Here is a 71732-nt window from a genome sequence, read left to right as displayed (position 1 = left end):
TGCTCTAAGTAGACCATTTAGTTGGGATAACGCTTCTGAAGACAGACATGACAGGCCTGAGCTTTGCAAGTATTCCTTTATTTTGCTACAGCACATCTGAGTAAAAACAATCTTGGAATATTTGACAATATATGATGTTTGGTTAGTGGGTTATACCCTAGCAGTTTGTTACCAAAATGATTTCCTGAAAAGCAGTATTTTTTTTGTATGCTCTTGAATTAGTGCATTTAATGAAGCTTGTGTAACTATTAATGTTTGTTTGGTTACTGGGCTAGGAGAACGAATATAAGCCTGCTTTGCTGCCCTATATTTTTCTCCAAAACTATTATACCCAGAAACTACACTTGGATCTAGCACAAACATATGATATGTCTCCATGAAGGGCCACATTAGCTGTTTCCAAAAAAAAAAAAGCAAGAGTTCTTTCACATGCTAGGAATTAGTCTGCATAATCTGTACATTTTTTTAGTAAATAAATTGTGTGTTAATCCCAGTCTTGATAAAGGCATGTGGGGAAATCTTCATCCCTGTGACTTTGGCAGAGTTGGTTAAGTCTATCCCGATCATTGAGTGGTCAGATACTTCCATTGGCCCTATGGTAACATTTGCAACTAAAGGGAACAGGGATTGCGAAATCAGTATATAATCTATTCTAGCGAGTGAGCCATAGGCTTGTGAGTGATGTATGTAATCTCAGTAATTGGGGTAGACGAAGATACCAGGGTGAGTACAAATTTTTTTTAAATTTGTGGTCATAGTGTTGGGTGCATAGGCCACCAAAAGTTGTATTTCACATCCCATTAGAAAATTGTTCAATAAAAATAGCTTCCTGTGTGGTTTTTACTACTACTTACCATTTCTGTAGCACTACTAGACGTTCATAGCGCTGTACACTTGAACATGAAGAGACACTCCCTGCTTGACAGAGCTTACAATCTAATTAGGACAAACAGGACAAATAAGAGATAAGGGAATTACTAAGGTGGGGATGATAAATATGGATACTGAACCAGTGGCGTAGCTACGTGGGGCCTGAGGGGGCCGGGGCCCCCGCAGATTCACCCCAGGACCCCCCTCCCGGCGAACCCCCCCCCCCACCTTTACTTTTGCTGGCGGGGGGTCCCACTCCCCGCCCGCCGCCGTCTTCTCAGCCCTTCCTGCTCTTCAATTTGTTTGCTGACGTCCTGCACGTAATTGTACGTGCAGGACGTCAGCAAACAAATTGAAGAGCAGCAGGAAGCAACTGAGTAGAAGACGTCGGCTGGCGGGGAGTGGGATCCCCCGCCAGCAAAAGTAAAGGTAGACTGCGACAGCGGCGGCGGGTTCGCGGCGGGAGGGGGGGGCGGCAATGTCGGCGGGGGGGGCGGCGCCGGGGGGAGGGCTAAAATGTGCCCCCTCCCCCCGGGCTCTGGCCCCCTCCCCCACGGAAGGCTGGCTACGCCCCTGTACTGAACAAGTGAGCCAAGGGTTAAGAGTTAAAAGCAGCATCAAAAAGCATAGCGGCCGAGAGGGGGGGCAGGGGGCGACAAAATGGTCTGGGCCTCCAAGGGGGGGCCCGGTGCCGCAGTCCCACCCGCCCTCCGTCGTCGACCATCTGCCTCCTGCATTGAAATCGCAGTCTCACCTCCATGAAAGCAGCGCTGCAAGCAGCAGAATGCCTCCTTTCAGCCCTCCTTCCCTCCTTGTGTCCCGCCCTCGTGGAAGTTACATCAGACGAGGGTGGGACACAAGGAGGGAAGGAGGGCCAAAGGAAGGTGTTCTGCCTGCAGCACTGCTTTCACGGAGGTGAGACTGCGATTTCAATGCAGGGGGAGCAGCGGTGGCGGTGACCTTGGGGGGGGAGTGGCAGGGGTGGGGCCTCAGGGGCGGCCTTGCCCCGGCCCAGTCTCTCGGTGGCCCTGTCAAAAAGGTGGGCTTTTAGCCTAGATTTGAAGACGGCCAGAGATGGAGCTTGACGTACTGGCTCAGGAAGTCTATTCCAGGCATATGGTGCAGCAAGATAAAAGGAACGGAGTCTGGAGTTAGCGGTAGAGGAGAAGGGTGCAGATAAGAGAGATTTACCCAGTGAATGGAGTTCCCAGGGAGGAGTGTAGGTCGAGATGAGTGAGTGGAGAGGTACTGAGGAGCTGCAGAGTGAATGCATTTGTAAGTCAATAAGAGGAGTTTGAACTGTATGCAGAAACGGATAGGGAACCAGTGAAGACTTGAGGAGAGGATTTTTGTTATTAGTGTGATTTTTACATTGCAAATCTTTTCATATTAACACTGCCTCATCTCTGAAGAGTATGTCTCCTACCTAACCTTTTTGTAGCTTTTGATAATCTTGGTCTGAAAGTTTCTTGCAAACACAGTGTTGCAACATAGGATATTACTGCACTTTATAGGGGATGTTATGCCAGATAAATTCCAAGATAATTGTTCTGCCCCCATAGTCAAGGAGGCAAAGTGCATTGTTATGTATATTTAATATGGGTACTTTATTGCATTGTGTATAAATAGCACTGTGTACTGGGGCTTCCGCTCCCCCCTGTAGTTTGCAGTATCTTGTGATTGACTACTTGTGAGCTCTTCCTATTGGCTGTTAGCTCTGAGCTTGGGCCAGCTTTCTCTCTCTCTCTCTCTCTCTGTGCCCCTAGGCTGTGTAAGAGAGCCCAGTCTTCCTAGCATCCTTTGTGATCAGTAGCTGTTCTAGGGCTGATCCCTCCTTTACTGTAATTCCATCAAGATTTTTCACCATCTGCCCAAGCCATTCACCTGCGTTTCTCCCCTTTATTTCCTTTGAGAGCCATAGCTTTTCCTCTCAGCTGGGCTGAGGTTCTGGCCATCTCCTTGCCTGCAGTGGCTAGATACAGACTATGTGCAGAGAGTAACAATTCTCTTCTATGCAACTGAACTGTAAGTTGGTTTCTTTGTTTATTATGAGTGCTACGGTAAAGAAGGTTTGCTTAAGGCCTGAGTACTGGTAAAGCTTCTACATGGGAATGGTTTAAGCTACACTATACTTTGCCTAGAACAGTATAGTGAAAAATCTTGGACACTATAGTACAAATCTCAGGGGGAGTGAAGAATCCTGGTCACTGTGGATTTTACTGACAAAGATTTTAGTGAACATGTTCATAAAACCAGATTTGAGAACCAGAACGACACAACGCCGTCCACAATAATCAGCATCTCTTTGGAGACATTCTCAAGAGGCTGAGATACAGGTGCTAGAATTAGGTTTGTCCCTACTACAGTATATGATCTTTTTCCATTAAGGATAGTATTTTATTGTTTTATGAGGAAATTTATAAGTTTATTTTCAGGATAAGCCACCCACCATTGACATATTGGTAAAAGGAAAAAACAAAACCAACTGTCACTGGCAACCACCAGGTGTTATGGATCCAGCAATTTTGATTTTTAGGGAACTAGTTTTGAGTGATCTAATTCAATTGGAAAAAGGGAATTCCTTTAGAAGCAGTTTTAATTTAATTAAAGGACTACATTGAGGATCTACAGAATTTAAGGCATTCTAAATAATAATGAGATCAAAGTTGGAGCTACAGTTATACGAAATAAATAACAGTATGAAAGGAAAGCAATCATGCAGTTTTCAGACATTGCTACTTACAAGTCTATTGATTTGAAGGATAAAAATAAAATGTGAACTGACAAGCTTCATTTTTGATTCATCCCAAGACACCTAAAATTTTATTTGTCCCCAAAATTCATAAGAATCTAGTACCACCACCAGGTCGTCCAATAGTGTCTACCAGAAATTCTGTCTTAGCCCTTATCCCAATTTGTGGATGTTTTTTTAAGGTTTGAAGTAGTGAAAATAGTCTTATTTAAAAGATACTAGTCATTTTTTTGATACTTTTTGAAACAATTGGGACTTTGCCAAATAATGCAATTTTTGCTGCTTTAGATGTAACATTGTACACACGAATCCCGCATGATAGAGACATAGAAATCATTAAAGAAATTTTAGAGAGGTGAGAAGGAACACCACGTATAGCTACATTTTTTTGACATCTCTAGCTGAGATGGTTATTACAAAGAACTACTTTTGGCACAAAGGATTTTACCTACACTTACAAGGGGTAGCCATGGGAGCCACTTTGGCCCTGTTGGTGGCAACATTCTATGTAGCACATTTTGAAAAAAAAATCATACCAACTACAGAATTTGAGCCATTCCTCTTTCGGAAGAGGTTTCTAGATGATATTTTTCATCTGGCAAGGGGCAGAAGAGAATTTACATCAGTTTGGCACTTTGATCAATACTTTGGACCCGCATTTACAGTTTACTATGTCTTGTAGTAAGACTCAGATTGAATTTTTGGATGTCTTAATTTTTAAAACTCAAGAGATGATCAATACAACATTGTATCATGGAGAGAAACAGTTTTCTCCAATTTACAAGTTTCCATCTGAGAAAACTAAAGAATAGCTTACCTTTCAGCCAATTTTGCGTATTCGGACAATATACCTCAGTTGAGGAATTTAAGATTCAAACAGCTTCATTGACAGAACGCTTCACAAAGAGGATATCCCCATGTCTATATCCAAGGCCTATTTCAGAATATGATTTGCTAATAGAGAATTGCTTTTATTGGGTAAACCCCAAACATTAGACCTAGATGTTTTAACTTCCATATTGCCATTAATACATTTGTTTGTAACCATTTTAAGGACACATTGGCATGTTTTGAAGCTACATCCATGCTTGGAACATTTTCCCACGATTGCATACACACGAGGACACACTATCGGAGAGATGTTATGTAGATAGCATTATGAAGACTTCACGATGCCTAATCAAATGGGATGTCACTTGACTTGTGGACACTGTTAATGGTGTGAATCAGCTATTACAGGTCCAGTATGACAGATTATAAACAGGACAGAAGCTTCAATCACAATTCAACAGTGATTGTAACAGTCGTATACTTGATACAATGCCCTTGTCAGCTGATCTACATAGAATGGAGTAGTAGACCAGTACGTACTTGATTAACTGAACACAAATCGAGAATCAACACCAATAATATAGAGGCACCACTGGTCCCCCATTGGAGGGAGAATCATCATACAGTCAAAGATATTCATTGGCGCATATTAGATCAAGTACAAGAAGGGTGGGAGGGTGGTAATCGTGAAAACATACTTAATTTTAAGGAACAACACTGAATTTATTTTTACCTCGGATGGTCATTCCTGCAGGTTTAAATGCTGAGATTGAATGGACTTCCTTACTATGATGTCATCAATTTTGGGTTCTGGGGTCAGCAGGCTCGGTCAGCTGATGGTTTTCTAAGGAGTCAAGGAGTTGATAAGTAATGGTGGAGAATCTCCTTACATTGATGGTGTTGGTGGGGAGGGGGTTCTTATGTCAATATTGAAAAGTATTGTTTGGACAAGAAAGATGGTGAATGTTTGTCAAATTCAGATTTAATCTTTTTCAGGGGGTATGTCCTTGAAACAGCTTATGCAAAACATGTACCATGTCGGTCTATTTTGCCCCTGAGCCGACAAAAGCAGTGTCTTTTAATTGAATTAAGAATGAGGCTTGAAATAATGTTTAATAAGATACTAGAGGGGAAGTTAGTCATAAAACATAAAAATTGAATATAAAGAGACTGATGAAGAATGATGTGCTTGATTCTTACTCTCATTAGTTTTGAGTTTCACAACTGAGGTCTGTTTAAATTACCAAAAATTGGGGGGGGGGGGGGGTTATTATAAATTTGAACTCTAGTATATGTTTGCATGATAAGAGAGTTATAAGCATTCTTCAATGTGAAAAAAAGAGCAGAGTTACAGGTGCATTGCTTAAAAGCTTCCTAATGTATGACCCCAAGTGAAAAATAATTCTGCAGAAGAACTGTGCAGTGTGAAACTTTGGCTCCATTGCTAGCAGAATAAAAGTTTTTAAAATTTGCATTGCTTAAAGCACTTGTGGTATCCATTTGAGGGGAAATTGGGATGTTAAAATAAAATGAGAATGATTAAAAAAATAAGAGCAGCTGCAAAGGTCAAAAATGTTATAGCAGTTGTGGATGTTCTTCAAAAATACCATCCTGGAAATCCTGACCAGATATATTCCATGTTTTAAAGGCAGAAGGAAAGCCCAAATGACAGCCAGCGTGACTAAAAAGTGAGGCAATGAAGACAAACCTAAAAATGTTTACACGGCTGAAGACGTTCTACGAATGAGCTGTTCAAACAGTGGGTAATATAACCTGATTGTTTATTCCACATCTTTGTCAACTTATTATCTTGCTGACCTATAGGAGTCCCTTGACCCCTGATGCAGGCATTTGTATGCCGAAACACGGACCGTGTCGGGTCTCCATTATAAATAAATAACTACATTTTTCTCAATCCTGAAGGCCCAGTGTTTGCTTTGTTTGTTTGTTTACCTGGAGGATAGACAATTGTCCTCCTTGACAGACTGGGACTGCCAGAAGTTAAAAGCCCCCATTGCAGAGGAGGAAGTGGTTTTGTCCCTTAAACAATGTAAATTAGACAAGGCACCTGGGTGGAATTTTAGAAGCTTCTGTGAGAAGATGTCATATGCCATCGTCTTGGCGTTTGCCAGGCATTCTCAATCAGTCACAGATTATCATATTACCAAAGCTGGGCAAGGATTCTACCAAAGTTGAGTGTAGAAGCCTATCCCATTGCTTTGCATGGAAACTAAATTGATTGCTAAGATATTGATGAACTGCTTGGCGCAATGCTTGCCTTCCTTGATAGCATCTCCCCAGGCCGGCTTCATCCGTGGGTGGTATGAATCTTCCGTTGATATTGGCCTCCTTGAAGGAAGTTAGAGTCTGGTTGATGCCTTCCCTGTTGGTCAGTTTTGCAGGGCTGCCGTGTGACAGGCCCGGGGCAGAACCACCGCCACCACCCCCGGGCCCCCCCCCCCCCCCCCACTCAGGACACAATAGCAGTTGCAGCCACTCCCTCTTTCGGGCTACCCCTCCATGCGCATAGTCAGACTTAAAAGATTGGGGGGGCCAGAGCCAAAAGTGTGGGGGGGGGGCACATTTTGCCCCACATCCATGCCCCTGCCACAACGCCACATACTTTACTCCAGCGCTATTCTCCACTGCATTGCCTGCCCTGGCATGGCGTGACATGAGAAGAAGCACTGAGAAAGGCAGATAATACGGAGGAGAACACCACTGGAGGAAGGCTTCTGATGGTGTGGCTTGGGGACCCTACCAGCTAAACCAGGGGCCCTGAATCCAATTTGGGATCCTGTCTGCTCCTCCCCAGCATCTAAGGGAGGCCTGGTGCCTATCTGTCTCCTGCTCTTGTCGGGACCCAGGTGATTACATCCGAGTCCCCATCAGAAGCAGGAGAGAGACAGATCCCGGCATCAGACCCCTTGGAGACTGGGCCCAGGGGAAACTTGCCCCCCCCTCCCCCTCAGTGGCCCTGCATTCAATTGAGTGGATTGGTGGTTTCTACAGGGGCTTTTTCATGACACTATTCACACTCTTTATCAGGACCCCCGGGCATATATTGTGGTTAATGGGTGTCACAGTAATTAGAAGTGGAGGAGTGGCCTAGTGGTTAGGGTGGTCCTGAGGAACTGAGTTCGATTCCCAGCACAGGCAGCTCCTTGTGACTCTGGGCAAGTCACTTAACCCTTCATTACCTGCCACATTGAGCCTGCCATGAGTGGGAAAAAGTGTGGGGTACAAATGTAACAAAAATAAAAAAATTCTTAGATTTTATACTTTTTGTTGTGCATCCCGCAAATGTTAGAAGTCATAATGATTGTTAGTCACTAAGAATCCTAAATGGAAAAATGGCAGTATATAAAACACCAATAGAATAGAATAATGAAATAAATGTGATAATGTATCTAACAGCCTTTAACAATTAGGGTGACTAACTATACACCCATTCTGCACCTGGACTAACTTGCTACACACACTGTAACTTAGATTAGTTCCTTATCTCTTGCTTAACTATACAATGAACTTGCCTTGAGTTTAACTAACCATCAAATTATCCCAACTGACTCTGTACCATGCATCTTGTTCCCATCGTATATCTACTCTTGATCCCTCAGCTATATGGTAAGCCGTATTGTAGAAATCCTTTAGCATCATATCTATTTTAGTTGACTGTTCTAATGCATGCTTATTAGGTGTATCATTAGTAGTATGCTAACATTGTATTATATCTCTGGTATTTGAATTCCTATGCTGTTAAATGTGTATATTTTTGATACTGTTTCATGGTAGTCCTATTATTAGGTAGGTTTTAATTTGCTGTTCTCTAGTTTACTTCATTTATTGTATTTATGTTTATACTTGGTCATTCTACTATTGTTACTATTGTTAACAAAATTGTAAGTTTTAAGTTAAACACTACCTGCTGTACACTACGTTGGGTAAACCTCTTCAGTAGGCCTTCTAGTGCTATATCAAGTGTATGGAAATAAATAAAATAAAAGTGGTTAATATATCTCAATCTTACTATATAAATGAAGAGTGACCAACGTGCTGCGCATGCGGAGAACAGCGCATCTGTTCTGCGCATGTGCGGCATGTCACATCACTCCCGCATGGCACGCCATTTCTCGTTTACAGGAGCTACCCCGACGAGCTGCGAGAGCGCTTCTCAACCCAGCTCCTGTTTCCCCTCCCCTCATCTGGAGGCGGGGGGCTACCAAGGGGAAACCCATGTCAAAGCGGAAGCGGAGTAATGAGGTGTGCGCAGACTGCAGCGTGCACAGAGAGGCTGTAGGCAGTAGCAGTGGTTCTCTCTCCTTATACTTGCTCCTGTCAGCGCTCTGATTTCTGCCTGCAGCAGATGAAGTCGGAGGGCTGAGAAGAGAGAGAGAGTGGATGGGGAGGGAGGAGTGAGGGTTCAGGAGTTAACAGAGAGAGAGAAAGGGGACCACAGGGAGGGGTAGGGATTCAGGAGAGCAGGAAAAATTACTGGTAGGAGGGAAGAGAGAGATGTTTGAGAGGGACAGATGCTGGGAATAGGGGATGAAAAAAACAAGGGAGACTGTGGTCATGGAGTGGAAGGGAGAAATGGTGATCATGGAGGGCAGGGGATAGTTGGTGCCAATGGAAGGGAAGTAAAGGGAAAAGAGGAGAAAACAGGAGGAGACTGTGATGGGGAAGGGGAGAAATGGTGCCCATGGAGGGGAAGGGACCTGGAGAGAGAGAGCCAGAGAGGAGGAGATGGTTATACACACTCACACACTCTCTCAACTCACTCCCACACTCTCATTCAGACAGGCGCGCACACACACACACACTTTCTCTCCCTCTCACACACTCACACACACAGAAGCAGGGAGAAATTTATTTCCTCCTTCCTTAACTCTCTGTCTTACAAACAGATGTACACACACACACTTTCTCTGTCTCTCTCTCTCACACATACATACACACACTCTCTCTCTGAACTCACTCTCACACTCTCATTCAGACTGGCACACACAAAATACCTTCTGTACTTTTACAAGACAAACAGAAGCAGGGAGAAATTTATCTTCTCCTTCCTTGACTCACTCTCTCTTTCAGATAGACGCATATACACACACTTTCTCTCTCTCTGTCTGTCTGTCTGTCTCTCTCTCACACACACACACACACACATACATACTACACACCCTCTCTCTCTCTCTCTCTCTCTCTCTCTCAACTCACTCTCACACTCTCTCTCTTTCAGACAGGTGCACACACACTTTCTCTCTCACACACACACAAAATATTACCTTCTGTACTTTTACAAGACAAACAGAAGCAGGGAGAAATTTATTTTCTCCTTCCTTGACACTCTCTCTCTCTTTCAGACAGACGCAAACACACACACGCTTTCTCAGTCTCTCTCTCTTTCTCTCTCTCTCTGAACTCACTGTCACACTCTCACTCTCTTTCAGACAGGCGCGCACAAACACAGACTTTCTCTCCCTCTCTCACACACTCACTGTCTCCCTCTCTCTCACACACATAGACAAAATATTACAACAATAAGGGAATTACATTTCAGAAATAAAAAATGCTGCCCATTTTAATGGGCTAAACGGCTTGTAAATAAATAAAATAACACTGTTAACAGATATCTAAGGCTCAATTTTACAGTTTAACCACAAGGTGTCACTGTCTCTAAGCAAAAGGTATTGCTATGCTTCATACCAGGAGGCTGTACACATAAAAGGCAATTCTGAGGTTAGATGCCAGCTGAACAGCAAAGTTTATAGAATGGTGGTACTTACAGGTGGGATTGACGCATTAGTGCTAGGTACTATTCTATGATATGGGTGTGCAACTTGCACAGCACATAACTGAAAGTGGACTATAGCTGACTGCATGTTGCGTGCATTGCATGGCGCAATTAGGCATGGTAACATAGCCCAGCCATTGCCTTAGGTACATAAGTGTTGCCATACTGGGACAGACTGAACGTTCATCAAGCCCAGTATCCTGTTTCCAACAGTGAGCAATCTGGGTCACAAACACCTGGCAAGATCCCAAAAAAGTACAATACATTTTATGCTGCTTATCCTAGAAATAAGCAGTGGATTTTCCCCAAGTCCATTTTAATAATGGTCTATGGACTTTTCCTTTAGGAAGCCATCCAAACATTTTTTTAAACCCCAAGAAATATTTTATTTGATTCATTTTAAATTTACTACTTTCTAGCTTCATTGTGTGCCCCCTAGTCCTAGTATTTTTGAAAAGAGTAAACAAGCAAGTCACATCTACCCGTCCATTATCATATCTCCCCTCGGCTGTCTTTTCTCCAAGCTGAAGAGCTCTAGCCACTTTAGCCTTTCCTCATAGGGAAGTCGTCCCATCCCCTTTATCATTTTTGTTGCCCTTCTCTTTACCTTTTCTAATTCCACTATATCTTTTTTGAGATATGGTGACAAGAATTGCACACAGTGTTTGAGGTGCAGTCGCACCATGGAGCAATACAAAGGCATTATAATGTCCTCATTTTTGTTTTCCATTCCTTTCCTAACAATACCTAACATTCTATTTGCTTTCTTAGCCGCTGCCACACACTGAGCAGAGGGTTTCATCAACGATGACACCTAGATCCCTTTCCTGGTTGGTGATTCCTAATGTGGAACCTTGTATCAGGTAACTATAGTTTGGGTTCCTCTTTTCCACATGCATCACTTTGCACTTGCTCACATTAAACGTCATCTGCCATTTGGATGCCCAGTCTTGTAAGATCCTCTTGCGATTTAACAACTTTGAATAACTTTGTGTCATCAGCAAATTTAATTACCTCACTAATTACTCCCATCTCTAGATCATTTATAAATATGTTAAAAAGAAGCAGTCCCAGCACAGATCCCTGGGGTACCCCCACTATCTACCCTTCTCCATTGAGAATACTGACCATTTAACCCTACTTTCTGTTTTCTATCTTTTAACCATTTTTAATCCACAGTAGAACACTTCCTCCTATCCCATGATTCTCCAATTTCTGGAGTCTTTCATGAGGTACTTTTGTCAAATGCTTTTTGAAAATCCAGATACACAATATCAACCGGCTCACCTTTATCCACATGTTTGTTCACCCCTTCAAAGAAATGTAGTAGATTGGTGAGGCAAGATTTTCCTTCACTAAATCTATGTTGGCTATCAGACTCATTTTTGAAAGAGATGGACGTCCAAATCGGTATAATCGAAACCCAATTTTGGATGTCTCCAACTGCAGTCCATCGCAAGGACATCCAAATTTCAAGGGGGTGTGTTGGAGGCGTGATGAAGGTGGGATTGGGCGTGCCTAAGACTTGGACTTCTTTCAACCATAATCGAAAAAAGCAAGGATGTCCTAAAGTAAAACGTAGACGTTTTCACCCGGACGTGTTTCTTTACAAATAAGGCACAAAAAGGTGCCCAAAATGACCAGATGACCACCGGAGGGAATCGGGAATGACCTCCTGTTACTCCCCTAGTGGTAACTAACCCCCTCCCACCCTCAAAAAACATCTTTAAAAATATTTTGTGCCAGCCTCAGATGTCATACTCAGGTCCACGACGGTGCATGCAGGTCCCTGGATCAGTTTTAGTGGGTACTGCAGTGCACTTCAGACAGGCGGACCCAGGCCCATACCCACCTACCTGTTAGATTTGTGGAGGAAACAGCGAGCCCTCCAAAACCCACCAGAAAGGGCTATAGTAGTGGTGTACAGTTGTGGGTAGTGGGTTTTGGGGGGCTCAGCAACAAAGGTAAGGGAGCTATGCACCTGGGGAGCTATTTAGAAGTCCACTGAAGTACCCCTAGGGTGCCCGGTTGGTGTCCTGGCATGTCATGGGGACTGTGCACTAGAAATGCTGGCTCTCTCCCATGTCCAAATGGCTTAGCATTTGGACGTTTTGACATGGAAGTCTTTGGTTTGAAAAGCGCCAAAAGTCAAAGACTCCATGTCTAGGGATGTCCAAATTCAGGACGTCTGTGGGTATTTTCAAAACTAAAGATGGACGTCCATCTTTTTTTCAAAAAAGTATGTTTCCCCGCCCCCGGATTTGGATGTTTTAACAAAGACGTTCAAATCCAAACAGACATTTCTTTCTAAAATGCCCTCTTTGTCTCATTATCCATGCTTTTGACATATGCTGTGTAATTTTGTTCTTTATAAGAGTCTCATTTTTCTCGGCACCAATGTTAGGCTCACCGGTCTAAAATTTCTGGGATCACCACTGGAACCTCTTTTAAAAATCAGCGTTAATTGCCCACTCTCCAGCTTCCAATACCATGCTTGATAGTTTAAGATAAATTAATATTACTCACAATAGTCCTGCAAGTTCATTTTTCAATTTTATCAGTACTCTGGGATGAATACCACTGGTCCAGGCGATTTGCTACAATGTTGTCAATTGGTCATAACATATTCCGGTTTATAGAGATTTCATTTAGTTTCTCTGATGCATCAGCTTTGAATACCATTTCTGGCACCAGTATCTCTTCCAAATCTTCCTCGGTGAAGACCGAAGCAAAGAATTCATTCAATCTCTCCGCTATGGCTTTATCTTCCCTGAGTGCCCCTTTTACCCCTCGGTCATCTAGCAGTCCAACTGATTCTTTTGCCAGCTTCTTTGCTTCTAATATACCTAAAAAAAGTTTTAACTATGTGTTTTTGCCTCCAACTCAATCGTTTTTTCAAAGTTCCTCTTTGTCTTCCTTATCCCGCTTTGCATCTGGCTTGCCATTCCTTCTGCTGTTTCATATATTTTCGCTCAGATCTTTCTTCCATTTTCTGAAGGATTTTCTTTAGCCCTAACAGCTTCATTCACCTCACTTTTTAACCATTCCAGCTGTCACTTGGCCTTCTTTCCTCCTTTTTTAATTCATGGAATATAACTGGCCTGGGCTTCCAAGATGTTATTTTTGAACAGCATCCAATCCTGATGTAAATTTTTGACCTTTGTACCTGCTCCTTTGGGTTTTGTTTTTTTTTACCATTCTTCTCATTTTATCATAGTCTCCTTTTTGAAAGTTAAATGCTAACATATTGGATTTCTTGTGTGTACTTACTCCAGAGCTGATATAAAATCTGATCATACTATGATCTCTATTATCAAGCGGCCCCAGCACCATTACCTCCTGCACCAGATCATGCGCTCCACTAAGGACTAGGGCTAGAATTTTTCCTCCTCTTGGCTTCTGTACCAGCTGCTCTAGAAAACAGTCCTTGATTTCATCAAGGAATTTTACCTCCCTAGCATGCCCTAATATTACATTTACCTAGTCAATATTTAAGTAATTGAAATCACCCATTATTATTGTGTTCCCCAGTTTGTTAGCCTTCCTAATTTCTGATAACATTTCTGCATCTGTCCAGCCTGGCCAGGTGGATGGTAGTACACTCCTATCACTATCCTTTCCCCCTTTACACATGGGATTTCAATCCATAGGGATTCCAAGATGTGTTTTCTGTCCTGCAGAATTTTCAATGTATTTGATAAAAGGCTGTCCTTAACAAACAATGCTACCCCTCCACCAATTTGCTCCACCCTATCACTATGATATAATTTGTATGACAGTGTCCTACTGGTTATCCTCCTTCCACCAGGTCTTAGAGATGCCTATTATATATAATTTTTCATTTAGTGAAATACTGTATATTCTAACTCATCTTATTTCTTTGGCTTCTGTCATTCACATATAGATATTTCAAACTGTTTGTTGTTCCTATTTACATCTTGCTTATCAGGTGACCGTGTTAATTTGCAATCTTTTGTCTGCTTTTTATTTGGTCTGCTATGGTCTGTATTGCAACCTTGATGTCGGGATAGCCCTATCTCCCTGTTTTTGGTGATATCTTTGAAAGCTACCTTGTTCCGAACCGTGCGCTTTTGAATGACTGTTGGCCTTCCCCCAGTTTCTAGTTTAAAAGCTTCTCTATCTCCTTTTTAAATGTCAATGCCAGCAACCTGGTCCCACCCTGGTTAAGATGGAGCCCATCATTCCAGAATAGGCTCCCCCTTCCCCAGACTGGTGCCCAGTTCCTTACAAATCTAAAACCCTCCTCCCTGCACCATCGCATCATCCACACATTGAGACACTGTGATTAAACCTAAGTTTTGGTGTGCCAAAGCGGCTTTGCACTTGTATTCTGTAATGGGTTAGGCCAGTAGTTCCCAAACTTAGTCTTGGAGGCACCCGAGTCAGTCAGATTATCAGGATATCCACAATGAACATTCATTGAATTAAAAAAGTAACCATGTTCACAATCTACTTTAAAGTGATGACTTTTGCATAATACCTTTAATGAAACCACCTACATAACCACAACTACTACTACTTAATTATTTATGTTATGTTAAAAACTCAGAAATCTTGAAGAACCTTCATACATAACTATAGTTTTTTCTCTTCCTGGTATTTGTAAAATCCCTATTCACCTAAGACTTCACAGTAACAAATAGTCATGATTGTCCACACAAACAAGTATCAGGCAAACGTGCTAATGAGATCCTGGTTTCAAACATTTTTTTGCCATTGCGAAATTGCAACCTGTTGAATCCTTGTATCAGTATCGGTTCTCACCCCACTTTTCCAACAGTGCAGCATCTTCGCTATGAACTACACATTCCTTATTGTCATGTGCTGAACAATTCCATGTTATAAGCCTTCTGGCACAGATTTCACCAGTGCTGCCAAACCATTGTCTGCTTTTCATAACCTGACTGAAGTTAGAGCTCTACATGGTACCATGTTTCGCCAATAAAGGCATCATCAAGAGCCGAGACTACAATAAAATTATAAAATGACCACTCAATTAAATACTAATGTATTATAATATATGCATCCAACAATAACTGCATTTCTTACCTTACGTACATCATGAAAACACTCAGACCACCTTGAAATGGAGTAAATCAACAGATTGCTCCAGGCACTACCTGTTTGAACAGTTGCTGACCAATGTTCGAGAGAATAAAGAACAATAATTCTCTGAGAAATATCATCTACCATCGACATGGGTTCCTCCTGGCCCGATAGACTCCACTATAGATACATTTCAAAAATGTGTGATGTGATGTATGAGACTGCTTTTGAGTAAACGACAGGACAAATTGACAAAAAATCAGAAGAAAGCACTGTGTCCGATTACTGGAGGACAAAAGTTAATTATTATGAGAGCAGCTAAATTGGGACAGGTGGTGGTGCAAGATAAAAGAGCAATATTTAAAGGAAGCCTACAGACAACTGAGCAAATTTACAATAAAGTTCTAAAAGAGTTAACATTTTCACCCAAAACATTTTCTAAATGCAAACTTAAATCACCTAAAATCAAAACTCTAGAAATTGAGATGACATACATTATGGTTCAATCCAGAAAGGAGAGGATTTGTAGTTTTGTGGTTTCTGAACATTGACCGAGATCCGTTCTGTTCTTTGATTATACATTATGGTTTCAGAAATGGTCAACTGGTCTCAGGATTCAGGAGCTCTATATACAAGTAAAATACCTATTGGGCCCTACACAAGTACATAAATATTGCCACACTGAGACAGACCAAAGGTCCATCAAGCCCAGCATCCTGTTTCCAACAGTGACCAATCCAGGTCACAAATACCTGTAAAGATCCCAAAAACGTTCAATACATTTTATGCTGCTTATCCCAGAAATAAGCAGTGGATTTTCCCTGTCATTTAATGGTTTATGGGCTTTTCTTTTAGAAAGCCTGCTTGAGTTTGTTCTTTGGATACAGCAGAGTAAACATGGAGATATCTGTACAACCCCTGACGCAGCAATAGCGAAACGAGGGGCTCCCTGTCATCGGGTTGATCAGCTGGTGGTACCGAGAGGAACAGAGCACTACAGTGACTGGATTATAAATTAAGTGATATCTGGAAGGAAGACCGTGGCTGAGAAGACGGACATTCTATATATGAAATTGATTATATCAGTGAGATATCAAATAATTGATCTGAGAAGTTTGAGACGCACACGACTGTTCTGTTAAATAAGCAGTGATAGAGAGATAGATACTCCATATCTACTGTATTGTAAAGTAACTTGTGTGAGAATTGATGGAGTTTTTTTTTCGAAGCCACATGATGGTGCGCCGGGCTCATGCCTTATAGTCTGCACTGTTGGACTGGCTGGGTGGTGATACTGAGGCTTTTTTTCTCCATCATTTGATGTGGATGTGGGATAATTTGACAGCAGTGTGAGTGGTAAATACTAATTACACATAGCTAGTGTGAGGCTGTGTTTTTGATTTTCACTTATTGAGTAAGCTTGGGTGGACTATTAGAATCCCAAATACAACACCAAGGTAAAAGGGAAAAAGGCAAAAAATACACCCTCCCCTGCATAAGATGATGATTCCTATCCATAGGAGCCAACTTTTCAAAATTATTGGGGGTGCTAAACCCAATGAAAATTGACCCCTCCGTGGACACATACAAGGAATTTTCTCAATATTGGGGTGCTCAAGCACCCACAGAGTCAGCTCCAATGTTCCTATCCCTTTTGAGAATCCCAAATAATAGCAAGGTTCATGCTACCGATCCCAGGGCAAGCAGTGGCTTCCCTTATGTCTATCTCAATAGCAGGCTAAGGACTTTTCCTCCAGGAATTTGTCCAAACTTTTTTTAAAACCCAGCTACGCTAACCTCTGTTACTACATCCTCTGGCAACAAGTTCCAGAGCTTAACTATTCAATGAGTGAAAAATATTCCTCCTACTTATTGTTAAAGTATTTCCATATACTTCATTGAGTGTCCTCTAGTCTTTTTACTTTTTGAAAGAGTAAAAGATCAATTCACGTTGACCCGTTCTACATCACTCAGGAATTTGTAGACCTCCATCATATCCCTCCTCAGCTGTCTCTTTTCAAAGCTGAAGAGCCTCTTTAGCCTTTTCTCATATGAGAGGAGTTCTTTCCTCTTTTAACTTTTTGGGTGCTCTTCTTTGAACCTTTTCTAATTCTGCTATATCTTTTTTGAGATATGGCCACAAGAACTGAACACAATTCTCAAGGTGAGGTCGCACTATGTAGTTATACAGAAGCATTGTAATATTCTTATTCTTATTTTCCATCCCTTTCCTAATAATTCCTAGCCAGTGCCGTAGCGAGGGTGCCTGACAATCGGGGCGGGTTGCTGCTGCGCACCCCCCCCCCCCCCCCGGGTGCAGGGCATGATGCACCCTCCCCCCCCCCAGAAACGCACCCTTACCTTTCAGTGGGGGGCAGGCGAGAGGCCCGATCCACCCCCAGTGCACGTCACTGGGAGCTGCGTCGGCTCTGCTGCTTCCTTGCTTTCTGTGCCCCAGAACAGGAAGTAACCTGTTCCGGGGCAGAAAGAGCAGGGAACCAGCGAGCTGACACCCCCCCCCAGCGGCGTGCACCCGAGGCGGACTGCCCCACCGCCCCCCCCCCCCTTCCTATGCCACTGTTCCTAACATCCTGGTTTCTTTTTTGGCTGCCATTGCACTCTAGGCAGAAAATTTAAGTGCATTGTCTACAGTTACACTTAGATCTTTTTCTTAGGTGCTGATTCCCAAAGTGAACCCTAGCATAAGGTAAATATGATTCAGAGTAATCTTCCCAATGTGCATCACTTTGCATTTGTTCACATTAAATTTCATCTACCATTTGGATGCCCAGTCTTCTAATTTCCTAAGGTCTTCCTGCAATTTTTCACAGTCCCCACGTGTTTTAACAACTTTGAATAGTTTTGTGTCATCTGCAAATGTAATCACCTCACTTCTTGTTCCTATTTCTAGATCATTTATAAATATGTTAGATAGCACCAGTCCTAGTACAGATACCTGCGTCACTCCACTATTCACTCTCCTCCATTGAGAAAAATGGCCATTTAACCCTACCCTCTGTTTTCTGTCCAATAACCAATTCCTAATCCGCAACAGAACATTGCCTCCTATCCCATGACTTTTTAATTTGCTCAGGAGCTTCTCATGAGGAAATTTATCAAAAAGCCTTCTGAAAATCTAGATACACTACGTCAACCGGCTCACTTTTAGCCACATGTTTATTGATACCTTCAAAGAAATTAAGCAAATTGGAGAGACAAGACTTCCCTTGGCTGAATCGATGCTGACTCTGTCCTAATAAACCATGTTTGTCTACATGTTCCGTAATTTTATTCATTATAATAGTTTCCACTATTTTTCCCAGCACAGAAGTCAGGCTTACCAGTCTGTAATTTCCCAGATCGGGAACCCTCTTTAAAAATTGGTGTTACATTGGCCACCCTGCAACCTTCAGGTACTATGGACATTTTTAACAGCAGGTTACAGATCACATACAGCAGATCAGCAATTTCACATTTGAGTTCTTTCAGTATATCTTCCAGAATCACCAAGATTTCTTTCAGTTCCTCCGCATCATCACCCTTGAAAACCATTTCTGATACAGGTATTTATTTATTTATTTATTTATTTTTTATGTTTCAACATTTTTATTGACCAACCAATACAGAAATAAAATTTGCACACATGAATCTACAAAGGCAATTGTCGTCTGTGATCATTATCATAATCCAACATTATTTTTCCCCCCCTTTTCACCCTCCTCCCCCCCACCCAGTGGCGTAGCTAGGGTAGTTGACACCCGGGGCCGGTCATTTTTTAACACCCCCCCCCCCCCCGAAATCCAGTACTAGGCATACCGAGAATACAAAACACTCAGGACCTATAGAGCAATTCTACCATACCATAAGCAGTAATTTGTACGAGTCACACAAGGAAAAGGAAAGCATCTTAAACACTACAGTGAGCACTAGAACATCAATTCACCTATTGTAAAACGAAAACAGACAGATTAGTACAGATCGTCGATCCTGCACAGTCAATGCCAACCGAAAGCCAAGTCTTTTTCACAAATAGATACACCCTAATCCACTATAGAATAAGTAATCATAAACTTTCTATTTAGACAAAAATTAAACTGAACCCCCAAGATGCCAGACTCTGCATACAATGCAACACCACAGAAACAGAAAATGTCCTCTAGTACTGTGCAAAATATAAAGACAGCAGATGTAAATTTGAAAAAACTAACAAATACCAATCACCACTTTACAAATTAACAAATAGAAATAAAACAAATAATATCATTTTATTGGACTAATACATTTAGCTTTCAGAGGCCAAAACCTCCTTCCTCAGGTCAATTCAGTATAGTACTGTTACAGTGTCCTATCCTGACCTGAGGAAGGGGGTTTTGTTCTCCAAAAGTAAAATGTATTAAAATTAGTCCAATAAAAAGTTTACCTTATTTACATGTTCTATTATAAACATTTATTAACACGGCTACAATACTACTTTGTCCTAGAGCAAAAAAATAAAAATATATATTTACAGTTCGCTGTCTCTGGTTTCTGCTTTCCTCATCTTTTCACTGTCTTCCTTCTATCCAGCATCTGTCTTCGCTCTCTCTCTGCCATTCAGTGTCTGCCCCTTCCATCCACTGTCTGCCCTCTCTCCCTTCCATCCACTTCTGCCCCTTCCATGCACCATCTGCCCCAGTCTGCCATCTCTCTCTCCGCCTTCCATCAACATCTGCCCTCTATCTCTGCCCCTTCCATCCACCATCTGCCCTTTCTCTCTGCCCCTTCAATCCGTCTGCCCTCCCTCTCCCATCCGTCCAGGGTCTGCCCTCCCTCACATGCCCCCCTTCCATCCAGGATCTGTCCCCTCTCTCTCTGCCCCCAGTTCCAGTCCCCTTCATCCACCACATGCCTTGCATTCCCCCCTTTCAGCCCCGGACCCATTTTCCCTCCTGCCCCCATGTCAGACCCCAGTTCCAGCTTCAGACCCCTTCTCCCCTGAGCACTCCCCTCCCCTTCCCCCAATCCCTTTCTCCCCTCTCTGAGCACCCATCTGAGCTCCCCCACCCCTCCCCAATCCCCTTCTCCCCTCCTTGATGCTCTCCCACCCTCCCTAATCCCCTTTAAGCACCCCTCTGAGCTCCCCCACCCCTCCCCAATCCCCTTCTCCCCTCTCTGAGCTCCCCACCCTCCCTAACCCCCTTTAAGCACCCCTCTGAGGTCCCCCACCCCTCCCCAATCCCCTTCTCCCCTCTCTGAGCTCCCCACCCTCCCTAACCCCCTTTAAGCACCCCTCTGAGGTCCCCCACCTCTCCCCAATCCCCTTCTCCCCTCTGAGTCCCCCCCCCTGAGATCCGTTCTCCTGCTGCTCCTACCCTGTCCTGCCTTTAACATTTTTTTTTCAAAGCGCCGAGAGTGGCAGGCAGCGCGCCTGCCCTGGTAGTAAAGAAGATCTCGCTGACGTCACCGCCCTTCCCACATTGAGTCCCGCCCCCCTCTGAGGCAACTTCCTATTACCACGAGGGCGGGCGGGACTCGGGGAAGGACGACGACGTCAGCGAGATCTTCTTTACTAGCAGGGCAGACGCGAGGCGCGCTGCCTGCCACTCTCCGGCGCTTTGAAAAAAAATGTTAAAGGCGGAGCAGCGGGAGCGAAGCACCCCCTCACCCGATGACACCCGGGGCGGACCGCCCCCACCGCCCCGCCCTTGCTACGCCACTGCCCCCACCCCTCCTTCCCTCTTCTTTCCAATGATACCATCCGATTGTTTACCCCTTCACCCCTCTCTCCCCAATCTCCCTCCTGGCTTGTATTCTGATAGCCCGGAGAGATCCCTTCCCCCTTCCCTCCCCCCCCCCCCCCCCCGCTGTCTTTTAACTACAAAATTTATGTGTGATCAGGATTATCTTTAACCTTCAGGGTGTCGCATTATGCCAATTAAGACCTCTGTTGGCAATGCGGAAATAAGCCAAATTAATACAAATGTTAATAATAATAATAATAATGTGGAAATAAGCCTCTCAGACATTCAAGGATGTTAGGAACTCACCCAATTTGACCAAGGCTACCATAGAGTTCAGTGAGTCTCTATCCTGAACTGGGGAACCCACAAGGCAGTGTTGACTGCAGGATAGGCTGAAAGACTCCCCATTTCTTTGGCACCATGAAGTAGATGGAGTAACACCCTTGACCCTACGTCTGCTGGGATATAAGCTCCACTGTCCCCAGGTCGATTGCATTTATTTATTTGTTGCATTTGTATCCCACATTTTCCCACCTATTTGCAGGCTCAATGTGGCTTACATAGTACCATGATGGCGAACGCCAATTCTGGTATGAGAAATACAGAGTGGTAGTTGCGCTAAAGTACATGAGTTACAGAGTGAATTAGGTGGTTAGGAGAGAAATTAAGTGTCCTGGTCTGGTAGCAAGTGTCGTCGTGTTGTATGATTCAGGTGTTTAGGTTGGATCATTATGGTATGCCTTCTTGAATAAATTGGTCTTTAGTGATTTCCGAAAGATTGTTATGTCATGCGTTGTAGAGTGTCTTGAACTGCCCACTTTTTTCAGAGGGGACCTGCAGTGACCACCACCAAAACCACCTCACCGAGCGCTGGGGTCCTCGAACCAAAGCTTGGGGTTAGGAAACCAAGCACTTGGATCATCTGGGGGTATGGGTTGTACATATCAGTACTATCTGTGCCATCTGCTGGAGGTAGAGAATACTGAGGTTCACCAGTCTGCACCAGCCCTTATACCAGTGATGTCCCTGGTTTAAATCAGTATCTCTACGTCCATCTGCTACTCGAGAAGGTACACAACACTCTCAGCTACACTGGTGTGGCAGAATGAAAAGGAATGTTGAGTTTAATTATCAATATTTTGGGTAGAGTCTGCAGGCTAGGGGTCCGAAAGTTAATTTGGGGGAAAGGAGTGTAAGGCTGAAGGTTTGCCTATGGTGCCCACTTTTCTTTCCGCACATTGATCTTCAGCTCCTTACAGTCATATAAATCCACCTCTAGCCTTCCACCTGTCCCCTGACATACCTGAGAGGGTCGTGTCACATCTTTAGCAGAGCCAGCATAACAGGTGAGCCAGCTCAGGGTGTGCTACATGAAGGGCACCAAAATGTCCTGCTGCTCATGTCACTGCTTCAGAACCCCCCACAGCCCAGTGTTATGTTTTTTTTTTAATGGAGCCAGCGGGAGGGGGGAGAAAAGGAGGGACCTGGCACCCACCAGGTTTACACTTGCTCACGAAGAGCCCTCAACCCCAGGTACTCAACAAAGCCTAAGTAGATAGGCGTGGAGACCAAGCCAGAGCTGCTGCGTGTGACCACACACCTGCTAGATAGAGAGAATACTGAGGATTTTCTGGTAGCACATGACCACATATAGAGAGGCAAAAGATTGCTCTCTATCTCCACCTGCTGGTAGATGGACACATCCCACCAGTCTATGGATTGATCTGCTTGATATGGAATCTCTCTCTCTCTCCCCCCCCCCCCCCCCCAGTATACCTTTAAATGTTTCCCTCTCAAAGGTCAATGGCAGCAGCAGTGATGTACTTTCACAGAAAGTGGCCAGTCCCAGAATCTTCCCTCTGCTGTGTCCTACCCATGCAGAAACAGGAAGGTATGTCAGATGCTCAGGACACGGCAGAGGGAAGACTCCAGGGCCAGCCACAGGCTGTATATGTTAATCACTGCTGCTGTTGCTGGAGACCTTGAGACGAAAATAAACATTTTAAGGTACACTGTGGCGGTGGGGGTTTGAGAGAGAGGGGATTATACTGGACCCAGGGAGAAGGGAGGAAGAATAGAGATGCTACACAATAGGAGAGAGAGAGAGAGAACCAATGATAGGGGGTGAGGAGGAGGTCCCCAATGCAGAGGTGGGGTGGGATGGGGAGGCACTGATGGGGGGACACCAGAGCATAGGTTGGCTCATGGTACTACAACCCCATGAGCTGGCAGTGCTCTTTTATACCCATCTTTCCCCTCCCCCTTTTGTCATGCTGATTTCTTTTTCTTGGGCTGATGCTCAAAGGTTAGAGTCTTCACTGTATTGTGAAATTAGCACTAAAAAAATGTTGTGGCATGCTCAAACTATTGAGCATGCAAATTAATGCTGCGTTAATATTGCAGCAGTAATCTGCAGCTCAGTGCTAAACTTTCAACTATCCTGTCAGTGCCTGAACAGTGATTGGTTCAGACATTGACAGGAAAGTTGACATTTAAAAAAAAAACACAAGCATGCCATGGCATGCATCAGCCCCTTACCCCCTTACACCTCTTCCTGCCATCCCAAGCATACCCCTGGTGTCTAGTGGCTCCCACCTTACCCCCACATACTCAACCCCCTTTCCCTAATTAAAAAAAAAGCCCTGGTGGGCTAGTGGTCCCCCTCCATCCCACTCCCTACACACAAGTTCCTTGGTAGCCTAGTAGTCCCCCCCACACACACACACACACACATTACCAAAAAAATTCCCTGGTGGTCTAGTGAGACCCCCTCCACCCCACCCACACAGTGCATCCTAGGATACACTCGGCAGGGCTTGTTTATCATATAAGAGAGCATGGGGGTTTCAGGTACTTATGGCAATGGAGGGTTAAGCGACTTGCCCAGATTTCTGTAACTACAGAGGTTTATATAGGGTTAAAAGACTTGTCCAGAGTCACAAGGAGCTGCAGTGGAAATCGAACCCGGTGCCCTAGAATCAAGGTCTGCTGCACTAACCACTAAGCTACTCCGCCATTGTCACATCTCTTTTCAGTTTTATCCCACCATCTTTCCACTTCCCTTAGCTCCTGCCACCCTATCAGATCATTCTTCATTTTACTAACTTCAGCCGGTTGAGCTTGGTACAACTTTGCTTTTTTTTTTTTTAATTGTTTTTAAATGAAACCATACTATCCGATGATCACTGGTGCTCAGGTGGACATTAACCTGGACATTACACACACTGTACGCTGCCCCCCCCCCCCCCCCCCCCCCCCCCCCCCCCCCCCGCTTATGGGACTTTTGTTTGTTTTGTTTTCACAGCTCTGTAAATGCCAGACAATAATGCAGGGCACAGATCCAACACAGAGGGAAATATTTGAAAAGACATCAGTACATTTCCTTAGGCCAGTTGTTTGCACCGTACATTTCACCCAGTGTAAGTAAAAGACCTTCAAGGGCTGTAACTGGGGGCCCTTCTGAGCAGCGGGCTGGCAGGCTGCCATGGTGTGGGGAGGAGGGGTTGTTTGACCTTCAGCCCGACTGAGCTCAGCTGTGGAGGCGGCACCCTCGCTGAGGGGCTGGTCCGGAATGTAATCCCAGCCTCGCTTCTCATTGGTTGTGGCACGGCCACCACCCCCTTCCTACCCGGACCTGCCTCCTCCACTCCCTCTCCATTCATAGTGCTGTCAACGGCTCAGGAGCTGCCAAAAATGGCAAACCCGGAGTTGCAGAAGCGCCCAAGCAGCATCCTGTGTCTCTTTGACGTGGATGGCACCCTTACTCCAGCCCGACAGGTATTGCCCCTCCCCAATACCTCTATATGTCCATACTATGCAGCAGCAGCAGCAGCAGTGGATCCCCTAGAAGAGATTTCCAATTAAGTAGCTTAAAGGCGGATTCGGGGGTGGGGGGCTTTTCTACTGTTGAATTGCTTAAATTACCCTTGTGTATCCTGCTTTCTTTGGCTGTTTCTTGGTCTCTTTTCGGTTTCCTTATCTGGGCTTGCAGACAGTTTCCCTGCCCTGCCCCTTTGCCACTGGTTGATCAGTCTCCAAGCTGGTTTTTCACTTTTGCTCTCCTCTCTAACCGCAGCTGCAGCAGTGTTTGGACAATGGCAGAGGGACAGATAGACAACCCAGCAGCCGAGTAAGAGAGAAGGGGCAGGAGATAGTGGATTTTCACAAGAAATAACTTTGATGGGGAAGATGATGGGAAGGTAATACGAATCTTTTACCTTATCCCTTAATACAGGTGAAATCATTAAGCAGTAGTCTGTACAGGGGGCAGGTTGGATAGCATTCTTAGCCCCCTCAATCTAAGATGGGGGAGAAAAAGCGGATCTAACATTTGGGGCTAGCAAGGAGAAATGAGCAATTGAAATGGGGCTGCGTTTTCAGAGGCTTTGCTGTTTTAGGCCTGGGAGCTCCTGCTTTCCTGGAACTGGTCTTGGCTGGCCAGTGCGCCAGTTTGAGAGTGTCCCACTGAGGAAATACATATCTACTCCCATGACATTGGGCTCTGTCAGGATCCTGAGGTGTGCCTTTAATGTGCTCTAATAAGAATTCGGCATTTGATCTCCATACTCCAGTACAAGGGTCAGGGCCGGTCAAACCCAGTAAGCGAGGTAAGCACTGCAGGGGGGCGCCTGCCTTCAACAGCGCCGCTGAGGTGCTGCACCGCCATACCGCACTGCCCCTGGGGGTTTAAATCTTTTACTTACCTCCGTCCCAGTGGCCGCGTCATTTCAAAGCCCTGCCCGTCTCTAGCCTTCCCTCCCTTTGTGAATTCGTTCCCGCAGAGTCCCGCCTTCTGACGTCATTTCCTCGAGGGCGGGACTCTGAGGGAACGAACTCACGAAGGGAGGGAAGGCTAGAGACGGGCAGGGCTTTGAAATGACGCGGCCGCTGGGACGGAGGTAAATTAAAAAAGACTTAAACCAAGCAGGGTGGCAAGAAGAAAAAGGGGGATGTTGGGGGGAGAAGAGGGTGGGCAAGTGGCCATAAATGGGAGGGGGATGGCGGCGAAGAAGAATCGCTGGACAGGGGCAGGGTGGGAGAAAAGAGAAAGGAGAAGTTGGGGGGGGGTGCCAACTGATAGTCTGCAGGGGGGCGCCAGAGACCCTAGGACCGGCCCTGACAAGGGTGGGCACAGTAGATCTTACTGGTGTTTGCATATAGTCACCAAAAATTGCAGGTTTTTGATACCTGGTGGGTGGCTCTTATCATAGACCACTCTACTCTTTTGCTTTAGCAGGATTTCTGTATTTTTAATTGGGGTGAGGGGGAGCTGGATTTAATCTCATATCTGTGGCCAGATGATCAAGGGTGGAAGGAAATGATGTACCAAGACTTTCCAATGTACTGTAAAACGTGGTTTTAATAAATCAAGTCCCAGACATGTTAACTCAACACAGTCTGTGTTTCGACTCTACTGTGTTGAGTTTACACGTCTGGGACTTGATTTATTAAAACCATGTTTTACAGTACATTGAAATGTCTTGATGCATCATTTCCTTCCACCCTTACGTTTGGCACATCAGCCAAATAAATAAATACAATACAGTGGTCATCTGGTCACAGATATGAGATTAAGCCTGGCTCCCCCTCCTATGGAAGACTCTTGGTTTTCTCTTTGGGATTTGGACCTTTATTTATTTGGCTCACATCTTTTTCAGTTGTAGCTCAAGGTGAGCTCCATTCAGGTACAGTGGGGTTCTGTCTCTGGGGGACTTACAGTCTGAGTTTGTACATCAGCTGACTGACGCCCAAAGAGCCACAGTGGGATTTGAACCCGGCTTCCCTAGGTCTCAGCCCACAGGCTACAGAAGATTTGTCTACAATGCTAGAGGAAAAGCAGGAAGCATAAGGGGAATGAGGTGCCTAAAGAAGCTCTCGGATAGGGCACCAGTCCCCCATTATTGCAAAGACCAAGGGAGCAGCAGATTTAAGGTGAGGATGGATACACATTTGTAATTCTCAGTATCCTTGTGTTGCAAACATGACAGCGTGTCTGCGGAGGGAAGCCATGGAGCTGTGCCAGGACCTGCTGCAGTGCCTCCCTCACCTTTCCTCTACATTCCCTGTCTGCCAAGGCTCCTGCTCTCTGAGATTCACATTCAGGAAACCTCACTGACATAAAACAGTCTGTGTCTGTGTCACTAAAGGAATACAGAGAACACAAAAGAAAATAATTACAGGCAAAGAGAAGACAATTTCAGGAATCTCCAGCTGCCCACTTTTGTCCCTGTCTCTGATTAGGTTTCTTATTTTGTTGCTGTGCTGCCGTTTCTCCTCTTCCTACCAAATTTTTTTTTTCTTGTTCATTCTTTTGTGGGAAGTCTTTGGGTTTTCTCTGCTAGTTTTGGGAGGTATGTATCTCTAATGCCTTTGTATTTGCACAGTGCAATAAGAAATGCATTTGTGTTTCTGTTTCTTCACCATTGCATTGCATGCAGACTCTGGCTTCACGGGGTCTCCAGTTCAATTTTTGTCTGCATCTTTCTGTTTGTAGTCTCTGTGGTCACTTATTCTGTTTTTGGTGAGGCTCTATCTGTGCTGTACTTTGCATGTGTGACTAAGATGGGGGATTTGAAGCAGTCCAGTCTTCAGCTGCTCACTGGTATTCTAGTATCTGCTGGGCTGCGTTTTCATAGGTAGAGGTTTTGCTGTTTTAGGCCTGGGAGTTGGAAGAATTTTGGTGGTGTAATATTTTCAGGGCTTCATGTTTCTTCACATAGTGTCTGGCAGGGCAGGGAGTTTATGTCACTGTTCCTGAGGTGAGACCAGCATTTGAATATTCTTTCTGTGTTGCATACTAAAAGGAGAGAATTGGGTTTGCCCTGCACTCATTCTTGGGAGAGTTTGTTTAAGCAGAATGTTTGTTCACAGAACTAGAGGAGCAGGCTGGTCAGATGGTGTTTGAGCTGCTCTGGGATTAGGATCTGGCATGAATCTTAATCTGTAACTACTTAAGAATTTTCCCCCTATTTATGTATCTCCTCCCAACCCCCACCTCACAGGTTGAAGAGTAGTGGGGGAGAGGGGATCTGTCACTGTACCTTTCTGTGGTACAATTTTTGCCACACTCCAGAACAATAGCATTGGCAGATGGCAAATTTTGGGTGGGCACAATTTATTTCTCTCTTCCCTGCTTGCGCCCTCCTGTTCTCCCCCCTCCCATCTCAACTTATAATACTTAACAATTAAATGCCTTATCTGGCAGGGATCCCCATGCCCTGCCTGTTGAAGACATCCAAAGCCTGCCAGAACTCCCTCCAGACAACCACAGCAGTCAGCAGCAGCTGTCCCAGCCACTGACAAGAGACACTCCATGCATGCTTAGTTCTCTCTTATGAACTGAGCGCTTGCAAAAAGTGAGCAAGTGCCAGCATGGATGATGCCACTGACTGCACGGTTGGCTGAGGGGGCTTATGGCAGGCTTTGGATGCCTTCAGCTGATGGGGCTTGGGGATCCCTGCCAGCTACACAAACAGTCCACCACTGCTGGAAGGTCCTGAGCTGAAAGTGGATGGGCTGGGCCCAGGCCATCCTGACCCACCTGTGGTTACGCCTCAGCTCCAGAAGAGAAACCCTCCAAAGTGCAGGATCTTAAGGTAGTTGTCCCAGTGAGATTAGCCTCCCTGTCCTAGAAGTATGATCCCGCTTTTGTGCGATTTCTCTTTCTCTTTATGTTCTAGAAGAAAATATACTGTATTTTTAAACCAATGATCTTTTTGGGGGGATGGAGGGTTACTGCCTTCCAGCTTTAAAACTACAGCAGTTATTTGTTTTCATTTTGTTTCCTTATCCCTTCTTTATTGGACATAACTTAATACATTTCTTGATTAGCTTTTTTCAGATCGGAAGAAGGGCAACCTTCGAAAGCTAATCAAGAAATGTATTAAGTTATGTCCAATAAAAAAGGTATCATCTTATTTCCTTTTCCATGTTTTATTTTGTTTGATTTCTATTGATAACCTTTAAGAGTGGACTAACACGGCTACCACACCTCTCTACTTATCCCTTCTGAATGAGCAAAGGGTTCATGACAACCCTATGCTGGTGGCTGAAGTTTGAAGGGGTTCTTTACCCAGAGACCAGAGACATGAGCACTGTTCTTTGTCAGAAGGACTCACAGCTGTCCTCCTGTGGGTGGAGGGGTCCTGATTTAGAAAGGGATAGTAGCATATGATCTCCACCATGGAGGTTTGATAACAGGAAGAGACATGAGCCTATCTGGCTCATTATCTGGACTGAAGCCAGTGGGTGGAGTTTGCTGCCATATTGGTCATAGCAAAACAATAGCAATTGCTATTAAAAACAATAGCAAAGTTGTGAGGTTTTTATTATTTTATTAAACCTCCTAGGTTTTGCATTCTCTCTGGTAGGAGGGGATCGGGGGGGGGGGGGGGGGGTTGGGGAGTTTTTGAGGGGTTTGTGAAGGGGTGAAAGTTACATTCAAAATGTATTTGTCAGTGCTCCAGAGCTTGCTTTGTTATTTGCAATGTTGTATTGTGGATTTCAGTGGCGCACCTAGAGATCCACACTGAATTTCAGGCATATTCAATAATAACATGCGTAACTTAATTGGCTCAAACTAATTAGCATTTATAACAGCACTTAAGAAGTAATAATGAGCACTAATTGGCAAGAATTTGAATTTACACACACAACTCGCTAAGTGTATTCTGTAACGCAGTGCAGCTAACTTCTAACACGTGCAGGTAAAAAGGGGCTTGGTTATGGGGAAATGGACGTTCTAAAATTTACGCATGTAGTTATAGAATACGGCCCAGTGCGCCTAAATCTATGTGCCGGGATTTGTGCCATGTTTTCATTGATGTAAAAGGACGAGCGCAGTTTTAGGCACTGGAATATTAACTAAGTATTTTCTATATACTGTGTCTAAATCTAGGCATCACTTATAGAATACGCTTAGGCAGAAATGTTTTCCACTCAGATTTTTTAGGCGCTATATATAGAATCCCCCCCCCCCCATATGCCTTTATTTTTGCTTATAATGACAATAAAGATATTTGTACATAAAAACAATAGCAGCTGTGACCACAAAAGAAGCCGGGGTGGGGTGGAACTCTTAACTTGTTCCCCAGCTCGGTGATGTGCTGCCCTGGGGTTACACAGCAATAAACCAAAGAGAGCCTCAGAAACCAAGTCACGGTCCTTTCTCTACCCGGCGTTGAATAAAAGCCTTGGAGCTGGTAAATCACCAAGCTGAGCCCCTGCAGCCGCCTTCTCTCCCTCCTACCCCCACCCTTCAAGGTGCTTGCCGCCTCCCCAGTCGCAGCCTGCTAGCATCCATCTCCCCTGCCACAGTGGTAGGGTGTCCCTATTACCAGCCCCTCGAAATGACACACCAATTATAGTTTAGAACTAATTACTATTCTAACCGATGAAAGGTTATTCCATTCCTCTGTGTAAATCCATATGCTGCACAAGCCGACAAGTTTCTATAACAGAGATTTAAAATAAATGCTACCAACAAGCATGCGGCAGCGTATAGTTTGTTTTGGTGTCACCAATATGATGGCTGTGGGGGGGGGGGGGGGGGGGGAGACTGCTTCAGCTTTTTGACGTCATGCAATCTCTTGTCTTCATTAAACCACCTTGATCTCCACATTGTGTGCATACCCTGCTGCTAGCCCCATCAGACGGAAGACAACTTCCTGGAGGAGTAGCCTAGTGGTTAGTGCAGTGGACTTTGAGCCTGGGGAACTGAGTTTGATTCCCACTGCAGCTCCTTGTGACTCTGGGCAAGTCACTTAACCCTCCATTGCCCCTGGTACAAAATAAATACCTGAATTATGAAAACCGTTTTGAATGTATTTGCAAAACCCTCAGAAAGGCAGTATATCAAGTCCCATTTCCTTTTCCCTTTTATAGTACAGATCTGAGCAATCATGTGCAGCTCAATGGGGAATAAAAGCCTCCCCCCCCCCCCCCCCCCAATCCAGTCCCCATCTCCTCCTCAGGATTCTGGGACTGGAATGTAAAATGAACCTGCTTGGTGGATGCAGCAAAGTTAGCATGAGCCTGATGTAATGAGGTCTAATTAACTGTGGCAACCTCCAAGCACTGTTGTTCCATTACAGACCAGGCAGCAGCACAGCAAACCAGAGCAGTTCTACTACTACTACTATTTAGCATTTTTATAGCGCTACAAGGCGTACGCAGCGCTGCACAAACATAGAAGAAAGACAGTCCCTCCTCAAAGAGCTTACAATCTAATAGACAAAAATAAAGTAAGCAAATCAAATCAATTAATGTGTACAGGAAGGAGGAGAGGAGGGTAGGTGGAGGCGAGTGGTTACGAGTCAAAAGCAACGTTAAAGAGGTGGGCTTTCAAATCAAATCAGTAAGGCTCTCGCTTCAGTCCAATTTGTATTTCATAGCTGACGCTGTTTGTCAAAGCTCCTTCTCCTCAACCACTCCCGCCATCTTGCATCTTCGTGAAGCAGATGTTGCTCAAGATTTTGTATTTAATTTTTTATATGCTGCCTGCAAACCCAAAAGCTATCCAGGTACAGCAGGCATTTTTCTGTCTCTGTAGGGCTCACCACCTAAGTTTGTACCTGAGGTAATGAAGGATTAAATGACTTGCCCAAGGTCACAAGGAGCTGTAGTGGGCTCCCCTCATTCTCCATCCACTACTCTAACCATTAGGCTACTCCACCACTCCAGGTATCACACTGAAACATGAAAAACAGATGTAATCCCACATTGTAATGGGGATTACTAATGCTGGTATGTAGAACTCTCCAAAGTCTCTGGGGAGGGTTTAAAACGTGAGAATCCAGCCCAGGGGATAAATTGCAGAGGAAAAGAGTTTGAGGGAGTGATTGTTAGTTGGGGAGGAGTTAGAGTTAATAAAAAGGATTTCAGTAGGGAACACAGGGTCTTTGGTTGCCTGTACCCTGCCAGGACCCTTGGAGGAGAGGGGGTTCCTGGAGTGACTGAATAAACCTGGGTTGAACTTAAGGAGTCATTGTTACCCCTAACAGTAGCAACTGAGAAGGAGTAAGATGCTCGGGGTGGGTAGTCAGAGCAGGGGAAGCCTGTTCAAGGCCAGGCTGCAGCTCTGAGAAGTGAATTGTTGGAAGTAGGGCAGCCAAAAGGAGAACTGGATTGCGATCAGGATTATTAGGAGCAGGCCTGGATTAATGATAGCCCAAAGGGATGGGTAAAGAACAGGTGGTGCTGTACATATGTAAATGCTGGCAGTTTGCAAAGTAAATCAAGTTTGGAAAGTGGTTGAGGTTGTGAGGTTGTAATACACAATCTTGAATGAGAAGGATTGCTAAAACAAGTTGATGACTATACAGATGGAGTTATAAAAGGCTGAACTGCCTGTTTCAGAAAGTTAGTAAAGTTGAGTTTTCATTAAAAAGAAAATATTTGCAGCATTGTGTGGTTCTTTGGAGCAGGAGTGAGGACGCTTGCTCCCCTGGACTGGCAGAATGCCCTCAAGAAGCCCCAGCGTTTAGGGTTACCATATGGCTCCAGAAAAAGGAGGACGGATTGAGCCAGCCGGGTTTTACTTCCATTGCTTTCAATGGAAAGCAATTGCTTTCAATGGAAGTAATTGAGCCAGCTGGGTTTTACTTCCATTGCTTTCAACCCGGCTGGCTCAATCCGTCCTCCTTTTTCTGGAGCCCTACCAGCGTTACTCCCCATTGCTTCCGGATCTCTATTCCAGCCAGTGTTGACACCAGTGACTGTGTGAGTTGGAGAAACTGAGTGGAGAGACCCATAGAAGTTTCTGTTTTGTGACCCAGGTCTAAAGCAGGTGGAGGGGGGGGGGGGGGTGTCCAGACCTCCTGGAACTGAACTAGTGCTGGGAGTGAGACCCAGATTACTCAGAGATATAGCATCAACCTTTAGAGACAGGGCACTCAGAAGAGAAAATGGCAAAAGATGTTTTGTTTTTTTTAATCATAAGAGCCATCTTTTGAAAACAACTGACGTGCTAAACTCAGTGTAAATTAGCCCTCCCTGTACACAGTGAAAGTGTTTGTTCAATATTGAGAGAGTAAGGGCCCACTGCTGATTCCTATGTTTTTTGTTGAAAATATATATAAAAAATTATTTAAAAATATACATCATAGAAAAACATAAAGTCTAAACAGAGAAATAATCCCCTCAACCAGGCTTTGGAACAAACATATTGATATTTTAAAGCCTCCATTTGACACACTTAGAGTGAGGCAACATATAACATGTTTTATTTCCTGTGGCTGCATGGTATGAAACGTTAGCAGTTGATGTACAATTAAATAATTAGGATATTCTGATGTGATTCAGTACTTTGGGAGCAAGCTGTAATTCAGGTGGGGCTGAGTGTTTTCCTGGCAGCATTAAGTTGTTCCTTGTTAAGTTTGCAAACTGCCTTCCTCTTTCCTGAGGGCTTGCAGCCTGGGTGAACGCTGTGGCAACCGTACACAGGGTTGGGCTTGAATGAGTCTTCCTTCTCTCATACTAATCTGGGGTTTGCCCCTTCCCTTATATACCTCCCCTCCCGCCTACTCTTGACAGAAGAACTTCCTCTGACCTTGAGAAGTATGGATATGGACTCTCCCCAAACTTGATCTAGTTTAAGGTGGCTGTTTGGGTGCTGGAATGCAATTAGTCCAGAGAATACTGTGGCTCAGTTGTGACTTCACTCTGTGATTCATCAGCACCTTTTCTTCTGCTACTGTTCTTGACATTACCACCTTTTATACCAGCCACAAGAGCAATCTTGTCTTGTCAAGAATTTTGGTGATCTCTCAGTCAGACGGTTGTATCCGCTGAAACACGGCCCGTGTCGGGTCAAGTGTGTCAGTGCATCTTTTCTAGCAATAAAGGTGACGGTACTCAGATGCTAGGCCACCCTTCAAGGGTGGGGTGATCACTGAGGGACCCACCCCACAATAGCTAGGCCCCCTGCAACCAGTCACAGAATCTATGACAAGGCAGAATTGGTGTGTAGAGCCTGAACTTGTTCATTAAAACTTGGGGTCCATGGGTCAATTTTAGCAGACAATGGAAAAGGTGTCGGTACTCAGTACCCCCTCAAACAAAGCCCTGCTGGTACCTTCAATAAAGTATTCTAAGCAACATTCCCTGCGTTGGTTGATCTTTGTGTCAACTTCTACTTCACCTTGGTTGGACTGGCTTTTCCATAGAGATCCTCTCCTCGTTTGCTGCTTTGTCGTTAGCGGCATGGGCAGTTTAGGGGTGTGCCTAGAACTTATATGGGTATTAGAATTCAAGCAGTTAGGTGCAAGCATTTACATCAGCCATTGAGCTAGTGTAAGTGCTGACTCCTGAAGTTAGTCTAGTATTCTGTCATGTCAGCAATGTGTGAAAAACTACAGATAAAAGAATTTCAATGACAGGCTCATGGGGAAAGGGGAAGGGGGTGGGAGTGAGAAACAGGGAGGTGTGAACAGAAGGGGACAAAACAGTATAATTTTATGATTTATAAGGTGATGGGAAACTCAGATCTCTGTTAAAACCTCTTTTGCTGAGGCCAAAATTTCATCATCTTATCCTAAAAGGTCTTACACTCCTGGATTATTTTAAAGTTTTCTACAGGAATGTAAGGCTTTTGAAGTTAAGATGATGAAATATTTTGGTGTTCTCTCAGGCAGAGGGTTGTATCTGCTGAAACACAGACTGTGTTGGGTTAAGTGTGTCAGTGTGTTTTTGAGACTTGATATACTGCCTTTCTGTGGTTTTTGCAACTACATTCAAAGAGATTTGCATATTATATACAGGTACTTATCTATCCCCCCTTCAATCCGTTCAGAACTCTGCTGCGCGTCTTATCTTCCGCCTAGACCGATATGCTCATATCACCCCTCTCCTCAAGTCACTTCACTGGCTTCTGATCAGGTACCGCATACAGTTCAAGCTTCTCCTACTAACCTACAAATGCACTCAATCTGCAGCCCCTCACTACCTCTCTACCCTCATCTCCCCTTACGCTTCTACCTGTAACCTCTGCTCACAGGACAAATCCCTCCTCTCAGTACCCTTAAGGCTCCACCACCGCCAACTCCAGACTCCGCCCTTCCTGCCTCGCCTCACCCTATGCTTGGAATAAACTCCCTGAGCCCATACGCCAAGCCCCCTCCCTACCCATCTTCAAATCCTTGCTCAAAGCCCACCTCTTCAATGTCGCTTTCGGCACCTAACCATTGTACCTCTATCCAGGAAATCTAGACTGCCTCAATCTTGATTGACTGCACTTTTTGTCCTTTAGATTGTAAGCTCCTTTGAGCAGGGACTGTCCTTCTTTGTTAATTGTACAGCGCTACGTAACCCTGGTAGCGCTTTAGAAATGTTAAATAGTAGTAGTAGTAGTTAAGTGGCTTGCCTGGAGTCCCAAGGAGCTGTAGTGGGAATTGAACCCAGGTCCCCAGGATCAAAGTCTGCTACACTAGCCACTAGGCTACTCCTCCACTCCACATCAAAGCTCTGGGTTTCCAGTTGGCTTATAGACCATAAAATTAAACTGCTTTGTTACCCTCTGATCACCCAACCATCTCTCTCTCTGTATCTCACTTCCATCTCCCCACCTTTCCCTTTCCCTGTGACACTGTCATTGGAATGCTTTATAGTTCACTCATATACAGTACAGTCTCGATTGTCCAATGTAAATGGGACCAACCTGTTGTCAGATAAGTGAAAAGTTGGATAATACAGAAAAGACTGCATAGACCCCTCAAGCAAAGCATAAACAAAGGCACAGAGTTCCCAATTTTCATTATTAACAACACTATAGCACATTCTGCAGCATGGTTGTAGCCCTAAAACATCATTACATCATTACTGTATATCTGCTTATTCTAAAAAGAGTTTTAATAGAAATAAACGTGACAATGTCACCGGGGGTGGAGGAGTTTGATGGAAATGCTGGATTGTCAGATTAGCAAAGGTCGGAGACTGACTTGTATTCTGATATTGTCATCTGTTGCTCATTCCTAACCTGAGGAAGAAGGTTGCAGCCTTCAAAAGCTAATAAAAAATGTATTAGTCTAATAGAAAAAAAAGTATCATCTTAGCTTCTTTTTTTGATTTGATTCATTTCTATTACCTTAAAGTGGACTAAAACGGTAACCATATTATTTTATCCAAGAGGTACTGGGGAAACGTACCCATCTTTTGCATTCATCCCTGATAGAGTTAGTACAAATAAGGATCTTTTTCTTGAAGGAGCAGAAGGGGGAGGACTGTGTTATTTTGCAGACTGTACATCTCCCTTTTAAAATTGCTCCTTCGTGCAGCTTTGGGATAGGGGAAATATCTCTGCATAGCTGTGGGTGAAGTCTTACAGCACCAGATCATAAACTTGGCTCTGATTGGCCTAAAAGCTCACAAGTAAAAGGGAAACTGCCTGCTAAAAAAACCATGGAATTAAGCTGGTGGGGGTGGGGGGTAGCTGGAAATTTGTTGCAATGATCCTAGGGAGAAGAAAAGGGGTCGTTGTCTCCAGAAAACAAGCAAACAGAAAATTTCTAGCAAAGATTCTGATTGTTCTTATACATTTGAAAGCTGCATTCAATCCAAGAGCATTTCTGCAGTGCCTCAGTAGAAGATCCAGTGCAAGTCTCTCTTGCTGTATCTTCATTTTATTTTTCAGGTTTGTTGCCAATGGGAAGGTAGATTAGGGCCAACATCCTGTTTTTAAATGTGCCCTGTAGACAGAATATGATTTTGCTGAGGTTGCAGAGAGGGGGCAGTGTGGGGGAGGGGAGCGATTCTTGCCTTCTGTCTTGCTCATGTCAGTCATGCAGGGGGAAGGCTTCAGCTTTCACCTTATGTCTCCCATATCATTGTGCAGTTCCTTCCTCCGCCACCGCAGAATATTCTACTCCTCTTGCACCTACCAGACATTGTGGTCCTTTGGAATTCACCTTCAGCCCTCTCTAAATTTAGCAGGGCAAACAAGTCATAAAAGCTACTTAGAGCAAAGAACTCCAGAGCCAAAGAGCAAAGGCATAAAAATAAAATGTGTCGCCTGATATGCTCCAAACACTGGTATATCTGTGTAATATAAACAGGAAAAACCCGCAGTTCTCCTTGTCATCATGGGTAAGTCACTTAACCCTCCTCTGCCTCAGGTATACATTTACCCCCCTGTTTACTAAGCTATGCTAGCAGCTGCTGTGCACTAATAATAACACAGTGAATGGGCTGTGTCAGCATTGCCATGCGGCTTAGTAAACAGGGGGATTAGACTATAAACCCTCTGGGGACAGAGAAATACCTACTGTACCTCAATGTAATTCATCTTGAGCTTCTATTGAAAAAGCTGAGAGCAAATCCAAATAAACTGGACAGCCTGGATATCAATGGGTTGTTTTCTGCTGTCCTCTCCTATGTTACTCTCAATGACCATATAGCATGCCTAGACTATGAAATGGTTGACCAACAGAACCAGGTACAAAGCCATGAAAGCCAAAGTCAGGAGAGAGATGCAGCTGTGCAATATACAATCAAAGACCTTGAGACAGAGAAGTACACTGCTCAGAATTGCCATTCCCCCCCCCCCCCCCCCCCTTTAACATATAAGTGTAAAACATTTCAGAAAGCCAGATCTACTTTTAGGATAAAATATTTTGTTTAATAGCAAAGCTGCCTTTAGATCCATTCAATCCTTTTGAGATTGAAAACACATTGGATTGGCATAGTCAAATGTACTTTTTATATGATTTAACTAGATTAAGAGTGATCTTAAAAATGCATAGAAACTTTCCCAAGTAAGTGAAAACTACAAATATTTAACCATGTGAACATTTTTTAAGCAATATTGACTGAAATCTTTAGAAAGGAAAGGTGCAGGAGGTGGTGAAACTTTCACAAATATTGAAGATGCTTTTTGGGAGTTGTGGTTTGAATGCTAGTTGATGTACTTGCATTGTGTAAAACTGAATTCTCTGGAGGTTCTGATACCTTTCATTGGACTATCATGAAAATTATGCAGAAAGTTATAGTAACTGAGGTTCTGAAATCAAAAAGGTGCCTTCTTCAGATGAAGGAAGCGTGTCTACCCCTTGAATAAGCACTGAAGAGCAAAAATTAACACTGTAGGCAGTGTTAGATGTTGAGTGGTGATTTGACTAGCATTAGCTGGCAGAAGCTTAGTGTCAGGAATATCAGAAATGTCCTCATCAGAACTACTACTGGTGCTGGAAGGTTCCAGTGTCTTGATTTGGGTTGCTCACTTTATTTATTTTATAAACTTATTTAATTTTTTTTCAAACTCATACAATGATCTAACGCTCAGTTGGTTCTTTCGTGTGTCAGTCCATATTTCAGTATATAACAGTGAAGGGAGGTAGGGTCAGTCCTTTTAGAGTATAACAACAGATGGGTCTAGTATGAAATGGGCAAAACTTTGGGTCTGTGGGCTATACTGGAGGCCCAGTCAGGGTGGGTCTCTGAGAGGGGTGATCCCAATATCCCTGGGACATCAGAGGAGCAGGGGGGAGAGGCCTGTTGATATCACTTTCAGCCACAGACTTATTCACTCTAGTAACGCATTTATCATCAATTTACATTTCTTGGTCAAGTAACCAAGATTGAAAGAGGTCTTAAGAAAAAAAGTATATACATGGAATATATTTTTTAAATGATAGTTACGTTGGTTAGGCGGCATCATATTCCTCTCTCTGATTTCTGTACTGCTTTGCCGATTAGATTATTGCAATACCCTATGTTGTGGTCTTCCCTTAAAGCTTTACAGATGGTACAAAGCCCCTTTGTTAGATTATTGGCCCACCGTGGTCCGTGAGAGAATATGTTGCCTGTGTTAGCAGATCCACACTGACTTTTTTACCCAGAAGACTATTAAGATCTGTTGTTTGATTCATTGTGTTTTGCATGAGGGGAGTCCTACACTGTGATTTTGGCCACACTCGTAGATCTACTGAGACCAGTTTTCTTTGAATCCTTCCAGTTTGTCTGCTGAGGCTGGCCACTACTCAGAAAATGGCTCTCTGAGGCAGGGCTTCTGGAATGCTCTTCCTAGCTAGTTGAGAATGGGATTGAATTATTTGAGGTTCAATAAACAATTGAAAACATTATTATTTTCTCAAGCATTTGGGGGGCCTTTTTACTAAAGGGTTGCTGCGTGGCAACCCAGTACCACCGCCGGCCCAATGCGGCCCCTGGCAGTAGTTCAGTCTTGAGTGTGCGCCATTTCCGACGCTACAGAAAATAATTCCATAATTTCTAGCGTGGTGCTAACCTGGTGGAAGCCCTTATCGCCACCTCAACAGGTGGCAGTAAGTGCTCCCCCCCCCTGCATGGCCACACGGTAAGAGTAATCTTACTGCATGTCCATGTCTTTTTTAGGGACTTTTACCTGCTGTGGTAAAAAGGGCCCTGGTGCACAGCAAAAACAGCCCCACCACTACCACAGGGCCCTTTTTACCGCAGCTTGGTAAAAGGACCCCCTTAGTGCTTTTTTGGAATTTATTTATTTATTTATGATATTTATACCCCACATTATCCCAGACTGGCTTGGGCTCAATGTGGCTTACAAGCAATAAACAGCATTGATTAATAAGGTTAAGTTAACAGTAAACATAGATTATTAAATCACACCAAAAGACGTGAAGGGGCATTTTCGAAAGAAACGTCTAAGTCGGAATTTGGATGGGGGGGGGGAGGCGGGGAGAAGGTCATTAAAAAAAAAAAAGATGGACATCCATCTTTTGTTTTGAAAATACCATGGACGTCCTTGGATTTGGACGTCCCTGCATTTGGATGTCTTTGATTTTTGGTGATTTTCGAAACCACAGACATCCAAGTCTAAAATGTCCAAATGCAAGCCATTTGGATGTGGGAGGAGCCAGAATTTCTAGTACACTGGTCCCCCTGACATGCCGGGGCAACAATCGGGCACCCTAGGGGGCACTGCAGTGGACTTCATAAAATGCTCCCAGGTACACAACTCCCTTACCTTGTGTGCTGAGCCCACCAAAAAACCCCAAAACCCACCACCCCCAACTGTACACCACTACCATAGCCCTTACGGGTGAAGGGGGGCACCTATATGTGGGTACAGAGGGTTTCTGGTGGGTTTAGAGGGCTCACTGTTTCTTCCACAAATGTAACAGGGGGGGGGGGTATGGGCCTGGGTCCACCTGTCTGAAGTGCACCTCACCTACTACGAAACTACTCCAGGGACCTGCATGCGCTGTCATGGACCTAAGTATGACATTTGAGGCTGGCAATCAATATTTTTAATGATTTTTTATGAGGGTGGGAGGGGGTTAGTGACCACTAGGGGAGTAAGGGTAGGTCAAACCCGATTCCCTCCAGTGGTCATCTGGTCATTTCGAGCACCTTTTTGTGCCTTATTCGTAATAAAAACAGGTCCTGGTGAAAAAGTCCAAGTTTTAGTCATGGACGTCTTTGCTTTTTTCCATTATGGCTCAAAGACATCCAAGTCTTAGGAACGCCCAAGTCCCACCTCCACCACACCTCTGATACGCCCCCTTGAGATTTGGATGTCCTTGTGATGGACTTCCGTTAGAGACGTCCAAAATTGGGTTTCGATTATACCGATTTGGATGTCTCTGAGAAATGGACGTCCAAGTGCCAATTTATGTCAAAAGATGGACATCCATCTCTTTCGAAAATGAGCCTGATAGATGTAAGGTATTTATTTTACTATTGTTTTATTTATATGTGTTTATTTATAGTTACCATGTATATTAGAATGCTTTTTAATATGTGTTGCTTATCGACATGTTGTAGTCTGATAAAATTACTTTTTGATGAGATAAGTGAATGATAAAAACTGAATGAATGAATGTGTAAATGAAATTAGCCAAACAAATTCTATCTAAGGCACATACAACTCTGTTTTGCTCCTTGATGTTCCATCAGAGAATATTTACAGGTGAAATCAATTCCACGGGTTCATTTTAAGATGCTAGATTAGCACAGGAGCAAACAGCTCGACCTGAATCAGTTTCTTTTGGGACAGCTTAGGTTTCCTCAGCCAATGAAAATCACACACTGTACACTCATCCAGAAGGAACTGACATGCTGTAGCATGATCTAGGTTATTCCATGGATGCAATGGTGTCACATTCCTAGTTCTGATTCATATCCAAACAAACCAAGACGTTAATTACACAACCCTTCTAGAAATAGGTCAGATGTATTTCCTATTTATTTTAGGGAAATGTTACTGCAAACTCTACCATAGGGATTTTTTTTTCATATTCTTTCTATTAGCATTGCAACATCCCATGATAAATAATAATTAAATCTTACACATTGCTTCATTCTGATTACTTGCTCTCCACGATATTTTGACAAACACAAACCAAAGGAGACGAGCCACCCTATGTGAAGCCTACTCTGTCTGACCTTCTCTGTGATATTTTGTCAACAGTTTTGTAATTAATTTAACTCCACATCAGTGCTCTTAGGGGCCCTTTTACTAAGCCACGGTAAAAAGTGGCCTGCGCTAGTTTTGAAACGTGAAATTGGCATGCCTGGGCCAGTTTTTACTGTGGTGGGAAAACGGCCTTTTAAAAAAATGGGGTAGTAAATAGCCGTGCGCTAATATTAAAATTAGTGAGTGGCTATTTACTGCCTGAGCCCTTACTGCCACCTATTTTATGCGGTAATCAGGAGGCACGCACAATGTGGCCATGCTGCCAATTACCATCAGGAGCACCCCTGTGGTAGAAAATAGAAATTTTTTTTCTACCGCAGGAAACTGCATGCGCCAACTTTGGAAGTACCACCAGGCACCCGCGCTACCCCAGCGGTAGGGTCGATGTGGCGTGCAGTAGCCTTAGTAAAAGGGCCACTTAGTACAGTATCTTCAAGCACTTCTCATTTGTTCAGATTCTGTTTATTTCGGAATTTCCACCTTGCCACTGGCCTTTTCCATGTAAGTCTTCGATCTCCTCCTACAAAGATTCCCTGTGTCAGTCATTTTATTTTGCTCCTCTGGTAACCAGTCTACAAATTAACCCCATTACTGAGCTACAGAAAAGACAGGGGTCTAAAAATCTATTGTGAAGAGTCTTGACTACTGTAACTAAAGTTAACTTATACTCCTCAATGTTCTTATCTTGACTCTCAGTTCCTGCTCTTACAGCTGCTCTCTTTTCTGAGGGGAGGCAAGGAAGATCAGGAGGCCTCTGACTACTGCTAATTTCAAACTTTTCTATGCCCATTACAGCACCAAAACAACTACTTTCGCCAACGGTCTCTTTTCCAGCTTCTGACCTTCATGTATTCCTGGCCTGCTTTACCTTTTGTTCAGAGTGATGTCATCAGCTCCTATGCATCATGGGAGCTTGAGGCTCTTAGAAACTAAGATGGCTTCCCTCTGGTTCCATATCATATTTAGGTTAATACTTATTTTCATGTAAAAAATACATTAGGAAACTTATCAAATACCTGCCTAAAAAAGGAAAGATTACCTCAAACCCTGCCCTGTCCAGTCTAGTGAGAGAGAGAGAGAGAGAGAGAGACAGTGCAATTAAGGCATCTAACCTCTTCCATTGTTCATCCCTTAGAAAATAGACCTGGAGGTGGACTTGTTTCTGCAGCAGCTGCGTCGCAGGGTGAAAATCGGTGTAGTGGGGGGCTCCGATTATTCCAAGATAGCAGAACAGCTGGGAGAAGGGGATGAAGGTAAGAAAAACACACTATGGTGAGAAAGAGATTATTTTTTACAATTTCTTTGCATTTGATATATCGTTCATTGAGCACATTTGACACAACATTCCTTTGCTACTATAGCAATTATAATTTGATTTTATGTTTTATCTGCTTTTTCCTTACATAAGAACATAAGCTTTGCCATACTGGGACAGGCCAAAGGTTAATAAAGCCCAGTATCCTGTTTCCAATCCATGTCACAAGTACCTGGCAAGATCCAAGAACAGTAAAACAGATTTTATGCTGCTTATCCTGGAAATAAGGAATGGAATTTCCCATCTTAATAATGGCTTATGGACATTTCTTTTAGGAAATGATTCCATTGCTATAAACTCAGAACACTTAAGAGACATATTTACCATCAGCATCTGGGATAGGTGGAAATTGATGCCCCAGTTAGAGTCAGCTGTCCTGTATTTATGTCGACAGTACCTTTGCTATGGAAAAGGTGACCGGTTTTTCTGCAGTTCTGTAGAATTAGTCATTTTATTGGGTCATTTTTCAGTACAGATCAAAGAACAGTAGGGTGATGTGGGAGTGGAAGAATAGGCCAAAGATTAGTTTGAACTAGTTGGAGAAGATTGAAGTTGGAAACTAGGTGGAAGCCTAGCTAAGATGGTGTGCCAGGTAAGAAATCACAAGAACTTATTCAAAGAGCTTGAAAGGTTTGGGAGACAAAAATGCAGAGATTTTTGAAATCTGAAAGATTTATAGGTGGCAGAAAGTATAGTTAAGTGGGAGTCACAGCTGTAGCAGTGGTGGATAAGGTTATAGGAATACCATCAAGACTGAGTTTGCCGGTAACGGGAAAGAATAGAGTTGGAGTGAGAAAAGGAGAGAAGCACAGTTTCAGCTGCAGAAAGTTTGAGAATATGAAAGGACATTCAGGAAGAAACATTTGAAAATAGAATGGAGACAGCAGTATGAGAGAAGGGACAGTCAATCTGTAGTCTATCCACATATAAATTGGGGCTTGAAATAAGAAATTAGAGCATTTGCAGAGCACTGAGAAAGAAGAGTACTGTAAAACATCAATAAGGAACGCACAAGGAGAGAGAAAGTGGGTATTCATCATGACAGAATAAAAGCAGATAGATTAAACTGGATGCGTTGGAGGGATCAACTGTAATAGACAGGAATGAAATCATGATCGATCTGTGGAGTTATAGGATAAGGAAGAGAGAGAGAAGAAAGTGTGGAAGGCAGTGTGCATACCACTGAGAACAGATGTTTTACCACTCTAGTCATGTACCCATGATGGAACCCACTTAAATAGAGACAAATTAGTGAGAAACAATCAGGGAGCTGCTGACCAAGGATAGTGATTTTAGTGAGGGGCTTTATTTTTCAGTGAAGGAAGCAATATGCTGGAGAGAAGAGATGGATGCGAGATAAATCCTAAAACTGGAGGAAGGGTATTGAGGAGCAGGAAGGAAGGATATGGATAGTCATTCGAACAAGTGGTGGTGATGTAACCTCCAGAATCTCAAGAGCCATTCAGTACTAAAGTAAAGTAAAAGAAGAGGTTGGTTAGGCATCAAAGTTGTTCCCACAGAGACTTTGGAAACCAGTCTCTGGCCCTCCCCTCAGGGTTTTCAGTTGCTGATGCTATGTTGGGCAAAATATTGGTTTGGCTATGGCCCCAGTAGCCCACTTTATTCCACTGCCTATGATAAAGACAGTTGTGAATGGTATGAATTTTAAGAATATTTGCACGTGTATATTTACTGCTCAAATACTGCCCTCCCTCATGTAGTGATGTATAGCCGTATTTTAAGGAGGCATGCTTGAGGGTTGTATTTGGGTTAGAAGAACACAAAGTACAATGTAGACTGACTTTCCAAATTTCCACATGTCAGTATTCACCGTAAATGCAGGTGTGCACATGGCAAGATTCAGAGTGTAAGTATATGCACATACTTTCACTTTGGAAACTGGCTCAAAAAGTACCCACAGATGGTGTTCCAAGGTACACAGTGTGGAATTGTCCCTTTTCTGGTGAAGCAGCTAGTAAGACTGGAAAAAGGATGAGTAGGTGGAAATGGAGAACACAGGAGTGAATCAAAGGCTTGAAAAGACAATTTGGAAGAGGAAAGACAAACCAGAGAAGCAATTATAGACTAGTTAAAGGTCTTCTTGTCCCTGAAAAAGAAATGGAAGCATGCAAAAGTGTCACAGATGGCTTCAGAATGAAAGGTCAGTTTTATTTATTTGTTTGTTTGTTTTTATTTGAGAATACTTGATATATCTGCTGCTGTTGGGGGGGAGGGAGCATGCAGTATGGGCAGAGAGTAAGTTAAATGTACAGGCATTTTTGGCTAAATCTGAAACAAGACCAAATACAAATTTCAGGCAGGTTTCATTGCCGAAACCAAAATTCAGTGGGCCTCTATTGGACCATTTTAATATACCCATTGTTAACACATGAAAGCTCTGATGTAGGCTATTTAATTTAAAGGACCCTGAGGGGACAGGTCTGTAATACTACTACTTAACATTTGTAAAGCGCTACCAGGGTTACACAGCGCTGTACAATTTAACACAGAGGACAGTCCCTGCTCAAAGGAGCTTACAATCTAAAGGACAAAAAGTGCAGTCAATCAAATTGGGGCAGTCTAGATTTCCTGAATAGAAGTATAATGGTTAGGTGCCGAAGGCGACATTGAAGAGGTCTGTGAAAAGCACTGGATTAATATCCTTTTATTGAGAGATAGAACTGAAAAAAAGGTGCAAAACTTGCTCTTCAGAATGAGGAAATGCAATCTCTACTAATGAGAGAACGTTTCTAGTCCTGCTTCCAGAAGTATGGCGTTGCATGGATTATCAGATCAGCAACCTTCTTTGATTCTCATTTTACTGACCTTTTAAATGAAAAGTCCCACAAAAACTCCACCTACCCTCCTTTCCTCCTTCCTGTACACATTAATTTATTTGATTTTTGTCTATTAGATTGTAAGCTCTTTGAGCAGGGACTGTCTTTCTTCTATGTTTGTGCAGCGCTGCGTACGCCTTGTAGCGCTATAGAAATGCTAAATAGTAGTAGTCTGTAGGAAACAGTACTGCAGCCTAGACAAGAGGGTCATTTCTCTGCAGTGGACACAATTTACTTTGGGAACAAGATCCTAACAAGCCAGTAAAAAAAGGATTAAAATTACTTATTTCTATCAATTTATGGGGTAATTCTAGATGTGAGCAGATGGAACATACCAGTATTCTACCTAATTATGCGCATATGTGTCCACATATATGCATAAATGACCATATGCCAATATTTAACGGCTCGTACTTTTTCAGTGGATGTTCAAAAGGGCAGAATTCGGGTAGAACGTGGATAGGGCACAAATTTACACTCCTAGATTATAAAATAACTATCCTCTACGTGTGTTACATAGAAACATGATGGCAGATAAGGGCCATATGTTCCATCCAGTCTGCCCATCCTCAGTAACCATTAACTCCTGGTAGTGTGCCCGCTTTGGAAAGAGTGTACCGTCTTTCAAATGAGTACAGCCTCCTTTGAAAGAGTATGCATTTTTCACTAAAAGTACACCCGCTTTCAAAAGAGTGCAAACTATTAATGACACATGCAAAAAATGAAATTTGGGTTTTTTTTCCTGTTGTTTTGGGCAGAAAATGCAAACAAATGCACTCCCCTACTCAAAACCCAGGCTGGCACTGGAACTGGAGAAACATGTTGAAGAAGCCTCTGTTATCAAACATATAAAAGACAAGTGACCGACTCACCCGCAAATGCGCAGTAGAGACTCCCCTCTCTGTCCTGCCCTCGTGTCAAGACATCATGACGTCAGAGGGCAGAACAGAGAGGGAAACGGACGCTGCCGGCCTGCTGCTGGAGAGCCTGGAGACGAAGGAAAGGAACATCGCCGGTGCACCAACCTCCACCCTCCCTCCCATCCCCGACGTCGTCGTCGTCGCCGCTCCCTCCCCCCGCCATATCGAGCCCCCTGCACTAACATGACAGCGCCTCTCACCTCCGTGTGGAAGCGCTGCAGGCAACATATGCGCACACGTCACTAATCTGAAATGGGAACAAGATTTCATTACACCACACCTGAAAGCGGTGGAAGCTGTGTCCAAAAGGGAGACTCGTGACCTCTTTGTGTGAATTAGGCAAAGACACTCAATGCCAAGTTCCATAAATGGACTATAGGTTTAGTTATAACCGAATTGCATGAATTGCAAGCCACACTGAGCCCACAAAAAGGTGGGAAAACGTGGGATACAAATGCAATAAAATAAATAAATAAATAAATAAAATATCCTGAACCATAGATGGTGAAGGAATAGAGAAAAGGACAGAGCAAGAGAGGAGAGGCACAGGGGTTTTGTTCCCTAAAGCAATCATGAACAAAACAAGTCATCTCTTCCACCCCAAAGGCATATGCACACACACTGTTCATTAGGAGAGGGTCTGCCATGTTTTTCCTAGATAAGAGGATGTGAAAGTGCAGTGTCAGAAAAAGGGACTGCTTACTCCACAGTGTGACTTAGACACCACAGTCAGACCCGGCTGGTGCCCCAAAGCTAAGCAGGGAACAAACAAGCCCACAGCAAAGGAGAGAGAGGAGACATAAAAGTGACAGGGCCAGTGGCATAGCCGGGACTGATCTTTTTTGGTGGGGCTCGACTGTAAATTCCTGTAGGCCTGCTGTCTGGTATAATCAGGAGCTCTGCTTGTGCCCTGCCCTCTGCTGATATCTTTCCTCCTTGCTTTCTCTTGCAGTTATCTGTAAGTTTGATTACATATTTGCAGAGAATGGGACAGTGCAGTACAAAGATGGGAAGCTCCTCTCCAGACAGGTAAAACCCCTTCAGAAAGGCCTCAGCTCTTTGTCTTTCCTCCTTACTCTCCATTCTAACCTCCTACCCCAGGATAACGTGACCAGAAAACAATATTTTTTGACTCGTGTATTAGTATGGTGGCCAACTTTGTCCCTTTTTTTTAACTCACAGGCAGACCCAGAGCTGTTTTTTGCACCATTCCATGTACAGATTTGTAGTTTTGATTTCCCTATAAAAAGTATGACTACATCTCCATGCTTGCAATGGGACAAAGCTAGGACTGGCTCAGCCTGTTATAGCACACCCCGTCCTGTTGCTGCACTGCTAATTCAGTTTTGTTCAGTGCTTGCCCATCTTCTTTCAGTGTGTCCTAAATGCTGTTTTGCAAATTAACAGCAACAAGTTATGGTGTCCTCTGAACATCAACACTTGCCACTGACTGGCCATTGAAAGGACTTGCTTCCTGTAACTTCTGTGAGATATATGCCACCTGAGGCACTGGTTCTCAGACTTCTGTATCTATTGTTACAGTATTTTAAATGGTGAAAGGATTATCTGTTGCCGTTTGCTGGCATTGTACCTCAGCCTCTCTGCAACTGCTTATCCAAATCGCCCAGAATTCTTTGCTGTTTGTGCCTGGCTGCTTGTCCACATTATCCAGCATGCTTTTCAGTGGCTGTCTGTGCCTGCTCGTCCACATTACCCAGAATGCTTGTCAGCAGCTGTCCATGCCTGGTTCTTGTTCAAATTACCCAGAATGCTTTTTTTTGTGGCTGTGTCTGGCTGCTTGTCAATATTACCCAGAATTTGTTTTTGTGGCTGTGACTGGCTGCTTGTCCACATTACCCAGAATGCTTTTCAGTGGCTGTCTGTGCCTGCCTGGCTGCTTATTCAAATTACCCAGAATGCTTTTCAATGGCTGTCTGTGACTGGCTGCACCCCCTGCTTACACTCCTGCAGCTCTAGGCTGTGGCTGGCTGCACTCGTACTCAGTGTTGCCAGGTGGGCGGTTTTCCCGCCCAATTGGGCGGTTTTCCGCGACCCGCCGCGGGAAATTTTTGCCCGCGGCGGGTTGCGGTTTTTTGGGCTGCTTTTTGGGCTTCAGGGCGGTTTTTTGTGCGGCTTTTTCGGCCGCGGGGGGCGGGGTTAGTGACGTTTTGGGGCGGGGTTAGTGACGTGGGAGGCGGGGCCGATGACGTGGGAGGCGGGACCGATGACGGGGGAGGCGGGGCCGATGACGTGGGAGGCGGGGCCGGTGACGGGGGAGGCGGGGCCGGTGACGGCGGGGGCGGGGGTGATGACAGCGGGGGCGGGGGTGATGACGCGGGGGTGGGGGTGTTAGGGGCGGGGTTTGGGCGGTTTTTGTGCTCGATTGGGTGGGAAAAAAAATTTCCACCTGGCAACCCTGCTCGTACTCTACAGCTTCAGTGACCCCCAGAGAAAGATTGATCTCAGAACAGTTTCTGCAGTTTTTGTTTCTTTTTATAAAAGAACTGGAGGGTTACTACTATTTTGACTTCTAAAATCATGTGAGTCCTTCCAGAACTAGATTGTAAGCTCCACAGAACAGATACATTTATGTTTAGCTGTACACTGCATATGTCTGGTGGCACTGTAGCAATAAGAAGTAGTACTAATGATGTACATTGCAGACTTCTAGTTTTAAACTGTAAAGCAGCCCCTCTGCTCCAGCCCTCAGCAAAGCCTCACTCCTTCTTGAAATTTCTTTGCAGACCATTCAGAGTCATTTGGGGGAGGAGCTACTACAGGACCTCATCAACTTCTACCTCAACTACATGGCTTTACTCAAGCTGCCCAAGAAAAGGTACCTCTCCATCATACAGCCACATACAGCATACATACACATCTGTGTAGCCCCCTAATCTCCCTTAGTTTCAGTGTAAGGGCATGTTTAGATACTGCAGAGGACTGACCAGCTCACTGCACCTTCTGGGTTCTTCCACTAGGCCAGGGAGCAGCAATACTTTGGTGAGCACAGGGTCAGGATACAGATGGCACACAGGAGAAAATATGCTGTCCACACCAGCAAATATTGTTCTAAAATTAAAAATGTACTGAGGTACTTGTGCAATGATCTGATAAAATGTACACGTTGGCCTTCATTTTAATACCTGCCATACTTGAATATTACTCACCTTGAGCTGCAACTAAAAAAAGGCATGAGCCAAATATAAATAAATAAGTAAAACATCTTGTGCGGGAGTCTATAGAACGCTGCCCTTTTCCCTTAAGAATACTCCCTCACAGTGTCAGAAGAACCACCTTAAGCCCCATAGTCCCTCCCAAAGAGGAAATGACATGGGGGGGATAGATAAAGGAGGACAGCTGCCAGGAAGTATAAAAGGCAGGGCCAGTGTTGGGTTATGGAGGCCCAGGGAAAGGAGAAGTGGGTCCACAGTGTAATTTTTCACTATCTATGTGTAGCTACCATAACCTGGTTCAGGCCAAACCTTAACTTGAATAATTGTGAGAATCCTGTTCTTGAGGCCCGGCTGGAGCCAGACCAGCGCTTGTGCCACCTGAGGGAAAGACTGTGTAAACTATGCTTTGGGGCCGCCGCCTGTCAGACATGGGCCGAGGTTCAAATTTCCTCGGAATCTGAAGAGACTTTCTCCTTCATTTTCTGTACCTGTGAAATAACAGGTGAGGCCTCGGCCTTTGAGTTAATAAAGTGTCTTGCTATACCTTTGTAACCTTGTCTGGTTGTATAATCTGAAGGCCCACCCTCAACCCTCTCTCATGTTATCACACCTATATTATAAAGGCAAATTAAGTGTCTGTGTACCTGTATAATATAGCTTCACAAAATGAGCCTGGTAGTGCACAACTGCTTTCACATAAATTCTACACCTTCTCTGAAGAAGGTATAAATATGTGCAGATAGTTATGTATTTTATAAACTATGTGAATTGTGACTTCATCCCTGCCCAAAATACGCCTCTGAGAACACCTGTACACAGATTGTATAAAAGTAAGGGCACAGGAGCCCCAGTCAACCACGAGAGCAGAAGGGCAGCCTAGGAATTGCACCCAGGTTTCCTATATGGCAATATGCAATATTTATCTCTGAGCCACTGCCTCTTTCATCTCTGTGAAATTGTCCAAACTATATTAATAACCTTAGTGGTGGCTATGAGCATATCATTGAGGTAGTGCTGGGAAAAAGGTTTTTCCTAAATTTAAAGACAGGAGATAATGTGGAATACACAGCATTGGTTTTCAGGTAGGATAACCCTCTCCCTGGTCTCTCTCTGTGTCTGCAGAGGAACCTTCATAGAGTTTCGCAATGGAATGTTGAACATCTCTCCGATTGGTCGGAGCTGCAACCAGGAGGAGCGAATTGAGTTCTCAGAACTGGACAAGGTGACTCAGACTGTGCAGACATGAACTAAAGGACCCATTACTCTCACCTACCCACTCCAGAGCCCTTGGCTGGCCTGATATTCTAACCTTTTGTGTGCTCTATCTTCCCCTCCAGACTGTCTGGGTGGGAGACACAGGGAACATGAGCAGATATGGTGGCAGCAGTGGAAGGGGAGCAGATGTGGAAGGAGAAGATGGAGACACTGGTAGGATGGGGGAAGAAAGGCAGGTGTGAAATGGCAGTGATGGGGCAGATAAGTTGGAGAGGATGCTGGGGAAGGGGGTTAAGAGGCAGAGGCTGGATGCTGGGGGAGTATGGACTCCTCCCCTCATCACTCACTTGTAGAGAAAGGTTGTGTATACACACACCCCCTGCCAGTCCACACCAAGGACAGGATGGCAGATCAATTGTACAGGTAACCATCAATGATTTTCACCCAGAATGCCCCTCATCCTAACGCATCCCAGATTATTGCCTCTTCTAATTATATCTTCATTCTCCTATTCTTCCTCAGAACTGATCAGTTTATCACTCTCACCTTGATGCAATCTCAACATGCCTTTTTCATGCAGTCTGTTAGTAATTGTGTGCCTGACACTTGTCTCTCCCTTTGTTCTCTCTACCTGCAGAAGGAGAGGATCCGTGAGAAGTTTGTGGCAGCTTTACAGAGGGAGTTTGCTGGGAAGGGCCTGAGATGCACACGAGGTGAGTGTGGGTCATTCCAGGGAGCCAGCTGAGAGCTCTCCTGTGCAGTTTACAGGCAGCAAATGCCAGGTTCAGCTTTTTGTCTTCAGGTGTTACAGTGGCTAGTAAGATAAGTTCTAGGGAGAAACACAGTGATGAGATACCAAGCTGGTTTCTGTTTTTTAGGAAATGTACCCCAATTTGCCACTGGATCCAAGGATATAATTATTGAGGTTATATGAACAGGAGAGAAATTGTGGATGAAAGTCTTGGGCTGTAGAATACCAAATCATAGTAGTAGTAGCAAGAAAGTGGAGGGATAGAATGGCTGAATCATCACAGAGTGAATTTTAAGAGGGGGGAACTTATGTTTCCATATCATCAAGCTGATCAATCCATAGACTGGTGGGTTGTGTCCATCTACCAGCAGGTGGAGATAGAGAGCAATCCTTTTGCCTCCCTATATGTGGTCATGTGCTGCCGGAAACTCCCCAGTATGTTCTCTATCTCAGCAGGTGGTGGTCACACACAGCAGCAGCTCTGGCTAGGCCTCCAAGCCTAATTTTTAGGTTTTGTTGAGTGCCTGGGGTTGAGGGCTCTTCTTGAGCAAGTGCAAACCTGGTGGCGCCAGGTCCCTCCTTTTCTCCCCCCTCCCGCTGGCTCCGTTAAAAAAAAAAAAATTTTGAACATCCTTAAAGGCGTTTATTTCGACGTTTATTTAAACGTTTATTGCAGCATACTCACTGGGACACCAGGTCGTTACAGCTCGGAGCGGAAAGCAGGTAATTTTTACCTTTTTATAGCGGGCAGGGGGTTCCCCGATTGATCTCCACGTGGCATATGGTGTCGGAGGGCGAGGGCACAAGTCGCTCCCCGGATCGCTTCGGCGCTTCTAGAGGGGATGAGGGGGTCTTAAAATCTGATTCGCCCTTGTTGGGTGACAGTTTTGTGGCCGATGAGTGTCCCGGTCCTTCCTCCGGCGTGGCGGTTTTTCCCGCCATAAACGCCCATCCCCCGCTGCTCGCCTCCGCCATCTTGGCCGGCCACGCGACTCGGACGGCTTCTTCTTGGGCCGCCCTTGAGGGAGACATTAATGCCATGGACGCCCTTAATTTGGGCGACGGCACCAAAACAGCGAAAATTAAGCGCCGTTCTTCCCGTGCGGCTCCTTCGCGGAGTGTCGCGCTGGACGCCATCTTGGATGCGCAGCATGTCTCTCCCCCGCTCTTGCGAGCGCCGGTCGAGGGTGCGTCTAGGGCTGTAGCCCAGGCTGCGGAAGTGCACAGTCTGGGGGGTTTCTCCCCCGAGTTTGTTTTGCTGCTGCATCAGGCCTTCCTTATGCAAAACGCTGCCCCTGCTCCCTCGCTTGCTAAAGAGGTTGAGGTCCCCGGAGGTAAACGCCCTCGGGTTGATTCCCAGGCCTTGGAGGACCTTGTCTCCTCCGATGTAGATGAGGGCAGCGTATCTGAGTTCTCCCAACGGTCCTTTGCGGATTCCTTGGAGGAGACGGATCCCCGCTCGGTTGGAGCGGATGACCCCTCTGCAGCGCGGCTGTTTAGCTCAGAGGATTTGTCCAACCTGTTAGTGCAGGCCATGGGCATTTTGAAGATTTCCACTCCGGAGGACGTCTCTCCCTCAGCCCCTGTTGGCTCTGCCATTATGCTGGGGACGAAGCGCCCGCCTAGAACCTTCCACATGCATGATGCCATGCACACCTTAATTTCGGCTCAATGGGATGTCCCGGAAGCGAGCCTCAAAGTGGCTAGGGCTATGTCCCACCTCTATCCTTTACCTGAAAGTGAACGTGAGGCCTATCTGTGGCCTACCGTGGATTCTTTAATCACTGCGGTGACTAAGAAAACGGCGTTGCCGGTGGAAGGTGGCACGGCCCTAAAGGACGCCCAAGACAGAAGATTGGAGGCGGCCTTAAGGTCGTCCTTTGAGGCGTCTGCTTTAAGTTTGCAAGCCTCAGTTTGCGGTTCCTATGTGGCCAGGGCGTGCCTGACTATGGTGCAGCGGGCTTCCCCCTCGGATCATTCCTTGAGGGCTGATTGGCCGGCCCTGGAATCGGGCTTAGCCTATTTGGCAGACTTGCTGTATGATGTCTTGAGAGCCTCAGCTAAAGGCATGGCTCAGACCATCTCTGCGCGGCGGTGGCTTTGGCTGAAGCATTGGTCTGCTGACCACGCCTCTAAATCCCGCCTGGCTAGATTGCCTTTTAAAGGCAAGCTGCTCTTTGGGGTCGAGCTGGACAAAATCGTGACCGATCTCGGCACGTCTAAGGGCAAGAAGTTACCAGAGGTCAGGGCTCGGGCTAGTACTCATCCCGGTACCTCCAGAGGACGGTTTCAGGAAGCCCGTCGGTACCGCCCGGGCAGGTCGGGCTCCTCTGCCCCCTCTTCCTTCAAGAGGAATTTCTCCCCCAAGCAGCATTCCTTTCGCAGAGACCGCCGTCCCGGAGGTGCTCCCTCCGGTCCTCCCCCAGGGTCTCGTACCCAATGACGGGGCCTTGGTCCACGCCCCAGTGCAGATTGAAGGACGGCTGTCCTCGTTTCTGGGCGAGTGGACCACAATAACTTCAGACGCTTGGGTGCTGGAAGTCATCAGAGACGGTTACAAGCTAGAGTTCTGCCGACCCTTAAGAGACGGGTTTGTACTCTCTCCCTGCAAGTCTCCGGTCAAAGCTGTGGCAGTGCAGCAGACCTTGGACAACCTGATCCGCCTGGGTGCGGTCGTTCCGGTGCCAGAAAATCAGATTAGCAAGGGACGTTACTCCATTTACTTTGTGGTACCAAAGAAAGGAGGTTCTGTCCGGCCTATCCTCGACCTCAAAGGGGTCAATCGGGCCTTGAAAGTGCGGCACTTTCGCATGGAGACTCTCCGCTCTGTTATAGCGGCAGTGAAGGCAGGAGAGTTCTTGGCTTCCTTGGACATCAAGGAAGCGTACCTGCATATTCCCATCTGGCCTCCTCACCAACGCTTTCTGCGTTTTGCAGTCCTGGGACGACACTTCCAGTTCAGAGCCCTCCCTTTCGGGTTGGCTACTGCTCCGCGGACCTTTTCCAAAGTAATGGTGGTCATAGCGGCCTTCCTGCGAAAGGAAGGAGTACAAGTCCATCCTAATCTGGACGACTGGTTGATCCGAGCCCCCTCTTATGCAGAGTGCGGCAAAGCTGTGGACCGGGTAGTTGCTCTTTTGAGCTCCCTGGGATGGATCATCAACTGGAAGAAGAGCCAGCTGCGCCCGACTCAGTCCCTGGAGTATCTGGGAGTTCGATTCGACACCCAAGTGGGCAGAGTGTTCCTGCCAGACAATCGGATTGTCAAACTTCAGGCTCAGGTGGACCAGTTCCTAGTAGCCTCTCCTCTTCGGGCTTGGGACTATGTGCAGCTGTTGGGCTCTATGACGGCCACGATGGAAGTAGTGCCCTGGGCCAGGGCTCATATGAGACCACTACAACACTCTCTGCTGCAGCGCTGGACTCCGATGTCGGAGGATTATGCTGTGCGCCTTCCCTTGGACCCAGCAGTGCGCAAGGCGCTGAGCTGGTGGATGCAGACAGACAAGTTGTCTGCGGGAATGCCTCTGGTGACCCCAGAGTGGATTGTCGTCACGACGGACGCCTCTTTGTCGGGCTGGGGAGCCCACTGTTTGGGAAGGACAGCGCAGGGGCTCTGGTCTCCTGCAGAGGCAAAGTGGTCTATCAACCTCCTGGAACTCAGAGCCATTCGGTTGGCGCTTTTGGAGTTCATCCCGGTTCTGGCCTTGAAGCCAGTACGGGTCCTGTCGGACAATGCCACGGCTGTGGCCTATGTCAACCGCCAGGGAGGTACCAAGAGCGCCCCTCTAGCCAAGGAGGCCATGAATCTATGCCAGTGGGCGGAAGTGAACCTGGAACAGCTGTCAGCGGCCCACATTGCTGGAGTTATGAATGTCAAGGCGGACTTTCTCAGTCGCCATACCTTGGAGCCCGGAGAGTGGCAACTATCGGCTCAGGCGTTCTTGGACATCACGAAGCGCTGGGGCCAGCCGAGCCTAGATCTGATGGCGTCATCGGCCAATTGCCAAGTGCCGCGCTTTTTCAGCAGAGGACGGGACCCTCGATCCCTGGGAGTAGATGCTCTTCTCCAACAGTGGCCGACACAAGAGCTTCTCTATGTGTTCCCGCCCTGGCCCATGCTGGGCAGGGTGCTAGACCGGGTGGCAAAGCATCCGGGCCGGATAATCCTGGTGGGTCCGGATTGGCCCAGACGTCCCTGGTATGCGGACTTGATCAGGCTCTCAGTCGACGATCCTCTGCGACTGCCAGTGGAGCAGGGCCTGTTACATCAGGGTCCCGTGGTGATGGAGGATCCCTCCCCCTTTGGTCTTACGGCCTGGCTATTGAGCGGCAGCGTCTGAGAAAGAAGGGCTTCTCAAACAAGGTCATCGCCACTATGCTGAGAGCGAGGAAGAGCTCTACTTCTACTGCTTACGCCAGGGTTTGGCGTATCTTTGCAGCGTGGTGTGAAGCAGGCTCACTTTCTCCCTTCACTGCTCCAATTTCTTCACTGTTGGCGTTCCTGCAAGAAGGTCTGGAGAAAGGCCTGTCGCTCAGTTCCCTTAAAGTCCAGGTAGCGGCTCTGACTTGCTTCAGGGGCCGCCTGAAGGGTGTTTCCCTGGCTTCTCAGCCAGATGTGGTGCGCTTTCTCAAAGGAGTTAATCACCTGCGCCCTCCTCTGCACTCTGTGGTGCCTGCGTGGAATCTCAACCTGGTGCTAAGAGCATTGCAGAAGCCGCCTTTTGAACCCTTGTCGAGGGCATCTCTGAAAGACCTGACGTTGAAAGCAGTCTTTTTGGTGGCTATCACTTCAGCCAGAAGAGTTTCCGAGCTCCAGGCACTCTCATGTTGAGAGCCTTTTCTGCAGTTCACTGAGGCAGGAGTGTCTATTCGCACAGTGCCTTCCTTCCTGCCCAAGATTGTTTCTCGCTTCCATGTGAATCAGCAGCTCTGTCTCCCTTCCTTTCGTAGGGAGGACTACCCAGAAGAGTACTCTGCTCTCAAATATCTGGATGTGAGACGTGTCATCATCAGATACTTGGAAGTGACCAATGATTTCCGGAAATCGGATCATCTGTTTGTCCTGTTTGCAGGTCCTCGTAAGGGTCTGCAGGCTGCTAAGCCTACAGTGGCAAGATGGGTCAAGGAAGCCATTTCAGCGGCTTATGTGGCCGCGGGGAAGATGCCGCCTCTCCAGCTGAAGGCTCACTCCACTAGAGCTCAGGCGGCCTCGATGGCAGAGGCCGGGTCCGTCTCCTTGGAAGAGATATGCAAGGCGGCAACTTGGGCATCGGCCCATACTTTCTCCAAGCATTACCGCTTGACTGTGGCTGCTCGGGCGGAGGCCCGGTTTGGAGCCACAGTGTTGCGGTCAGGGATTTCAATGTCCCGCCCTGGGTGAGTACTGCTTCGGTACATCCCACCAGTCTATGGATTGATCAGCCTGATGATATGGAAGGTAAAATTATGTATCATACCTGATAATTTTCTTTCCATTAATCATAGCTGATCAATCCATAGCCCCTCCCAGATATCTGTACTGTTTATATTCTGGTTGAATTTTAGGTTCAAGTTTAGTCTTCAGTTACTTCAGGAGGACTTCGTGTTCAAGTTCTTTTTTCACTTGGATCCTACAAGAGTTGAGACGAGTTTGTGTAACAGTGAGCTGCTGCATTCCTCTCCCCTCCGTTTTACGGGGCTGGATTGAGACATAAATTCTGCCGGCACTCCCTCCCGCTTCGTGCGGCTGTAGGGCAGCTTGGTACCCCTCCCGCTTCGGCGGTGTTAGGGTCAGTCAGCTCCTCCCGCGGTTGCGGTTGCAGGATAAGCCAGATCCCCCCGCATCGGCGGGGTGGTGTCCCTCCCCCGCTCCACGGGGATGAGCTGGACGGATTCCCCTCCCCCACTTGTGTGGGGATGAGCTGGGTTAATTCCCCTCCCCCGTTTCGGCGGTGGTGAGCTGGGCAGAGTGTCCCTTTGTGGGTGTAATTCTCTAAGTGCTGAGTCCTGCGGATGGAGCTTTGATATCGACATACTGAGGAGTTTCCGGCAGCACATGACCACATATAGGGAGGCAAAAGGATTGCTCTCTATCTCCACCTGCTGGTAGATGGACACAACCCACCAGTCTATGGATTGATCAGCTATGATTAATGGAAAGAAAATTATCAGGTATGATACATAATTTTACCATTTAGGTAACATAATGTATAACAAGCTGACTTTGTCACCTCAAGCAACCGTGATCTTTTTGGCAGGACGGAATCCCTTTTGCCACAAAATATATTCTTTAGTAGAGAACAACTTGCAAAATATACTATCCAATGGGCACCTGAAATTTTATTTTGTTTGTATTAGGTTTAAAGGTTTGATAACAGTTATAATGTCAGAGTGTTAAAAGTATTTGAAATTCTGCCCCGAAGAGACTAAAAGCAAACAGAAAGAGGTGTAGTAGGACATGTATTTGGTGGCATGTGCATTGTATTTTACTATGTACTAGAGTTGGTCAATAAAAATGAAAAAAGATGGCCGCTGCATCCCTTCTCCAGCAAAACTCCTGAAAATCCCTGTTGTAATTCTGTTCTCTTTCCAGGAGGCATGATCAGTTTTGACGTGTTCCCTGAGGGCTGGGACAAGAGATATTGCCTGGACATTCTGGATGGGGAGCAGTTTGACACCATTCACTTCTTTGGCAATGAGACCTCACCGGTGAGTCTCCGGATCAACATCAGCTCTCGGCTTCCAGGCCTTTCTGGCATGCAGCAGTGACCTCTAGTGTTCCAGTGGGGGAAATGGAAAGGGCAATTTCCCAATGGCATTTCCATGGCAGTGATGGATCTCATGTGTTTATTGATCCTTGATTTGCCACTTTAACTAATTAATAGGACAAAGCAGTTTGCAGGAATGTTAAGGGTCTTTTTACTAAGCTGTGACAAAAGTGACCTTAGTGCAGGTTTTCCCCACATGCTAAGCCATTTTTTTTTTTACTGCAACCATAAAACTGGCCTTTTATTTGTTTTCATTAATGCCATTAGTGCATGGCCATTAAAAAATTATACTGTGTGAGCATTTACTACCACCCATTGTGTAGGCAGTAAGGGCTCACCTGGTACTCTTGTGCTAACCACTAATGTTAGCTGTGCTGATTAGCGCAGGAACACTCACTCTCCATGCTCCTCTCAACAAAATGTTTCAAATATTTTTTAGCACGCCAGTGTGGCAGTTAGCACAGGACTCCTGAATGCATCCTGCAGTACACCATTTTAAGCTGTGGTAGGAGTTCGTTCGCAACTAACACAGCTTAGTAAAAAGACCCCTTAGTTATCTTGAATTACCCAAATGAACATCAGCACATAGGGATAGGATAAAAAGTCCAGGTCGTTCCTGCCACATCAAAAGAGCTCCAAACAGAGGTACAGAAACAAGCAGCGCTCACCCATAAAACACCCAGAAGCTGGGCCCCAAACACAATTCGAAAAGTCCTGATCTTATTGAGTTAATCTTTAATAACTGGATGAAAGCACAGCATCCAAGGGTGAGCTCAAGTCAATGTGTGTTCCGCAAACACTTCCTCGGGGGTCATCACCAGAACCATGATGTTCTTCTAAACCCACAACACCAGGGGGCAGTACAGCCCAAAATAGTCCACATCATTCTGTTAGTGAATGAATTGGTTACTTCATAGGAATGAGTTTGTACTGCAATTCCAGTCACAGCAGACAGCACAAGTTAAAATAGTTTAATAAGGAATTTGATATACCAATAGCACAACTGTGTTGATCAAAGCGGTTAACAAACTACAGAAAGAAAATGAAGAAAGGAACACCAATTATAATAGGATTCATCCACAAGGAGGGGTCATAATGGTTAAGATACAGGGGCTGGTGTGCCTTAGTCTGCAACAAACTATTCAGCTAGATAGGGTTGAGGGCCCAAAGGCCAACTGAAAAAAAAATGAGTCTTTAGTAATTGTTTACATTTTGGGATAGAAACCGCAGATCTCAAAGGTGTGAGGTCATTCCAGTGCTTTGGAGCGATTAAAAACGAAGGCCATGAAACATGACCTTTCCAGTCTCACCCATGCCAGATTCACACATTCTGGTGATTTACAGGTATCCCTTCAGTGTTGTAATGTTCTACCAGAGAACATTGTGGTTCTAGAAGCATGGGTGAAAGGCGCATTGGTTCGAGTTCATTCTCAACTACTGTTTCAGAGCTGTGCACTTTATACCCTGTTAAAGCTAAACCAGCTATAATCTGGCTGTTGATGGGTTTGTTTGGTTTTTGTAGGCTGTTGTTGGGCGAGTGCTATCCATTTGCCATCTAGAATTACTCATTTTGTGCAGTGCCCCTTTCCGGGGAGTGTTGGTATTCGTCTGCTTTCCAGAGAACTTATCCGAACTGTTCTTAGATCAACTTTTGTGCTGTCCTAAGTTATCTGGATAGTTAGCAGTGATATGAAGTGCTGCCATCTGGATGATTTGTGCCTGTACCCCAATTGGCTTGGCACTATCTGGATAGTCCAAATACAGCTTCACACACGCTGCGTACCAAAATCAATAAGTACTCCCGCTGTCACCTAAGAGGCCAAACATGACCATGCACTATACAGTGGAGAAAAAAAGCCTCAGTAACGCCACCCAGCCAGACTAAGATTACAGACTATAAGGCGTGGACCCGGCGCACCATCATCTGGCTAAAAAAAAAACTCCACGTAGTGCTCCTTAGTATATCTAGGTATGTGTTGAAAACTTCTCCCAACTCAACTGGTAAGGTGACAAACGTGTATATATACTTTATAGAACACAGAATGTAGTTTGAATCAATTGCTTTCTGTTCTAGTCATACAGTTTACATCAGTTCAATACTAATCATCAATCCTGATGAAACAGCCACAAATCACTTAGCTTCAATCCAATTGCTGCAGTGTTCCGCTGTCCTTAATATCACCAGCTTCAACCCAACAGGGAATCCCCGTTTCACTTCCACTGCATCAGGGGTTTCAAAGCTACATCTGGGATTACAATCCCATCTCTCTTCTGCTGTATCGAAAAACAGAGCAGGTAACTGACAAAAAGATTTTGGTATGCAGCGTGTGTGAAGCTGTGTTTGGAGTTTCGATTTAATTTCAAAGCTTGAGTGGACTTGGTCATAAGACTATCTGGATAGTTCCAGAGCGGTCTGTAAACGTACTCAGTGGCACCATTCGGACAGGGCCACTGAATATCTCTCTCAATACCTTCTACTTGGATAAATGCTTTTAAATTTTAGTCCCATGTTTAATTCAGACACCTTTTTTTTTCTGACATACTGGGTCAGACCAATGATCCATCTAGCCCAGTATCCTGCTTCCAACAGTGACTAATGCAGGTCACACATACCAAAAAGTAGCAACATGCCAGGGTAAGCAGTGGCTTTCCCATATCTGTCTCAATAGCAGACTATGGACTTTAACTCCAGAAACTTGTCCAAACCTTTTTTAAAACCAGTTACACTAACCGCCATTACTCTCCTCTGGCAGAGGAACATAAATCATCCTGATGGCAGCATTAAATATCACTGCTAGTTATCCAGATAACTTAGGACATAATTTTATCCATAAGTTTGGATTTTTATGTTTTTCCTGTTTTCAGATTTGCGGATTTTGCTTCTTTCTCTTTTTGTTTTGTGGGGGGAGGGGGTAGTTGTTAATACCACTGTGGAATTCATGGTTTAATGGAAAGCACAGCATTTACAAGTTATAAATCTATGAGGAATTCAGATTGAATCATACACATTGCCTTCATGCAGAGCAAAAAATTGCCACAGAGCAGTTTACAGGAGGGGGTAAGCCTATATTCCTCAGCGACCCTCCAGACCGGTCAAGACGCGTGGGTTATGTCCTCCTACCAGCAGAGGGAGACTGAGAAAACACTAAGCTTTTGAAGCCTGTATATATAACCTGTGCAGAACCTCCACTAGCCAGTATTTTCTCAGTCTCAGCAGAGGTAGCAGTTGACAGCCTGTGCAGTCTCCAATAATCTGGTGAGGTAGTTTGTCATTGGGTCGTAGGATTTTTTCCTTCCAAACTTTATTCTGTTGCAGTACCCTGTACGTGTGTGTAAAAAAAAAAAAAAAAAAAAAAGTGCTTTGGGGCCCTGGGTCTGGTGGGGCCCAGTTTTTCCCCCTGGGGTGTTACACCTATGTTTGGGTCCCTCCCCCTGTTGGCTTGGCAGCTTTGTGCCTCGGCTGCTTTCTCAGTATTGTAGCCTTGAGTGCCTTACAATTTCCAGATGCCAGAGTTAGAGTACGATGCCTTTAAGGTCAGTTATTCTATGTCATTTTGCTTGCCAGCTTTGTGCCTCGGCTGCTTTCTCAGTATTGTAGCCTTGAGTGCCTTACAATTTCCAGATGCCAGAATTAGAGTACTGTGCCTTTAAGGTCAGTTATTCTATTTCGTTTTGCTTGGCAGCTTTGTGCCTCGGCTGCTTTCTCAGTATTGTAGCCTTGAGTGCCTTACAATTTCCAGCTGCCAGAGTTGGAGTACTGTGCCTTTAAGGGCATTTATTTCTTTATTTTCAGCGGACCGAACGGGGGTTTTGATTCCTTGCTGGAACGAGAGAGCAGCGCTTTCTCCAGTGCTTTTGCAGTGTGAGTGAGTTTTTGGTTTGGCGCGTTTGCGGAACAGCTTTTCCCTTCCCTCGTGGTTTATGGCGGCCCAGCTCCTCCGATGTCGCGCGTGCTCGTGGCGAGGGGTAGAGGCGCCGGGCGCTCAGTGTAGCTTTGCGGTGCACCTATAAAGGTGGCTGCGGCACCCCCCGACTTGACCGCGGAGGGATCGATGGTGTCGGGAGTCTCCGGGTCAGCGGGAGCGTAGGCAGGGCCGCTGTCAGCGGGAACAGTTTCGGCGGGAACAGCCGCCATCTTGAGTCTGACGCGGCCCATGGAGCTGGCTGGTTTTGGGCCTGCGGCCTCCGTTTTTGGCACAAAAGGGCCTAATGACGGTCCAGGAATGGTGGGTTTTCCTCCAGATTTTGTCTGGACGCGGTATCAGGCCTGGAGATCGGGACCCCCCCCCTCCCCCCCCCCCCAATTGGAAGAGGGGGCTATTTCCATCTTGGCTGAGAGACCACGGTTAGAGTGGTCAGAGGACAGGCAATGTTTTTCTCCTGTAGCTGCAGAAGCTGCGCTTAGTGATCTGGGGGAGTCAGATGGAATTGACGGCTCTCAGGAGCAGGATTGTTGGATTCCTGGAGAGGATCCTTCAGTAGTGCGGATTTTCCATAGAGATGAGCTGTCAGAACTCATAGATCAGGTGTCGTCCACCCTTCAGTTGGTCCTGAGGTGGCGTTGGGGGAAACTGTCCAGGATCCGTTGGTGAAGGGCATTCAGCGTCAGGCGTGATCCTTCCCTATGAACAAGGATCTCCGGGAGATGATTTGTCAGGAATGGGATTTGCCGTGTAAGGTGGCAAAGGCAATGGCGAGGCTTTATCCCCTCCCTCAGGACGATAGGGATTCCTTTAAGGCTCCCACGGTAGATGCAGTAGTGACGGCAGTAATTATAGCTACGGCTATCCCGGTTGATGGAGGAACGGCTCTCCGTGATCCTCAGGATAGGAAGTTGGGATCTTTTCTCAAGCGTAGTTTTGTTTTGTCGGCTCTAGCCCTGCAGGCCTCGGTTTGTGGGGGTCTGGTAGCTCGGGCATGTTTTCGTTGGGCCGAGAAGCTCCTGGATGATTCGGTAGATGTTGGTTCTTCTGGGGGTCAGGAGTTAGCCGACTTGGACATGGGTTCATCCTTTTTGTCTGAGGCTTTTATGATTTGTTGCCTACTTCAGACAAAAAATATGGCTATGGTTGTGGGTCTCTGCCACTTAAGGGAGCTATGCTCTTTGGAGAAGATTTGGACAAGTTAGTGTGAGGTCTTAGTGATACCAAGGTTCTATGGCTTCCAGATTTTCGGTTCAAGGCAGGGGCCAGAACTAGTTCCTCTCGGGGACGGTTTAGGGAGGCTCAGCGGTATAGGCCGGGCAGATCGAGTGGGACCTACCCCTAGCTGTCTGTTTGTCCAATTTAGATTGTAAGCTCTGTTGAGCAGGGACTGTCTTTCATGTTAATTTGTACAGCGCTGCATAAGTCTAGTAGTGCTATAGAAATGTTTAATAGTAGTAGGACCTCTAGGGGTCGGTTTTTCCAGCGCACACAGTTCTTTCGTGAGAGTCGTCGCGGAGGGCGTGGCTTTTCCGCGGGAGGTTAGTATTCAGGCCACAATTCCCAATGAAGGTGTGCGGGCTCAGGCTCTGGTGCATGTTGGGGCTCGGCTGAGTCTGTTTTACCAGAGTTGGGCCCAAATCAGGTCAGATCAGTGGGTTCTCAAGGTGTTTCGAGGCGGATGTGCGCTGGAATTAGAAAGCTGTTCTCCCGAAGTGTTTCTGGAATCCCTCTGTCGGTCTTGGAGCAAGAGGGCAGCAGTGAGGGACACTCTGCGGTGGCTGCTCGCGTTGGGAGCCGTGGTTCCTGTTCCTTCAGATCAGCAATGCTCAGGGTGCTATTTGATCTATTTTGTGGTCCACAAGAAAGAGGACACTTTTCGTCACATTTTAGATCTCAAAAGGGTCAATGCGGCACTCAAGGTGCCCTCTTTCCGGATGGAGACGTTGCGGTCGGTCACTGGTGCGGTCAGGAAAGGAGAGTTTCTCACTTCCCTGGATTTGACGGAAGCTTATCTTCACTTTCCTTTGTGCAGCCTTTTGGTTCCAAGTTACAGGGTCCGATTCGTCGGTTCCTTGCAGAGAAGGCGCCGACGGCCCGTACTTATCGTCAGGTCCTGGGCCTGATGGCGGCGACCATAGAGGTAGTTCCGTGGGCCAGGGCGCACATGCGTCAGGTACAGTCAGCTCTGCTCAGTCGTTGGTCCCCTCTGTCGCAGGACTTGGAAATGTGTTGTCCGCTGTCGGTGGCCCCTCGTCTCAGTCTCCGCTGGTGGCTCAGTCCGCGCAATTTGGGAAAGGAATGCCGTTGGAGTCCCCACAGGGGCTGGTAATGGTCACGGATGCCAGTCTGCAAGGTTGGGGGGCACATTGTCTCAGTCAGGTAGCTCAAGGCCGGTGGTCTCGGGCAGAAGCAGAGTGGTCCATCAACCGGCTGGAAACTCGGGCCATTCGGGTGGCGCTCCAGGCTTTGACGTCGGTGGTTCGCCACAAGGCAGTCCGAGTGCTCTGTGACAATGCCATGGCAGTAGCATATGTCAACCGTCAAGGGGGGAACAAAGAGCCTTGGCGGCGCAGTTGAACTCATCTTCAGGCTCTCTTGGCAGCGCATGTGGCCGGGGTAGGTCACATAGATGCAGATTATCTCAGCAGGCACACTCTAGATCCCAGAGAGTGGTCTTTTCTTCGGTCAGTGTTCCAGTGAGTTGTGTCGGTCTGGGGACTTTCGGTGATCTTAGGGCAACGGCTCGCTATGCGCAAGTTCAGAGATTTTTTTTTTCAGTCGCTGAAGAGACCCTTGAGCGGAGGAAATCGACACTCTTCTGTTGCCTTGGCTTCGGGAGTGACTGTATGTGTTTCCTCTGTGGCTGTTAGTCGGTCGAGTAATATAGCGCATCGAACATCACTCCGGTCGGGTGATTCTGGTAGCTTCGGATTGGCAGCGTCGACCATGGTATGGAGACCTGGTGCGGTTGGCAGGGGCGGCGGCCCTGCCTTTGTTGGGATCAGTTCTGTGTCAAGGCCCGATAATCATGCCGGATCCGGCTCGGTTTTCGCTTATGGCTTGGCTCTTGAGCTGCACAAGTTGAAGAAGAAGGGGCTTTCGTCCAGTGGCTTTGCTACGATGTTGAGTTGCCGTAGACGATCCACTTCCTTGGCGTATGTCCGGGTTTGGAGAATCTTTGAGCACTGGTGTGAAGACCATCGAGTTCGGCCGTTTCACTCTTCGGTGGCGGAAGTTTTGGAATTTTTGCACGATGGTGTTGATAGAGGTCTGGCCTTGTCTACACTGAAGGTTCAGGTGGCAGCTTTGTCATGTTTTCGTGGGAAGCTTCAGTGAAAGTCCTTCGCGTCTGTGCCTGAGGTAGTGCGTTTTTTGAAGGGTGTTAAGTTGCTGCGTCCGCCTCAGTGACGGATGGTGCCTCCGTGGGATTTGAAGCTAGTTTTGGATGCTTTGATCAGGCCTCCGTTTGTGCCTCTGGTATCGGCATCTTGTAAGGATTTATCTTTAAAGGCGGTCTTGTTGGTGGCGATTACTTCAGCACGGAGTGTTTCAGAGCTTCAGGCTTTGTCTTTTAGGGAACCATTTTTGTCCTTTCTGAGGGAAAGGTTTCGTTGCGGACGGTGCTTTCCTTTTTTGCCCAAGGTGGTTTCCGAGTTCCATGTTAATCAGGTCATCTCTCTGCCAGTGTTGGGTGATATGGCTGGAGATTCGGAGCAGCATGGTATTGCCAAGCTGGATGTCAGGAGAGTTTTGAGTTGTTATCTCTCTGGAACTCAGGACTTCAGAGCCTCTGACCGTTTGTTCGTTCTTCATGGTGGCCCAAAGAAGGGTGCAGCGGCTCCTAAGGTGACCATAGCACGGTGGTTGAAGGAGGCGGTTGCATCTGCTTACTTGGTGAAGGGTCCTGTAGTGCCTAGGGGCTGGTCTGCTCATTCCACTAGGGGAATGGCAGCCTCGTGGCGGAGAATAGTATGATTTCTCTGTTAGATATTTGTCGGGCTGCGGTTTGGTTTTCGTTGCATTCCTTTGTGAAGCATTATAGGATTCCTGTGCATGCAAAGGACGAGGTGCGCTTTGGGGCAGCAATTTTGACCTCTGGCCTTAGTAGGTCCCTCCCATAAGTTAGTTACTGCTCTGGTACGTCCCACGCGTCTTGACCGGTCTGGAGGGTCGCTGAGGAAGGTGAAATTAGATCTTACCTGCTAATTTTCTTTCCTCTAGACCCTCCAGACCGGTCAAGAGCCCGCCCTGTCTGTATTGGAGGCCAGGAGGTGTGTTTGTTGGATAATTCTTGGCTGCTGTAAATTGTTGTTTCTCTAATTGCAGACTGTTTATTTCTGTTTTGTGATAGGAGTCCGGGACAGGTGGGGCTCTTCTTTGATAGTCCACCTGTAGAAGCCCAACTGTTTTATCAAAGGCAAAGGAACATGTTTCCGTAAGAGCAAGCGGAAGATGTTTCTTGTTTTTGCAGTTTACTGTGACCACGTACAGGGTTGCTAGTTGTTGTTAGTGTTTTTTGTTTCTCTGCTTTGTCAGGGGTATACTGGCTAGTGGAGGTTCTGCACAGGTTATATATACAGGCTTCAAAAGCTTAGTGTTTTCTCAGTCTCCCTCTGCTGGTAGGAGGACATAACCCACGCGTCTTGACCGGTCTGGAGGGTCTAGAGGAAAGAAAATTAGCAGGTAAGATCTAATTTCACCATGAAGAGAAAGCCGTACTAACCTGGAATGAATCAAGAAAAAAATACTAGGAGGAGGAATAAGAACATATCTAACTGTGCTATTCCCTGCTTTCTATTCCCTTCTCTTGCAGGGTGGGAATGACTATGAGATCTTCACAGACCCTCGTACAGTGGGGCACACTGTGAGTTCCCCACGGGACACCATCCGCAGGTGCACTGAGCTCTTCTTTCCAGAGAGGACCAGTGAATCCTGATGCTGGCAAAGCTGCCATCCCCACATGAACTGTTGGGTTGTCTGAAGACACGACCGTGCTGTCGGGAAGTTTCTGCCATCCTCCACAGAGACGGGACGAGAGAGGCTAAGGGATCATTCTTCATGGGCTCTCAGCCTGCTCTTGCCTCCTGGTGTCATAGGTCTATCTCCCATTAGTGCCACAAGTCTCTGCTGTACGGGGAAGAAAAGTGTTGGGAAAGAGAGGCTGGGATCTCTCTTTCTTGGCTGAATCACACCCTTCTAGCAGATGGTTGCACTTTAAAAATTGCTTCATTCTAGGGAATGCACATGGACCTGTTAATATTCATGACATGATGTAATCTATACACTGGAATACAGCAAGACAGTCTCTGCTCCTTGACCTGAAAGACACAGTGACCTTGCACAGCTTCACACCCATGAGAAGTAACGCCTGTATCATTAATTACTCATGTGGGAATAAAGTACAGTGTATCTCAATGGCATACCAATGGGAGGTGGAGCCATTTGAGATTTGTAGGGAAGGTCCACTTTTGAAGAGCCAAGTTGAGAACCGGATACTCCATAACATACCTCAGCCTCAGGCAGCTGTGTGTCTGGGCTACATGTCATCCAGCTATGCAGTGAAGCCCTACATGACACGATCCAGCTGTGAGTAGGCACAGTGCAGCAGTTTGGAAATGAGGTGGGACCCTCATGTAAGGCGCACCGTCTGAAGACATGTTTTACTTTTTGAAACATTTTTTTAAAAAAGTTTATTCTTCAATTGGGTTCCTTCTACCTTGGTGAGCAGTTTGACAATACTGTCACTGCATGCTGTGATTCTACCTAGGCTGTGGACCAGTGGCGATGTCATATGACATCACTAGCTGTAAGGACCAATGAGAAATGAGTGTGATTCTTAAAGCATGCTGCCAGGCGTGTGGAGGAGTTACAGGGACCCTACTGATTAAAGAATTTCAAGCATGTTTGTTGACTGGGCTGTGTTGTGTGAGTGTGTTCACTGTTGTATGCTCTCATGGTACTTCAGAGTGCTCACTGAGCTCCTTTTTTTGGTGATGATGTTTAAAAGAAAATATCTAACACTTTAGTTCCAAGGTTTTTGTTTGTGTAGAATAGTTTTTTTGTATAATGTATTATGGACCTCAGTGGTGACGCAGCAAAAGCGAAACATGCTGCATGTCGGCCACTGGTCCTTTTGTTTATGACTGCAAACAAAGCAGTCTTTTTTGTAAAAAAAATTTTTTTGACATATGAGACAAAGGTAAAGATTTAAGATGGGATATGAAGTTGCGCTAAAATGTCAAGAAATTTATAAAAAGTATTCAAAAAGTTAAAATAAGGAATTTGATTTAAAAATTGGACCCTGTGAAGAGGCAAGGTGAGCTAAGAGATATTCTGGCTCTTATAAAATGAGTCACCACTGAGGTCCACAATAAATTATACAAAAAAGCTATTCTACACCAACAAAAACCTTGGAACTAAAGTGTTAGATGCTGGTCTCTCTTGGGACTGTTTATTGCATAATTAGCCCCCGTCTGCTTGTTGAGATAAACCTTTAAGTGTGTCCTCTTGAAGCTGATTAAAAGAAAATATCAGCAGAGTTGGTAAAATGAGAATTTGAACTGTTCGGACAGCCAAAGCCAGTTAGTCTTGCAGTTTCGGTATGCTTTGCTTCCCTTTTTGCCAGTGCTTCCCAACCCTCTAGTGGAGGCACACCTGGCCAGTTGGCTTTTAAGATTACCACAGTGAATATACACGAGATAGATTTGCATAGAGTGGGCCTCCAGAACATGCATAATCATTGTGAAAGCCAGGAAGGGGTTGAGAAGCACTGCTCTATTGTATCCAACTATCTCTTATTCATATTCTTTGTAGACAGCATTTGACGTAGGCTGGCTAGGGGACATGCCAGAACTGGCTTGAAAAACTAATCTACAAATTATGGAGAATGAAAAAATGGAGGGGGGAGTTGGGTTTATTTAGCTTAAATACAAGAAAGGGGGGAACGGGACTTCTGTTGTTCTTGCAACTTCATTCAAAGCGGTTTACATATTATATACAGGTACTTATTTGTACCTGGGGCAATGAAGGGTTAAATGATTTGCCCAGAGTCACAAGGAACCCAGTTCCCCAGGATCAAAGTCTGCTGTGCTAACCACTAGGCTACACCTAATAACACTCTCCAAATACAAAAAGGGGAGGAGGTAGGATGAAAAGGTGTTAAAAAAAGAGGTGGTGATCAGTTGTTCCCCTTATGGAGGAAAAAAGTGAATTGCAGCAGGGGACAAGGCTGCTTTTCTTTATGGGTGACTACCCTGGACTTCCTTAATAATGCAAGGCCCTTTGCAATATCTAGAAAAGGGTAGAAAGGAATAAGATATCTGCCAAGTGCTGTCAACACCCGACACATCCATACAGAGAAAAATGTAGGTAGACAGTCTGCCCATCCATGCCATCAATTCTGCCTATCACTCCGTTAGAGATCCTATGTACTTGTCCCAAGCTCTCTTAAATTCAGATACTGTTTTCATCTACACCACTGCCACTGGGAGTCCATTCTACAAATTCACCACCCTTTCCGTGAAGAAGTATTTCCTCAGGTCACTTCTGAATCTATCCCCTTTCACCTTCATCCTATGCTCCCTCATTCCCAAGCTTCCTTTCAATTAAAGGAGACTTGCCTTCTGTGCATTTATGCCACATAGGTATTTAAATGTTTCTATCATATCTCCCCTTTCCCGCCTTTCTTCCAAAGTATACATATTAAGATCTTTAAGTCTATCTCCATATGCTTTATGACAAAGACCACTGGCCATTTTAGTAGCTGCCCTCTGGACTGATTCCTTCCTGTTTATATCTTTTTGAAGGTGCAGGCTTCAGAATTGTACGCAATATTCTAAATGAGGTCTCACCAGAGTCTTATACAGGAACATCATCTCCTCCTTTGGCCTACTGGCCATTCCTCTCCCTATTCACCCAGGCTAGCTTCTAGCTTTCACCGTTGCCTTTTCTACCTGTTTGGCCACCTTAAGATCATCGCCTATGATCATACCCAAGTCCTGCTCCTCTTTTGTGCACAAAAGTTCTTTACTCCCTAAACTATAAGAACATAAGAGTAGCCATACTGGGTCAGATCAGTGGTCCATCTAGCCCAGTATCCTGTTTTCCAAACAGTGGCCAAGCCAGGTCACAAGTACCTGGCAGAAATCCAAATTGTGGCAACACTCCATACTACAAATTCCAGGGCAAGCAGTTGCTTCCCATGTCTGTCTCAATAATAATCTATGGACTTTTCCTGTACCGTTCCTTCAGGTTTTTGCATCCCAAATGCACAACCCTGCATTTTTTTGCTTTAAATCTTAGCTTTTTGGGGAGTTTCGATGCGAAGAGCGGGCAGTCCTATCCTAAGGATGGCCATTATATTGTTTCTGTTTATTGTTTATAGTCTGAGTTAATTTATATGTATTAAGATTAGATTGTTGAGGGAGGTTTTGGGTTATGATAGTTTGATTTGATGTAATCTGATTTAGTTTTTATTTTAGTTCTGTTCTCCTAAAGACGCCATAGGAGGAGAAACATTGATAGGGAGAATGTCTTGTTCCCACATTGACTCCCGATTTCATGGCAAGATTGCAAGACTCACTGGAGGAGAGTTTACAATGCAGTTTATTTCCTGACATCGCACCAAGGGAAAATATTCCCCGTGCACATCAGTAACTTTTATCATGGTTTGAAGGGTAGCAAACAATTGTTTGAACCGTTACATAATTTCTGGACTTGCTGTTTCAAATTTTTGGACATTTGAACATTGTAGTAGTTTTGGTAGGCAGGGAGGGCTATTGGGGTGCAATGATGAATGGCACTGTGTGTACTGCATTACAGAGGAAGTACATCCTTCCAGTGAGAGACACTAAATTCTGAGTACCATTCATTATTATTTTAAGAAAATAGGTATATTTACATAGTATTTTCATTTTATGGGTCTTGTTATTTAGTACAATTGTGAATGAGTAGAGACTGGAGACATTTTCGATACCCCAGTAAATTGTAGTAATTAAATCTTAGCTGCCAAATTCCAAAGCATTCCTCTAGCTTCGCTAAGTCTTTCCTCGTTATCCACACCATCAGGGGTGTCTACCCTATTGCAGATTTTGCTATCATCTGCAAAGAAGCAAACCTTACCAGACAGCCCTTCAGCAATATCGCGTACAAAAATGTTAAAAAGAACTGGTCCAAGAACCAAACCTTGTGGCACACCACTGGTAACATCCTTTTCGTCAGAATGAGCTCCATTTACCACTACCCTCTGTCGCCTTCCAATCAACCAGTTCCTAACCCAGTCAATCACTTAAGGGCCCATACCGAGGGCACTCCGTTTATTTATTAGTTTTCTATGCGGAACCATGTCAAAGGCTTTGCTAAAACCTAAATACACCACATCTAATGCTCTCCCGTGATCCAACTCTCTGG

The 71732-nt window shown here is 45.4% G+C and overlaps 1 protein-coding gene and 1 long non-coding RNA gene across 3 annotated transcripts in view; both read left to right on the top strand.

Annotated features, from left to right (window-relative positions):
- The window catches only part of LOC115458696, a 12178-nt gene extending 5897 nt beyond the window's left edge, over positions 1 to 6281 (top strand). Inside the window, exon 3 of the long non-coding RNA XR_003940136.1 lies at positions 6102 to 6281. This is a non-coding gene — a long non-coding RNA (uncharacterized LOC115458696). The remainder of the gene's footprint in view (positions 1 to 6101) is intronic.
- An 18435-nt stretch (positions 6282 to 24716) lies between these two features.
- On the top strand, positions 24717 to 68682 carry LOC115458695 (phosphomannomutase 1-like). 2 transcript variants are annotated; one of them, XM_030188523.1, is made up of 8 exons: positions 24717 to 24811; positions 42574 to 42691; positions 47463 to 47539; positions 49255 to 49346; positions 50806 to 50905; positions 51536 to 51611; positions 58224 to 58339; positions 67138 to 68682. In XM_030188523.1, the coding sequence occupies exons 1-8, from the start codon at positions 24728 to 24730 to the stop codon at positions 67258 to 67260; spliced, it is 786 nt and encodes a 261-aa protein (XP_030044383.1). In that variant the 5' UTR covers positions 24717 to 24727; the 3' UTR covers positions 67261 to 68682. The 2 variants fall into 2 exon arrangements, with proteins under 2 accessions (XP_030044383.1, XP_030044384.1); XM_030188524.1 differs by lacking the exon at positions 24717 to 24811 and adding an exon at positions 26887 to 26965.
- The last annotated feature ends 3050 nt before the right edge of the window (positions 68683 to 71732 follow it).

This window comes from Microcaecilia unicolor, unplaced genomic scaffold (genome assembly GCF_901765095.1).
Source record: "Microcaecilia unicolor unplaced genomic scaffold, aMicUni1.1, whole genome shotgun sequence".
Taxonomy (NCBI): domain Eukaryota; kingdom Metazoa; phylum Chordata; class Amphibia; order Gymnophiona; family Siphonopidae; genus Microcaecilia; species Microcaecilia unicolor.
The sequence above is the reverse complement of the archived record's forward strand: the minus strand, read 5'-3'. Positions and strand labels throughout refer to the sequence as shown.

What these genes read in the sequence shown, in the direction of transcription:
- LOC115458695 (XM_030188523.1), top strand. Translation starts at nt 24,728, where the DNA reads ATGGCAAACCCGGAGTTGCAGAAGCGCCCAAGCAGCATCCTGTGTCTC. An exon ending in CCCTTACTCCAGCCCGACAG is followed by an intron (nt 24,812 to 42,573) that starts GTATTGCCCCTC and finishes TTCATCCCTTAG; the next exon opens with AAAATAGACCTGGAGGTGGA. An exon ending in GGGCCTGAGATGCACACGAG is followed by an intron (nt 51,612 to 58,223) that starts GTGAGTGTGGGT and finishes TTCTCTTTCCAG; the next exon opens with GAGGCATGATCAGTTTTGAC.